General features: G+C 38.7%; 3 protein-coding genes and 1 long non-coding RNA gene across 5 annotated transcripts in view; all 4 read left to right on the top strand.

Annotated features, from left to right (window-relative positions):
* The window catches only part of LOC134150309 (uncharacterized), a 4540-nt gene extending 2259 nt beyond the window's left edge, over window positions 1-2281 (top strand). The window contains exon 2 of the long non-coding RNA XR_009960624.1: window positions 1-2281. This exon is cut by the window's left edge and continues 548 nt beyond it. This is a non-coding gene — a long non-coding RNA (uncharacterized LOC134150309).
* Window positions 2282-15178: 12897 nt separating this feature from the next.
* GJA9 (gap junction protein alpha 9) lies at window positions 15179-16841 on the top strand. The gene has a single exon (XM_062594090.1). It carries the CDS (start codon window positions 15179-15181, stop codon window positions 16733-16735), a length of 1557 nt encoding a protein of 518 aa, XP_062450074.1. The 3' UTR covers window positions 16736-16841.
* Window positions 16842-17806: 965 nt separating this feature from the next.
* MYCBP (MYC binding protein) lies at window positions 17807-23447 on the top strand. 2 transcript variants are annotated; one of them, XM_062593988.1, is made up of 5 exons: window positions 17807-17917; window positions 18040-18112; window positions 19495-19543; window positions 20547-20671; window positions 23349-23447. In XM_062593988.1, exons 1-5 carry the CDS (start codon window positions 17903-17905, stop codon window positions 23360-23362), a joined length of 276 nt encoding a protein of 91 aa, XP_062449972.1. In that variant the 5' UTR covers window positions 17807-17902; the 3' UTR covers window positions 23363-23447. The 2 variants fall into 2 exon arrangements, with proteins under 2 accessions (XP_062449972.1, XP_062449971.1); XM_062593987.1 differs by having other exon boundaries at window positions 17809-17917; window positions 20547-20676.
* A 1833-nt stretch (window positions 23448-25280) lies between these two features.
* Window positions 25281-39623, top strand: RRAGC (Ras related GTP binding C). The gene is made up of 7 exons (XM_062593986.1): window positions 25281-25565; window positions 30682-30885; window positions 31650-31849; window positions 32693-32807; window positions 34224-34366; window positions 36338-36486; window positions 37558-39623. Exons 1-7 carry the CDS (start codon window positions 25299-25301, stop codon window positions 37707-37709), a joined length of 1230 nt encoding a protein of 409 aa, XP_062449970.1. The 5' UTR covers window positions 25281-25298; the 3' UTR covers window positions 37710-39623.
* Window positions 39624-71454: the final 31831 nt, after the last annotated feature.

Below are 71454 nucleotides of genomic sequence, written 5' to 3'. Positions count from 1 at the left end.
AAATGGTGGCTGAGGCTGTAAAATCTAGGGATGAGATTGCATTTTAAATCCTGCACCCTGATCGCTAGATGAGCAACCTGTGAGCTGTGACTGCTAAAGGCTGAACCCCACAAAATAAAGTAAGAAACCATAACCCCTGCATAAGAGACCCTCAACAACAAAATAAATAAACCTCAAGTGAAAAAGTCCAAACCCTTAGCTTTAAGCAAGGAAAGATGTTTCCCCTTCATTTAGAAGGGCAGCAGAACAGGAAGGTGTGCACCAGAATCCTGTTACTGTTGCTGTTTATAGGCTAGCTTTTAGCTACCGTTCAAATGTGGGCATGTGCAAGAATCATGTCACTGGACTGCACTAAGCTGTGCTAACACCAAACATACCTAAACACCACAAGCAATAATTCCTCTCTGTTACAGACCATTAATATTTTTGCTTATCTCAGCTCCATGGGCAACCATCCACAGCCAGTGACAACTGTAACCACCAAGGGCCAAACCACCTGCAACCTCCCAGCCCTGCTCACATACAGCGCAGCCCCAGGACTTAGCTGTGTCCACACTGCAAGTCAGATCTCCCCTTCTATGGCCAGCTGCAGATCTCTGCAGAGCTCCTAGGTGTGACAATGCTTCTTTGCCAGACTATGCTTCAGCACCTGCTGAGAGCCCAGAACAGTTACTGAATGGTGAGGCAACAGCAAAACCCTCCTAGATTTACTCCCTAGTCCAAGGCCTGTAATTGTTTTCACAATGATGAGTGATGCTCTGTGCTGCTTCAGTCAGCCTCTCTGGCTTCATTTCATTGCAAGAATGTCACAGCTGCCCTCATGTACAGTCCTCCCAGACCCCTTCTGTACTTACAGACTTCCTTAAAACAGTATGACTGAAATCAACAAAATGGGCTGAGCTGCTCCTCTTGAAGTTGCTGGCCTTCACAATGTTTATCCTGCAAACGAATCGAACTACCAAGGTCCCTGGGAGATTCTCACTTCAGACCTTTGTGCAGAGTATTCTTTCTATTTGCGTGCCCTGCATGAGCCTCTCCTTCAACTGTTTTCCCAAGGTATGCTTTGGTAAATACTGTAGTTCCCTAAATTTTTCACTGGGTCCTTGCTGGTATTGGATACCCTTATAGCAGGGAGGGGCAACCTACATTCGTGCAAGGAACACTGCAGCACAAAGAAGCTACCCCTTTGGCCCACCTAATCTACTTTAGAGTTCTGTTTTTTGGGTCTTTGAGTACAGCATGCATTTGTTACCCTGTTCTTTTAACAAGATTATCTGCGTTCTTCAGTTGTTTCCTCTGAGGGGGGAGTTGCTACAGAAATTGCTGGGGAGGCCCTGACTGTGGGACGTGAAAAAAACACTACTGACTACCTCTAGCCCAAAAAAGTGTAAGCTGAAGGATCAGAGTAAATAACTGCTTGTGTAATTTGTTCCCTAGCAATGCATTGTCAGAGTTTCTTAAAAACAATCATACTTGATCAAATGCATATCCAGTCTGTCAATATTAGTGCAAAAATGTGTATGTTACTCATCGTTCAAAACAAATCTATGGCACTGGGGTAGCATGCGTAGGGAGGACTAATCCAATGATAACTCGTTCAGATGTTCTCTTATATGAAAGCATTTAGAAGAGATTAAAACATTAAGCATATCATTCTGTTTATTGAATGGACCATGATACTAAGAAAAAACTGCAATGAAGGAGACGTAATAGTCAGTTTCCTTAAGGGGGTTTTGTCATGTACTTTAAGGCTTATTCTACATTTTGATAGTAGTAGTGAATGACACAGGTTGCTTTTCAACCTCTTGGGGAGCAGAAAGTTCTGACTTGAAGGCAAAATGTTTCTTGCAGCCAGGTTTGAACAAACTGGCTACCAGTCAAAAGCAATGACAATTCTGTGGAGTCACTGGAAGTTTTTAAAGCAGTAGTTACCTATAATAGAAGGCTATGCACTTTGACTACTAAATACCTATAGTAATCAAGCTAGGTAAGTGATACAGAGGTGAGCCAGCCATTAGTCTCTTTCACACAGTAATAGCCTTTAGGCCATTACTACTGTTATAAAAGTTGAGATATTTAGAAACTGAACAAGCTTTTTTTAGCTTGTTTCCTTTAGTAGCAAAACCTGAGCAGTTTGTCAAGAAAATACTGCTGCCTTCTTCCAGCTGTTTAGTTTGTTTAACAATCAATAAAGGTAAGAGGTTGAAAATCCTAAAAATGACCATTCCTTGTTTAACAGTTGCAAGCAGTTCCATTAAAGAGTGTTCTGTTCTTTTTTTAATGGAGCCTCTGACTATTTCTTGTCTGTGGAGTATTTTGCAATGTTCAAATGAGAGCCTTGTCAACAAAGCTACTAGTATAAACAGCTTGAGAATGAAATATAGCAAATCTGTGCCTAGCAGCAGGCACTGTAAATAAGGGTACAGCAGATTAGAATCATAGAATCAGTAAGGTTGGAGGGGACCTCTGGAGATCATCTAGTCCAACCTCCCTGCTCAAGCAGGGTCACCTAGAGCATGTTAGACAGGGTTGCATCCAGGCAGGCCTTGAAGATCTCCAGAGAAGGAGACTCCCCAACCTCTCTGGGCAACCTGTTCCAGTGCTCTGTCACTCTCACAGTCAAGAAATTCCCCCTCATCTTCAGGCAGAACTTCCTGTGGTTCAGTTTTTGCCCATTGCCTCTTGTCCTGGCACACGGGTCAACTGGAAAAAGTTTGTCCCCATCCCCTTGACACCCTCCCTGCAGGTACTTGCACACATTGATAAAATCCCCCCTCAGTCTTCTCTTCCCCAGGCTAAAGAGGCCCTGCTCTCGCAGCTGTTCCTCATAGGGCAGACGCTCCAGCCCTCTGATCATCCTCGTAGCCCTACGCTGGACTCTCTCCAGTAGCTCCATGTCTCTCTCGTACTGGTGAGCCCAGAACTGGACGCAGTGCTCGAGATGAGGCCTCCCCAGGGCTGAGGAGAGGGGCAGGATCACCTCCCTCCACCTGCTGGCAACACTCTTCCTAATGCACCCCAGGAGACCATCGGCCTTCCTGGCCACAAGGGCACGTTGCTGGCTCGTGGTCAACCTGTCATCCACCAGCACTCCCAGGTCTTTCTCTGCAGAGCTGCCTTCCAGAAGGTCAGCCCCCAGCTTGTACTGGGGCCTAGGGTTATTTCTCCCTAGGTGCAGGACTCTGCACTTGCCCTTGTTGAACCTCAGGAGGTTCCTCTCTGCTCAGCTCTCCAGCCTGTCCAGGTCTGTCTGTATGGCAGCATAGCCCTCAGGTGTGTCAGCCACTCCTCCCAGCTTGGTATCATCGTCAAACTTGTTGAGGATGCACTCTGTCCCCTCATCCGGGTCATTGATGAAGAAGTTGAACAGGATGGGACCCAGTAATGAGCCGTGAGGAACGCCGCTATGTTTGAATACTAGCCAGCTCTCACAGACCCCCCCTTCCTTCTAGGGCCTTAACCCATGGGATTCTTCCAATTAGGTCTCTGAGTCAAACACCACCACCTGTGACAGAAAGGGGCCAGCAAAGCCAGGAATATTGATGCAGAAGATGCCAACAGGAAAGACCCAAGGCTGTGATGATGCAGGGAAGGAAACTCTGAAAGGGCACCGGGAAGATACAAAACAAGAGCGGCCGCAGAAGAAGAGTGGTCAGTGAGGCCTCAATGATGGCCACAAAGATGATCAGCCACAAACGGCTGTGACGCAAAGCTAGAGCAACAGACTGCCCCCTTAGCTGGCTGCACAGAGCAAGGTGTGATCCATAGGCACAATGCTGATGAGTCAGACCAGACAAAAGACAATAGATGCCCACCATGCTACTGCTGCAGAGTGCGGGCTGTGCTCCTTGAGCACAAAGAACAAGAGGAACATCAAGACCTCAGCAGAAAACAGTACGGATATAATTCACACCACAAACTACAGAACACAGACACAGGCTGGAGCTGCTCAGCCTAGCAAACTCTCACTTTCTGCTGTGCACATCCCACTGCATCTGCCTCACAGAGCACTCATCCAGAAGAGCCCTCCAAACTGCTCTGAATTGAAGCACACACACAGTCAAGACAACCCAACACTCTTTGCCCCTCACTTAGCTTTTGCATTGTTGTGGGTCACCATGGGTCCTCAAGAGGCATCTTCAATGGCAGCATCACCTTCTCTGCTCTTCCTTTGGTCACCACGTTTGCCTTCAGCACTTGCCAAACCACAGCGCAAGCCGTTACATCCCCATACCAGTCAGCTCCAGCCTTGTCTGCAAGAGCACCCTCCTTCAAAGCTCCATGGGCATTTCGCACACCTGCACCACCTCAATTCCAGACTTCCACATCATCACTGTGGGGACGCACGGCACCTGGACAAACCAAACCAAATTTTTTCCTCTGCTGGGCAATACTGACCAGCCCTAGAACTGCTGACACACCATTATACTCACCCATTCAACCTCACCTCAAATACTCAGCCATTCTTGGAGAAGGCCCGTGCAGTATCTGAAAAAAACTGAGCAGAAGACATCACCAAGAGGCAGCCCAGCATCACCCTATCGCACAATAAAACTTGGACCTGACAAGCACCCCCTCTCACCTGCTCAGGCTTCTTGTTGCCATTCAGCTTCTCCTCTCCACAACTTCCTGTGACACCTGCAAAAACAGAGAAAAGATCACACCTTGGTATAATGCCAAAACTACACCCCAACTGCTACAATACCTTTACCTGCTCCACTTGTCCATACTGAGCACCGAGCTATGGGCTGTCACACCTCTGTAAAAACAGAGCAGCTGTGGGCAACGGGGACAGCACTAACAAGGCAGCAGCCCTATACTAGGCTCTACTTCCTTTCTCAGATCAACACTCATCTAGCTGTGCTCTTCCTGGGCAGAAGCAACCCACTCTTCTCATTCCTCCACACCTGGAAGTACAAAGCAAAAATTGATCCAGGAACCCCTGTGCAGACTCTCCTTCAAGCAAATAATCTCTAGCTCACATTCTTAGGGCATGATCCTTTCTGCCTGCATCTCCCTTGGGCCTGCTGGGAACACTGCCCTCCACCTGCAAAAAAACATGAAGTGGAGCACACACAGGCTAACCAATTACCATTTCACTCCATCACTGCCACACTCTGCACACTACCATTGCTAACACCCACAGGCAAGGCAAGGCAGCTCCAGCCACAGACAGCCGTGCAAACAAGCATCAGACACAAACATGAAGGAAAGCCCTATGCAAAAAGAACTACTCCCACGCATAAGATGCTGTGAGCTAGAAAGCCCTGTGACACCACAGCTGTGCAGCTCTGATGCTCTAGACAACTGCGGGAAGCACTCAAACACCATTACCCGTAATAGAAAGGGGCTATCAAAGCTACAAAGATCAATGTAGAAGAGGTGGGCAAGAAAGACCTGAGGCTGTGATGATGCAGGGAAGAAAACCCTGAAAGGATGCCAGAAAGATGCAAAACAAGAGCGGCTGATGAGGCCTTGAAGATGGCTGCAAATAGGATTGGCCACAAACATCTACAATGCAAAGCAGGAGCAGCAGACCTCCCTGTTCAGCTGATTGCACAGAACAAGGTGTGATCCATTGGCACAATGCTGTTGAGTCAAGCTAGGCTAAGGACAATGGATGCCTACCATACTAGTGCTGCAGAGTGTAGGCCATGCTCCTTGAGCACAGGGAACAAGAGCGATATCAAGACCTGAGCAAAAGAAAGCACAGCTGCAACACAGCACAGAGTGCACAACAACACAGACACAGGCTGGAGCTGCCCTGCCTAGCACATCCTTACTTTCTCACAGACACCCCCCACTGCACCTGCCTCACACACAGCACTCATCCAGAAGAACCCTCCGCACTACGCTGAAAGTTATCACACACACACGCAGCCAAGACATCTCAGCAGCCTTTGCCCCTCAGTTTAGCTTTTGCAGTGCTGTGGGTCACCGCTGATTCTCAGTGGCAGCCACATCCTCTCTGATCTTCCTTCAGTCGCCAAATTTGCTTTCATCACCTGCCAAAGCAGAGTGCAAGCAGTCACCTCCATGCCAATCAGCTCCAGTCTCATCTGCAAGAGCACCTGCCAGCAACTCACCATGGGCACTCTGCTCACCTGCATCGCACCAGTTCCAAACTCCAACATCATGACTGTGGCTCCTGGAGAAAAAAGGACAAAGTTACTATGCTGCCAGGCAGTGCTGACCAGCCGTAGAACAACTGAAACACCGTTCTGATCATCTGTTCTACCTCACCCAAAATCCTCAGCCATACCTGGGAAAAACCCACAGAATACCTGAAAAAGCAAAGCATGCAGCCCCACAAGCCAGGTCAGAAGCAGAGCCACAGAAGAGCATGTGGCAGTGGGTTCAGGGGCACAGATATAAGAAAGGAGCTGGCAGGAAAGACTGGCAATTATTTCCTAGTGGTCCAGAGCAGTCCAGCAGTTTCTTCCCTCTCAGTGCTGAGGCTTGGACAGGAAAAGAGGATAATTCGTTAGATGTATAGCTTGGTTTTCGAGCCTTTGGGACACATGGGCTTACTCACAGTTGGGTTTGCTTTCCAATGAGGTGACTTCTTTTCTCCTCATACTGCAGTTGCAGGGAGGGAGGTGGACCAGACTAGAAGATTGGTGAGAGGGCTGGAGTAACAAAGGAGGGTTTCAAGGAACAATGAAGACCTCCAGAGGGATTCTGAGGGGACTAGAGGGATACAAAAGGAGCTAGGGGGCCAGAAGACAGCTGGAGCACAAAAGGAGGCTGAATAAGTAGTTCAGAATGCACTAGAGGGGTGCTATGGGATCTAGAGGACCAACAGTGGTCTGTAGGAGGAAACTGAAAGGCCAAAGGAGGGGCTAAAATAGAACAGAGGGCTGCTGAAGGACTAGAAGACCAACACAGGGCTCCCAGGCAGGAAGGAAGGTTCCAGAGTGATTCTGAGGGGACTACGGGGGTCATAAGGGATCTGGGAAGACCAGATAGAGCTCTGCAAAACAGGGAAGCCTGAAAGAGTAGTCCAGAGTGGTGCTAAAGGGTCTACATGGCCAAGAAATGACTCTGGGAAATGAGGAGAAGACTCTGGGAAGCCTCTGGTGCACAATGAAGGCCAATGGAGGGCTTCTGAGAGGACTGGTGCAGTCCAAGGCAACTAGACATAAAACAGAGGCCTCTAGGGCACAATGAAGACTTTGGGAGCAGTTTTAAGTTAACTGGAAGAGTCTTGAGAAGATTAGAGGGCACACATTGGGTTCTAGGATGGCACGTCAGAAGGATGTCTCTGCACACTGAAGGCTCGTGGTGGGGAGGATGTCGTTAGGGAGCCAAAGGAAGCATTCTGTGGGGATTAGAGGGCAAATGTAGGAGTCCTGAGGGGAAGAGACAGCACATAATGGGCACCAGAGCACACCAAAATGGAAAAGGATCGGTCTTGATGGGGCCTGGAGCACAATAGAGGACATGGGGGTTCTGAAGGGAGTAGATGGTAATTGAGAGGGTGTGAGGCCCATGAAGAGGAAACGGAGGGATGTGGTAGGAGCTAACAGGCAAATAAAGAGAACAGAAAGGGATCTGAGAGAAACAGATAACTTCCATGTAGGAGCTGAGGTATGATTTGAGGGCATTCAGGGGGTGCTGGAGCACAATGAAGGCCAGCCATTTTGAGTCTACATGCCACGTGGATCAATTTTGAGCAGACTAGAGGATGCATGGAGTGTTCCAAAGGACAAAGGAAGGCAGAGGAGTCTTGAGGGGACTGAAAGGAAAGGGGACCTGATGGGATAGAGGGCACACAAAATGGCCATAGGGATAGATCACAGAGAGAACTCCACAGTGCTGCCAATGAAAAGGAGGGCTCCAGGGCACACTGAAAGGGTGCGATGAATGGATAGGATTTTGGGATGTCCCCAAAGCAAACTCGGGTATTCCGAGGGGAGCGCGTGGTAATCAGAGGGGTTCTGATGGGACTGAAGGGCAGTGAGATGGGCCCTAGGAAGCTTAGAGAGCAAACAGAGGCATCCTGAGAGGGCTAGAGGGAAAAACAAAAGCTCTGGGATGCACCAATGGCAAACAGAGAGGTTTTGAGGGGATTAAAGGGAAAAGAAAGGGGACTTAATAGGACAAGAGGACAAACATAGCTGTCTTGATGCTACTACAGGGCCCACAGACACCAAATGACAGAGTAATCTTGCAGGAACTAGAAAGAAACAAAGAATTTTGAAGGGACAAGAGAAAAAATGGAGTGCCTTGGAGCACACGTAAAAGTAACAGGATACATCATGAAGGAGCTAGGGAGCAAATGGGTGAGTCCTGGGGAGACAAGGGGAAAAAATGAAGATTCTGGGGCATTAACTCACCTGCTGTAATCTTCCTGCTTGGACTCTGCCTCTTACCTCTGAGAAGCTGGCCTTTGCTTTCATTCCACAGGCAGCTGTCGGCTGTTGTGCATTCTTGGCAGACAAGTTGGGGATTCCTATTCAGGCAGTTGTGACCTGCAACACCACATGCTCAGAACAGTTCTCAGGAAGTCATGCAGATTCATAACCTGAAGGGTATGCAGCAAATATCTCCTAAGGATAGTTTTTATTTCATCATCAGAGCAATTTTTCCCTCTCTTCTCCACTGTACTGCCTCTAACAACACACCTTCCTCATCACCATTTTCTGCTGCAACTTCCACTGCTCTCAGTTGCTCCTGCATCTTAGTCCTCTAAAACACTGTTTTTCATCTGCACGTACTTTCATGTCCTGTCACTGACGATTCCCCCTCCTGTCTGTCTTCTAGCAGGCAGCCAAGACCCCGTGGTCTAGTGCTTAGCCTCGCACTCCTTTTGATCTGAAGAGAAAGTGAAGAATGAGGTCAGAGGAGCAGGTAAATTGAGCTGAAAGAAATTCCACATGAGAGCTTTGGAAAGATGGTCATCTTTTCCCACAGTCTTCCACAGAACAAGTACTAAAATAGCTCTCACTGATTAATTCTTGAAGAGGGCTGACATAAGTTGTCCGGTATCATTTTAGAAACCTGAGTTGCCAACCTGAGTTAATACAGCACCGGTGTTGATGTGTGCCTGTACCAAGCAGTCATATGCAGATCTGCATGCAGACCTGAGCAGATGGGCTCTGCAAGCCTGATCATCATCCACTTTGTACCTTTTCTGATGAGATACCTTTATGTTGCTCTAGCATTAGATACTAGTGTTGTCTTTATAAATGTCCAAAACTGAAAGTTTAAAAAAGGACCAATGGTACTTTGTAGCTTGTCTTCCTTGGGATACATTGGCTTGAATGTTCTTGATCTAGCTAGGCTGCATCAAGAGTAAAATTAAAGCCATGTGCTTTTTAAATTCAATATAAGTTAACTGTTTTCCGTCTGTTTATTCTGGAATACAAAAATTACTCTATTGTAGAGTATCAGAGGCAGAGTGTCGTGCTGGAAATCAACTGACAACCCAAAGCAAAGACAAAAGGCACTCCTGTGAAAAAGTCTCGAGAATACCACATAACATCCTACTGCCCAAGGCACTCACACGTTATAGCATCAATTTCATTTAACTTGAAAGATTGTAAAGGATATTTTTATCTCTGCTTTGCTCTGTAGGAGCGAGTGCCACTGTGTATATTTAAATAATGTGTTTATTCCTTCAAAAAGAAATTCCACATCCAGAAAGACAAATTAAAGTGATCTTACCAAGTAGATGTACAAACCTTTGCTTAAATGCTGCTTTGGCAAACAGCAATAAGGTAAAGCTCATTTATGACAGCAGCACCAAACTCCATTGTTGCTTGGACACTTGTGGCTTTCTCCAAGAGAGGTGCTTCTGTGTGTTCTTCCTTCTCCTGAAAATAAGACACAAACACACACACACACACAGAGAGAGAGAGAGAGAGAGAGAGAGAGAGAGAGAGAATAGATAAGCTTTGGGAGGCTGAAAAATATCTCATTGCTTTGTTTGCTTTCATCTGTGATAAATATACTTCCAAACACGTGCAAATGCAGTTTGCTGCAGTGAACTGCTATCCATTAGTGGCTATCACAGTAACTCAATTCAGAAGAGAAATGAAAGAATCTTCACTGTTTCCATTCTCAGTTTACTCTTTTATTTCAAATATCCTTACATATGGAGCACTATATTCAAAATGCTTAGATAAAAGTGACCAACAGGGAATGACTTTTTTCTTCTCCTGAGCATCATTCCACAAAGGCAATACAACAGCTTTCTTATCTGATTGATAACTGAGATGAACATTTAGGAGATGCGTATCCAAAATATTTCTGTATATGAAAAGGTGTTTGTCACTGTGGTAATGAGAAGTCTTGTGTTAACCTTTTGGAATAAATCCTGAAAATGAACCTATTAATTAACTATTCCTATTTGTTACACTGAGCAACCACACAGTGTCCAAATTTCAATTTGCTGAAAACCTTGCACTGTGTTATGTATAAATTAAAGTCCTGCTAAAGGTTGCAGGAGCTAACCTGTGTAACGATGCAATGACCACTGAGTCATGGTGCAAGAACCTTCTGAATTCTAGTCCCCAATCTGTACTTCCCTCTGGTTTTGATTTTTAGATTCAGTATGTTTATGTAAACTATTAAAATCCTCTCTCGCCTTCTTGGTAATAACTCCATACAATTTTTCTAGCTTTTGGATAAATATTGGCAAGTATTCACAAATAATGCTTGTGTAAGTGAAAACACAAATCTGCACCTACCAAATTGCATGTATATCTTAGAAATAAAAGTGATTTTATAAGCTACCATGGAAAACAGTTAAAGGTGAAGAAGGTATGCCTTTGCCTTTAAACATTATTCTGTGATCTGCCTTCAAACACTGCTGCCAGATTTTGCACTCATAAATACAATATTGAGTTGTATGGTCATCCAAATTTCTCATTACTGCAGTTTATTACTTGTGATCCTAAATTCACTGTTGAGAGAAAATGATAGGAGTGAGTCCGCATTATCCTGAAAGCCAGTACGATATATCAAACTGATGTTTGTGCCTCTAATTATCTAGATGGCCATTGTGGGTCAGACAAGTACAGCAGAAGATAAAAATCAATTGTACATATAAAGTGCACATTATTGATGAGTAGAAGCAAAAAGCTCTTGATCTTAAGAGAATTTTTCCATGACGAAATGGTTTTTGTAGTGTTTGACCTTGAGCTAAGAAAACATAATCAATATAGCAGTTAGATAAACTTCGGGGGATATTTAATATCAAAAACAAGTAAACAAAAAACTGAGCAAGGTAGCTTCTAGACCTAGGAGAAAACTGAGTATTTTGTTCTTGCATCACTAAGTATTTTGTTAGTAAATACTGAATGTTGGTATGATAGTTCCATAAATATTTACAGAATGTCTGGGCTAAAGTGCAGCATCACCGCTATAAAATTGGCATTGGCACTTGAATTAATTTTGTACATATTCTCTCTGGACTTGTCAAGATGTTATTTGACCGAAATATCTGCTTAAAATGAGGTAATGCATTTTTGACTATTACGTGCAGATTGTTAAATGTTTTTCTAAACATAAATCTTTTACAAAACAAATAGCTCCTCAGAATCCATAATCATTCTCCTCTAATACTTAAGGTTTTCAAACAAAAATGGCTACAGCGTGAGGGGTGGGACTGGGGAGAAGCCACTTCAGTGGATTCAGAATGTTTTTAACCAATAGTAAAATTCTTCTGGCAGAAATATATGTTTAGAAACTTGCTTTAAGCACTTACTAGAAAAGGCTCTCTGTAGACAAACTGATAGCTTGCAGAAAGGATTGACTACTTCTGGGTTAGCTTTCATTTAACTATGAAATCGGACATGACCTATTGACTGATCTTCAGCACCAGAATTAAAAGATATTGATTTGCTCTTTTGAGTTTTCAGTAGAGGAAGTTTATTTATCCTATACAGGCTATTTGTACCAGTAATACACTTTTGCAGTGCACTGATGAGAATAACCTAAAGGAGCATTATAGTGGTAGATACACTTCTCAACTATTACTGATCCTAACCGTGGAAGTTATACATTATTACCAGGCTTGTGTAACAAGTCCGTGTCCCTGGTCCTTATGGTGCTGATACTAGCTCCAGGAACATCTTTGCACATAAAATGAGCATATTTCCTTCCTCATCCTCCCTTTTCAAAAAGGAGGTCTCTTTGCACCCCCTTCCCACAACATTTTTGCAAGCATTTGCCAGGTTGCAAAGCATTCAAAGCATGTTCGACAATCTGCCATCACTCCCCAAACGTACTGCAATCAGTTCAAGAAAATTTCAGTTGAATTTTAAGCTATGTTAAATATATTCTTGCATCAGCTCAGCTTACAAGCTGCAGTCTATCCACAGCTGCCAGGTGTCCTTAAAGGTGTCGTTTACTGTAGCAGTATACCTCCAGCCTCTAAAACCCCTGCCACAACTGTTCCACTTCTTTGTCTTTCACATTTACCTTTCCTTTTTTAAACTTGGTGAAGGGCAATTTAGGGTAAGGAGTATACACTCGCTCCAGTACTTCCCTTTTTACCATCCGATAGAATTGTAACATTATGAAAGGGGAACCTTGGTTTCTATTTCTAATGACTTGTTCCTAGAAAGAAATACTGAATTAAATGGACTGGAAAAATAAAATAAAAGAGCTGTGATGTTTAAGGACCTTTTAAGTCAATATGACAAGAAAGATGGCATTAGGAGAGTAAATAAGAGGTCAAGAACTGTACAATATAAGAACAGATGCTGTGTATGGAAAGCGGGGGAGTTTGGAGGGATCAAAAACACTATTGCTGAGTTTTTACATCACGAGTATGATGCAAAGCTGTTCCAATAGAACAGATTTTCAGCAAATATATATATTGTATATTATTTGTAAGGCTGTACCTTCCAACTTCGGCACAGGCAAGCTGAGCGTTCTTTGCTATTGGGATATGCAAATAAACTAAAATTTAGTCTGAAAGTTAGTACTTTTGTAACCATTGATTAAAAGAGTGGAGAAGAATGCTGATGCCTTGATAGATGCACTCACAGAAAATCTGTATCTGTAGTTGCGCCATTCATTAACCGAGTGAGTTTGGTGCATATTCAGTGCATATTCTGAATCCATCTGTGTGATATAAATTTTCCTAAGAATCGTCTTCCCTTGTATAAAGGTATAAACCATCTTTTGTTGGCTGACAACAGTCTCAAGCTGAGATTCTTCTTACAGTTTGGAAGAAAAGGGGTTGGAAAGGAGAAAGGGATAATAATCTGAAGGAAGTTAGAACTCTGAATTTATTTCATTTCTAGCTTTTTTTTAACAAGCTTTTTTCACTAGAAATAATAATTTGGCTGTAATTAAATTGTGCTAGAAGCCGTACCAAACTGAACAACAGATTGATTTTCTCCTCCCTCCATCCCTAGGAAATATAAGTTCAATGTGCAAAGCTTGGATTCCTTTAATTGCTCCCATAGTGAAATAAACTGTTTTAAAATACCAGATTTGCTCACATAGATGGAAGATGGCAGGGGTTATGACTTTTCATTGGATGCCATGGACCTTTAATTTTGAAGATTTTTGTAAAGAAAGGTATGTTTTATTTTTAAGGTGTCATTTATTTTTAATTCATTTATCTTAAAAAATGTTTAACTTGTCTATTTATATACCAATTTGAAAGTGCACTTTCGTGTTTAATAGGATCTTTTAATTTAAAATTTCCTCTATAGCCATCAGTATTGCAACCATACGATTTTGAATTCCATTTAATTTAATACTCGTGTTTTATAAGGTGAAAACTACATTTGAACAGAAAGCTTTGTGTCAAACCACTTTTCTACTAAGAAAATTTATTATTGTTCTTAATATAACTGAATTCTATTAAATTGTACAGCACATACAATGTAAAGTTAAATCTATGAACATAATAGTTATCCCTGCACATATAGAAGAAAAATATTTTTATAAGTGTATACAGTAACATAAATACTGAAACAGAATTTGTCCACAATGTAGTATCCTGTAACAGAGATCGGAACAAAACTATGAAATAAATGCAAGAGGTGTGATTACACAAAAATATTATCTGCTTCTTTGTATTCAGATAACTATTAATGAAACTATTAGTATGTAATTTTAATAGATTGTTTATTTGCAATAGAATCATGGCCAGAGATAGCAAGAATTGACACGTATGCACTGTATTCTGTATTTCAGACATTGGTATTATTGATCAGAGGAAACTGAACTAATATTATAGTGATTTTATTTATTTATTGCCATCATCCACAAAGAAATTTGCTCCAAATTCTATGATTAAAAATATACATATTAATTTTAACACTGAATTTTTAGTTAGAGTCTTCATTCCCTCACAAGATCTTTTATAAAACCAAATTTTCACTACAAAACAGTTATTGGACATTACCATATACTTCAGCTGCAACATGGAGCTTAGAGCATCTGAACATGAAGATCAGGAGATATTTCTGCTTGTTTACAAGGAAAGTAGAACCTCAGTGAGTTAGGAGCTGCCCTGAGCAGAGGTGCCACTCTCATACTGCTCTCTCTTGGATGATGATTCAAACAGATCACATAATGCTCTCAAAACGCCTCCGAGTGTGACAGTGCAGCCCACTCTGATGGCTGCCTCCACAAGGGAGACACCTCAGCTATCAGCGGTAACTAACTAGTTGCTACTGTCTTCCTTCATAAAGGCTAATACTTTTATTTTTGCCACATTTTCACTCTTCTCTGTGAGTTTTATGAACTTCTGGTGAGTATGATAATATTTAAGAGATTTTAAAAATAACTCTCACCTTACAATTTATGTAGACTGCATGAGAGATTTTGATGTGTTTACATATGAACTCTCTAAAAAAGGCATATTTAGGTAGACATAGGCTGAGAACTCAGTCCTACTAGAAGTCAAGCACCTCAGTTTGCACTGACTTTGATGCAGATGGAGGATGCTTAATACCTCCTAGTTATGTCCTTATCATGGTGTCTTTTACTGATATGTTAGACATGGGTGGATGATGCACTTCTCTGTCTCGGTCACTGATGAGTAGTGGGATACAAAGCAGTGGCTATAAGGTGAGATATGATGGGTCTTCTAGTGTGATTTTCTTGGTAATATATTAAAGAAGGACTACAGCTTTTATAATATTTGTTTTTTTTTTTTTTTTTTTTTTTCCCTCAGACATTTTAGTGTTAAGATGGCAGAATAACCATGGGAGACTGGAATTTCCTTGGAGGCATTTTAGAGGAGGTCCACATTCATTCTACTATTATTGGAAAGATTTGGCTAACTATCCTCTTCATATTTCGAATGCTTGTCCTTGGGGTGGCCACTGAAGATGTCTGGAATGATGAACAATCAGAATTTATATGTAATACTGAGCAACCTGGTTGCAGAAATGTGTGCTATGATGAGGCCTTTCCAATCTCTCTAATAAGATACTGGGTCTTGCAAGTTATATTTGTGTCTTCCCCTTCTTTGGTGTATATGGGTCACGCCTTATACCGACTAAGAGCCTTAGAAAAAGAGAGGCAAAAAAAGAAAGCTCAGGTCAGGGTGGAACTTGAAAGCACTGAATTAGAAATGACCGAAAATCGAAAAAGGCTGGAGAGAGAACTCCGGCAGCTGGATCAAAGAAAGCTAAACAAAGCACCCTTGAGAGGCTCCCTGCTCTGCACTTATGTAATACATATTTTCACTAGATCTGCAATGGAAGTTGGTTTTATGATTGGGCAATATCTTCTATACGGTTTTCAGCTTGATCCCCTTTATAAATGTCAGAGAGATCCATGTCCAAACATAGTTGACTGCTTTGTATCAAGACCAACAGAAAAGACAGTGTTTATATTATTTATGCAATCAATAGCAACTGTGTCGTTGCTCTTAAACATCTTAGAAATTATCCACCTAGGATTCAGAAAAATTAAAATGGGACTCTGTGGACAGGGAAAAAACAAGGATGACCTTGATGATTTCTATGTAAATAAATCTAAGAAATACTCTGCAATACCACACTCTTCTTTGGGAGTATCTGTGACTCCACAAAAAACTCTTCCTTCTGCACTTAGTGGTTATACCTTTTTAATGGAAAAGCAAACTGATGCCACTGTCTACCCTGTTCTAAGCACTCCTGCTGTGTTTCAGTCTATTCAGAATAACCGTGCTGAAAGTAGCAACAGCTGCACCCATCACAACCAGGAAAATAAACTGCCAGAGCAGAGGCCAGCTACAAATGCTTTAGACAATCAGATTCAAAATACTAGCACCAATAATAATGAAGGCTTAATTAGGGAGCTAGTTACCGAAGGAAACGAATCTCAAAAAGAAGCTGAAAAGAAACATTTCCCTGTTTGTACTCAGAGTGCAGATGCTACTTCAAGTGTGTGTTTGGGAAGCTTTGCTGAAATGCTTTCTCAGGCTTCACCGCAATGTGATAGCTTTCCTATTAACAGCTGGAGAAGACAACATGGAGTCAGCACCTCCTGGAACTGCTCTACAGTGGTTGAGAGTGCCAGGTCCTCGACCAATTCTCTCCAGAATGGCCACAGAAGACCAAGCAGCTTCAGCACAAGCAAAAGCCACACTTCCTCCAAAAATGACCCAAAACCCCTCAGCAGAGCAGACACCCCTGACGCTGGTGGGGAGGAGAGCTTCAAATCCAAACACAGTAGGAGCTGCGGCAGTGCTCTGCCATTCCCTCTCCCCAGGCGAATATCATTGACAAGCACTGCCAGCAGCAGGCGTGCCCCCACTGATCTTCAAATTTAGCATAAATTGATGAGCAAATGACACTAGCGAATGTTGTGAGAATTGCTAGACAGTGCAATCTAAGTAACAGCTGCTTTTAAGAGTAGCTAAATTCTTCAACTTTAACCAGCTGTTTCACATACATAACAAAGTTGTGTATGCCTTTGCTTATTAGCTAAATAACCTTTAAACAGTGTATTAACTTTTTTAAAATAAAAGATGACTTAAACCCCAGTGTATAAGCTTCTATTATCCTCACAGTGAAGAAGAAAACATAAATCATATAAAGCTGCATAACAGGAAAAGTCAGGAAAGTTCAGGTTAAATTTCCTAACAAAATACAAGGATTAAAATTACAGCTGATAATATTCAAACTGAATAAAATTAGAGATAACTATAGTCTAAGAATCTATATCTGAGTTAATACTGCTATTGTATCCTTAATCTTTGCATTTTCTGGTGTGAAATTTTCAGCGGGAACATAAATTTGTGCTAATGAATATTTGCATTTAATGTACCCATATTAAAAAGCTTAATATTTAATGCACTCTTCTTCTACCGTCTAAAAATAATAGAAACATTAGCATTCAGATGCTCACGAATAGAATTTGCCATTCAAGGTTCTGTTGGTTAAAGACAAGATACAATATAATCTGTTTTCTTTCTGGTGTTGATAGGGGATTTTTATTTGCTTTGTTTTGGGGGGCAGGAGCATGTGTCAAAATTTCATTTTCATCACAGTACCTTCCTAATAGAACATTTTACTTTTATTCCAGTGTAAACTGAAGAAACTGCCGGAAAAAAAAAAAAAAAAAAAAAAGGAAAAGAAAAAAAGACCCTGAAACTGCAGGCATGATTGTAAGATAGGTTCTTTTTTATGGTGACAGTAAGAATCCAAATTTTTATCAGTTGGTATCACTGTGTTTCACAAAAAGAAAAAAAATGTAATTGTTTCTATTTTATAGATAGGCTCGGGCATTGGACTTGTTTTTGGGCGGGACGATTTCGCGGCGCGTACTTCCCCGGCGCCCTTGGGAAAGTCGCGCACGGAGTCAGTCAGAGGCGGGAGGCGGGGCCCCAGCTGCGGGCCCCGTCGCCGTGGTGACCGCCGGGAAGCCCTGGTGCCGTAAAGGCCGAGGGCGCAGGCGCAGTGGATTTTGTTGCTGGCGCCGGCGCTGGTCGGGCTCGATGGCGCACTACAAGGTAGGAGGGAGCGCGCGGGTCCCGGCGGCCGCGCTGCGCCGGTTCTGCCGTGCCGTGCCGTGCCGTGCCGGGCCGGGGGGTCGGGGGCGGCGGCGCTCTGACATATGCGCGTCCTCCCCAAGGCCGCGGACTCCAAGCGGGAGCAATTTCGTCGGTACCTGGAGAAGTCGGGGGTGCTGGACACGCTCACCAAGGGTAAGTGGTGGAGCTTGGATGATACTGGAGTAGTGTAAAGGCAGTTGCCTTCTCCTTGCCCTCCATTGGAGACCTCTCTTGTGTGGGCAGAGCACTTCTTTGCGTGCTTGCTCTTGGAAGCAGGCTTATTTGGGGGCTCTTGGCGTGGCCAGAGTGCTTGAGGTAAAACATAAAATGGTGTCTTAAAAAACATCCTGTTTGAAAAGGTCCTTTCTTGAGTAGAACTTGCAGCTTCTCCTAAATCTTGTGATCTTGAATGTCTAAGTATCCAAATCTGAATAGGGCAAGTATTTATGCTACGTTTTAATCCTCCCTTGACTTTCTGTATGGCCCAATATGTTTTTTTTTTTTTTTTTGAGTCTTTAATATGTTAAGGAAGTCTGTTAACATGCCTGCTTGAAAAGCGTGCCATTTAAAAGGAGAATAACAGATCCAGTGTGTCAAGCAAATGGGTTTTATGCTTAAGACTGTTGGCCTACGGAGTATGTAATACAAAAGCATCTACAGGAAATCAAGTGTTATCAAACTAGTAAGTATCCTTTGTGATGGCCAAACACATCATCCAGGCAGTGGCATCTTACTTTTGTTCCTAACTTAGGTGCTTCGTTTAAAGCCAACGTGGCTGTGCAGTTTGGATGTCTGAACCTGGGAGAAGGGCACTTAAGTCCCCTGTAAACATTACTTGGGAAATATTTATAAAAGCAAACATTGTCTATGGCTACGTGTGTTTGGGGAAGCTCTATATTTGGAAAATTTTTAATAGTTCTTGGGACTGAGTATTCTGCATATGGAGTTGAAATGTTTATGGCTGGCTTTAGTTGAACTGTCAAGATACTGATGCTTGTGCCAGACCTACCTGGCACTCTGTCCAACAGAACTTCAATCTATAAAGATTATTAGTGAAGTAACGAACCTAATCTACTCTGACAATAACCATTTAATTGTCTAATTTTAGGTGTTCAGTGGAGGTTTGCTTTTTTACTGAAAGTTACAGAAGTGCTGATGTCTTGCAGTTCAAAGATCTAGCCTAAGCAGAAATAATAGTTTCTGAAGTGAGAGTCTCAAAATAGTTGGAATTCTCATTTCGGTGATGAAAAGTAATGCTATGCTTGCATGTGGGGAAAAAAAGCCCCGTTGGTCCAGGCTGTTCGTTTCTGTGTTCTGAGGTAGAACTGCCTAATGTTGTGGGGAGGGGAATCAATGCAACTTCTGAGTAGCTGTTACTGCTAGTTACACAGTCAAAGGAAACAGGTGAAAACCTTGTTAAACAGAAGTTTTTCTGTAAGTGCGGTACTCAGACTTGTATGCCTTCTGACTCTACGTGCTCTGAATTTCAAAGTTCCATGTACTGCTTGCAATTGTTGAATGTTTTCTGTTTCCAGTGTTGGTAGCCTTATATGAAGAGCCAGAGAAACCAAATAGTGCACTGGAGTATCCTTTTTCTCTTCTGTGAACTGTTCATAGAGACTTACAAATGGTGTTTTTGACTCCTAGATGAACTGGAGAGACTGGTATGGAACACTTAAACTTGGAACATAACTTTTGTGTGTTTTAGTTAATAGCAGTCTTGCAAGTAGCTTTTGATCAACAAAGTACAACAGACAATTGGAAACTCCTCTTAAGTTGAACTAACCTTTTAACAACCTTAAGGCTGCTGACATTTCCAAACCATTGTTTTTTTATTGTTGGCTGCTGTTTATCATCACAGAGTCTTACAAGCATGTATAAAATTCTTCTTGGCTGAGAACATCTATGGTTAGAGAGTTAACAGGAAATCCAGCAGGATGTAAGAGTCATGCATATCAGCAGCCAGCAGCTACAAAAATAAGTTTTTGGCTATTACAGAATGCTGTAGGAGACCTGCAACATCAGAAACTGCAGATACAGTATGTGATCAAATCTGAAGTGTTTTTTATTTCCTGACACTGCTTTTTCTTTCTTTCTTTTTTTTCTTTCTTTTTTTTTTTTTTTTTAAGACAAGGGCAAAAAAAGAATATTCAAAGCTTTTATTTCTTGCTGTTTCTAAGCAGCTTTTTTTTTTTTTTTTTTTTTGGGGGGGGGGGCTATTTCTTCTCCTGTTGGTCATTCTTTTTTAACTCTTCAAAACATAAGCTGATATGCTACCATCCTTTGCGTTTAAAAAAAAAAAAATAAAATAAAATAAAAAAAAGAAGAAGAAGAAGCAGGTGTAGCAAAACATTTGCATTTGTCTTGTATTTAATGATGCCTTTATTTTAGGAGTTTGTTGACAAACTTTAAAAGCTTTCTTATTTTTGTAACTTACTCTAGCAGGATAAAAAATACTGCAGTAATGTAGATGGTTTAATGCAATTTCTGGCATAATTATTCCAGCACTGACTTGCCTATAAGTGTTTAAAAACTAAAATCCAGTTATGGTGTCTAACTGAAGAAATACTTAACATCTAAATATCAGCTTTCTGAAGCATCATCTAGGAGCTTCAGCTCCTGAAAATCCAGAAATAGAGGCACTTCGCTTGGAAGTGGCAGAGATGAAAGAAAAATATGAAGCTGTATTGGAAGAGAATAAAAATCTCAAAAGTAAGGTAAAAGTCTACTTAATGTTCCTAAGTAGTTCCGTATTTCACAACAAAAAGTATACTTTGATGTTTATGATACAGGTAACCAATAAATGTTGTATTGTCAGCCTCATGACTGAGGAATATTAACTCATTCCTCATTTCTACCCAGTGAAGACTTTTTCTGATGGGGAAGAGACTTCTCTTCTGTAATATAGCGTTGCTAACATACGTGTGTGTCTGTGTATATGTATTTATATACATTTTTAAGGGTCAGTTAATCCCATATCCTCATTTGATCCCATCTGGATATTTTTTCAATTGTTTGATAGCTCATGCTTTCACAAGAACTTTCTTTTAATTAAAAAAAGCAGTATATAAAAACTATATAACCATAAAATTTGCCCAAGGTCTATGATTTTGTGATAAAAGTTTTGAAAAGGCTAACTGAGGAAAGAAAAGAATATATTAGTTTCTGTGCCCCTACACCTGATTTGAATGTGGCAGGATATGACTGGTGGAGGCACCTTATCCATGCAGAGCAACTAACTTTCACTTTGACAAAAACAACTCTGGTATGCCTGTATCTGCAAAGAGAATAGATTTGAAGTGCTAGGTAATGCAGACTTATGCTTTTATGGGTCTAGAGGCAGCCTGAAATGGTTCTGATATGGGGACAACTTCCACCTACCTTAGGGTACCAACTGTAAATCTAGCAAACCCTTCTAGGGTTATAGTACAGTATAGAATAATAGGCTATTAATACTGCTGACACATAACATTACGGACTTTTGTGTGTTTGCGAAGCATGGCAGCCCTCGTTCATCAACTTTCCTATAGTGTTTTTTCAGGAAAAGACCACGAGTTCTCTATTTATACAGGTGATAGAAAGTATGTGGGGACGGTCTGTATAGCTGTCTTAGTTTGGGGAGAAGGGGTTCTGGGGCATTACCCCTTTGTATTTCTCTTCTAGAGTGCCCTCTTGCTTTCTCAGTAATTCTTTTTCTGTTCTGTAGTCCTGGGGAGTCCTTGCAGTTACGCTTGTTTGCTGAGTAGGAAAAATGATCAAGATTGTGAAGTTTAGAGGGTGTTGAGATAGACTATTTGGTGTAGCTGACTTAAAAATACAGCTGTTAGTGGATGTGTGAAAGTGTTTTAACTTGAGTCTTCAGGAAAAAAAATCTTTTAAAGAAGTCAAAAAATTTTCCATAATCTTTGGATTACTTGATATATTTTGAGGTGTACTTGCAGTATTTGGTGCCTTTTTTTTCCCCCCAAAGAGGGGAAATGTTCTACTTATTAACACAGTAAGTGTAGTATCTTGACATGCTGCATTGCAAGGATTTTGCAACTTGCTTATCAGAGCACACACTGATGCTAGCTTACTGTACCAAAAAACTTTTTTTGAACTGTTATTTCCCACCCCACAACCTCATAATTTCTTAAATGGTAGAACTAGCCTATGGCTTGTAATTGAAAAAATAATTTAGTACCTCAAAACTGTTTCACAGGTGCTCTTCTCCTCTTACGTCTTATGTTTTGACCTTTGTCCCTCTTTCAATGTTCACCCTTGCTTCATTTGATTTCCAATATTAATGTATTAGTATTTCTTTCTTTCTATTATCTTCTACTTGTGTTTCTAAAACACAGAAATTCATACTGAAGGAATACAGAATAGGCTACTGTTTAGCCTTTTTTTCAGTAGTCTCATTGCAGAAAATACGTCCCTTTTAATCATGCATTTATTGGTAACTTGAATCATATCCTAATAGATGTTCTACCTCAGTTGGATTGTTATGTAAGCTGTTCTCTTTCCTTATGTTTACTGGTCAGAATCTCATGGAATTCAGGTGTGTGTGGGAGGGGGCACAGTAGTTATGTCCTTCATGGAAAAGGAAACTGACCTCAGTTTGTATAATGTTAATCTCTTGTGGTTTCACAAAATGCTGATGTAGCAGCTCTTGCTAGTGGCATAGTGATTGATCTATTTAAGTATTGCTGCAAGAACACATTGGTATTTTAATCTGTTTTGATTTTAGTATATTTTGACCTACCTAGCAATTTGTGGGAGAGAGAATGAGTCTTAAGTGGGGAAAAATAGACTGGCAAATTCCAGAAGCTCAGTTCTAACATTTCAGCTGTTCCTTGAAGCTTGGGCTTGTCTTTTATGAAGATGTTTACTTGATTTCAGTTGCAAATGTATTCTTGGGAATAACTGTCCAAGTAAAAGTCATATTTTAATGCACACTTGCCTGGGCCATATTCTCCAGAAAGCTTAATGAAAACTGGAATGATATCAGGAAATGTTAGTTTGGTACTGTTGCTAACTACTTCATTCAATCATATTCTAGTAAAAATGAAAGAATGTAAGATACTAATCAATATTGGCTGCTTTTCTTGATTAAAGGTATTTCCTAAGATGCAGAGCATGGAACAGTTAAATTTGGTGCAACTGTATTTGCAAAGTCTCCTTTTTATAGCTGTGGGATTAGACAGGGCAGCAAGTGAGTGTTCTGAGTGAAAGATTATTTTGTTGCCTAACTCGAAAATGGACAAAATGGACTTGCTTAAATATCAGTGGTGAATTAGAATGCGCAAAAGTGCAGCATTATTGGGAGAAACTGTTTTTTTCCATTCTTAATATGGAAAATTTATCAAGAACGCTGCAGCTAACTAAGTTCCTCTTTTTAAATCCACAGCTGGCTCAGTATGAACCCTCTCAAGAAGAGAAGCATGGTGAATAGCAATAGTTTTTCCTTTAATGCCTTGACTGATTAAAGGGCTTCCTGAGAACTGCAGTCCTGAGTTTTTGTGTGTGTGAACTCTGCATGTATACATAGTTAGTTCATCTTTAAAAAAAAAATAATAAAAATAAAAAGTCAGTATCATGAGTGTACAGCTATTCTTGCATAGCTAAAGTAGCAACTGGTGGGCTCAGGCATACTTGTCCATCTCTTCTTTCTTTGTCATAACCATCATTTCTTAAACAAAGCTGAAGCTGGTAGGATAACTGTCTGCTCAAGCGTTCTGTAACAGAAGGGATATGGTTGTGTTAAGTGATGGACACACCATGTTGCTGGAAATGCAATGCCAACTGAAATTATACTTTTTATTTGCATAGTATGTGCTTATTTCTATGTAGTTGACATCTACAATCCTGTTTCAGAAACTGGACCTTGGACAGTCGCTCAAGATACCACCTAGATTGTTTTTGACAGAATACAGAATTCTTACTTCTAACAGCTAGATGTTCTGTGCAACTGGAGGAAGTGGTGCATACCATAGTAAGTTATGGAGAGTTTGCTGTATGATTCATGTAACACGGGAAAAAATCCCTAATGCCTGCTTTCTAGGCATGGCAGAAAATCCAAGAGGTGTGTGTCACTTGTGATTTCTAATTTATCTTGAGGTTCTGTGCCCCCTGTTTCTGTGAATCAGCTTTGCAACTCTTCTCAAAGTTATCCTTCACAAGAGAGATGCATCTCAGAGAAGAGCATTTTTCTTTCCTAAAACTAGATACTTTAAAGGCAACTGATGGCAGGAAAAACATTTTTTTTTTTTAACAGCTGTTTTACATATTGGATCTACTTGCTACTTGTTCAGCTCTTTTTCTAGTGTGAGTATGGCAGCTGGTCTACAGGTGTGGTAGGATGTAGCAGAATTTTTGTTAACATTGGTGTACAAATGGAAATCAAGGGCTAGTGAGTGTAACTACTACTATGCCTCTTCTTGGCCCAAAGAGACCAGAACGGAAAAAGTACTGTGTGTTCAATTAAAGACAATAAAAGAGCTAAGGCTCCCTTATAAGTGAGGACGTGTCCTCAGCATGAAGTTGTAGCATGTGATATGTGGAGAGAGGTAATTCCGTAGAAAAAAAACATTGTATAACTGAATGAGTGATGCAAGCAATGTCAGTCTAAAGGGAGACAAGTTGAGAAGACTTCTCTGGTAAGACCTGCTCAGAGCAGAAGCATACAGGTAAGGTGCTTAATGGAGATGGTTACAAGTCAGGAAGGAAGCCTGGGTTGAGGGCTGAGCAGTGAGGGCAGTAAACCCACTTGTCCCTTTCATGACTATGTTCAGTTCTGTGTGAAAAACAACCACTTCTGACCCTGGTGTCTCAACTACTTCCTCCCTTCCCGTGTGGAACTGGCTTCATTACAACCTCAACATGAGTCTTGGGAGCCTTAAATCTGGGTGGTATTAAAAGGTATCTCTAATGAAATTACAACAAATATTTGTTAATCTGTGCAAACGATTCCAGTAGAATACTAAGGAGTACTTCACTGAGCATTATCCGCGCACATCACATGCATCTAAAAGCGGCATCTAAATCCTCGCTGTAAAGCGCCTCAGCCTCCCTTTACGCTTCTTTTGCACCCTGATGTTGGCACCCAACCGCGGCGAGGCGCCGCCCGCCTCTGGGCGGCCCCAGACCCCGCCTCGAACCGCCCCGCCGCCCCCGTGCGGCAGTGCCGTCAGGTGACCGGGGTCGTCTGACTGACGACACCCTACCTTGCTGCATCGTGAGCCAATCAGCGCCGCGGAGCTCAGTGCTCGCCAATCCACAGAGGGCTGCGTGGAGCCGGGTTGGGTTGGGCGAGCGGGGCGGCGCCGGCGGAGGTAGGGGGCGGCAAGCGCGGGCGGACATGGCGCTGCAGTTCGGAGCGGCGGGCGCAGTGGGCGCGGCGGAGGAGCCGGCGCTGGTGGGGGGTAGTTTCGGGGCCGCGGACTCATTCCCTAAAGACTTCGGCTACGGGGAGGAGGAGGAGGAGGCGGAGCTGGAGGGAGGCCCGGGGCCCGGCGGACCGGGCGGCGGCGCCGGCGGGCCTGGCGGCGGCGCGGCCGGGGCGGACTCCAAGCCCCGGATCCTGCTTATGGGGCTGCGGCGCAGCGGGAAGTCTTCCATCCAGAAGGTGAGGGGTGGCCAGCTTCGGCCGCTGAGCGCTCTCGGTTTCGTGTTGATCTAACGGCAACTTCTCCTTTTGCACGCGGTGGTGCGCGGCGGAGCGAAAGTGAAGGGCGTCTGCCGCGGGCCGGCTGCCGTGGCGAGGAGGCTACGTAGCAAAGGCCGTAGCCTTTGTACTTCTCCATGTTAGTGCTTTAGCTTTCGCACCAGCATCTTTGCTTTTTATTTCTGTCATCAGGCGTTTTCTTACGCATGTGAAAATTCGGTGCGCTTCCGATAGAAAGAAGAGTTGAGCTGTGGAGGAAAAGTGTTTCATGCTGTTTTGCCTTTTAATCCTTTGAAAGAAGCTCCTGCTTCTGTCTGCAGAAAGGCAGGCTCCAGTTTGCTTTAGTGCTATAACCTAAACGAAGCTTTTCTTAATAAAACAAAGCAACGTGCTCAAGTGCAATATAGTTCAGGAAAAGCGTAGTGATAAGAATGATGCTTTTTTTCTCTGTTTAACTTTTCTATGTGCAGTCCCTATTATGAAGTTCTCCTGTGATGTCTGTGGGAAGGGATTGTTAGTGAAATACAGTAGCTCACCAGCTCTTGACTTAGGGGCCTTGAACCTGCTTCTAATAGCAGTGTGGAATTCCTCACAGCTTTTCTTACAGGTTTTACACAGAGAAGTCTGTTGCAGGTATTGCAGTATAGCAGGAAAGAATCTGCTTTTAGTCATCCTCTGCAGACGACTTGGTAATCCATAGACTGTTATTCCAGTGGCTTCTAATCTGACAACCTCTGTCTTTTGCTGTAGACGTACCCCTTTCTTTATCTAAAGTTTGCAAAAGGTACCGTGCCTGTTAGAAAACTCTTCTGTTGTGCTCATCTGAAATATGACAGACTGCACTATCATTGCTTTTTGGTCTCTCTAGTTATCCTTGCACTATTCAGGCCTGACACCACCACTGTGTGTGCAGATGCAGTGATGGCGTTGAAGCTGTTCCTGTAAGTCTCTGGTTGTGTGCCTATGACAATCACTCACTAACTCTCATTAGAGATGTTATTACATTGTCCACATTTTTGAAATGTCAATGCTAAAATGTAAAGCTAGGGAAAAGCAGTATCTCCAAATTTCAGCTAGATTCTTAGACTTTACAGGTCATTTTATAGACATAGTTTTTATTTATTTTTTTTTCTTCTAATGACTGAGGCTAGTAGCATCAGTTACCTGAGCACCAGTTAAAGTAGGTATATAGGAAGGAAACAGTGTGACATCAAGTATACAATAAGGTGTGGGATTTAGCTGCTGTGAGGTTGCAGGTCTAGCTTGGGAATTAGAAGCTGTATTTCTATTACCCAGGAGTTTGTGCTGGTACCTGAGTAAACTACCATGGGAATAATGTGAGTGACTCTTCTGGAATATCAAGAAGTTTCTCTTCCTTAGCAGCCTCCAGCTTTTAGATTTGTTGAGTCCAAAAGCAGTCAATATCAGACCTGACCCTTCTGTCTGGGGGCTAGTTGTTATTCACCTTGTCAGAGACTAGAAGAATGAGCCATAACCACTGTAGCGGGAAGAGTACTTTGGGAGAATCTGGAAACTTGTGTGAAAGCAGTTAATTGCTATACCATTCCAGCCTTCTACTCAGTGCAGTATTATCAGGAGGCTTTTTACAACAGACACTGATGACCCTGGGGAAGGACTTCGTGCTGTGCTTTGGTCAAGTGGATTTCCCACACTGAATATTCAGAATCGAAGTTAGGAGATGATCTTGGGTTGCTTCAGTTCATAAAACGTTTTTCTGGGGGAAGGGGGCAGAATGGCAATTTATGTAACTGGACTTAATGTTACTTAAAGTTGCATAACGGGAACCTGGAGATGGTTAAAATGGAGTACCTGATTTTGATTTTTGTCTTAAGTCACCAAAGTTGCTGGATCTGTCTTCATTAGAATTATCACCGGTATATCCTTTTCCTTGTTTGTTCTTGAGGAAGCAGGGTAGGTGCAGAAAAACCTAAAGCAGCAGTTCGCTTGAAGCTGCTGTATCCCTTTCACTTATACATGTTTTTCTTTAAAGGTGTTAAAAAGACTTCACAAATTGAGGGTGCAGGAAGGTAGTTAGAACAGGGCAATTATCTAATATCTGTTCTGTAGCAGTCTCTAATGCTCCAGGAAATCTTACAGCAAGATGTAATGTAGTGCTGCTTGTGACGAGTGATTTTTCTCTAATAACTACATGTTCTTCTTCCCCTGTCTCCACCTGCTTCCATTCCTGCCCTCTTGTGTTGCCCTTCTTTCTCTTCCCCACCCGTGCCCCTCCTCTTGGAAGGATGAAGCTGAAATTTCTGAGACCATCTAGTTGATTATGACAGCTGAGAAATCCCCCAAATTGAAAGAAGGATTCTCGAAAGCATGAAAATGACAAAACACCTTACTGCTTTTAGGGAATACTGTGGACATTGCTTTTTTTTATTTTTTTATTTTTTCCCCCCCAAAAAAGTTTGAAAATCCATTCTGCATTTTGACTTATAGGTAAAGGTACCTATTTTTATGTGCAGAATGATCCTCTGCTGGCAATGGAGAGACTAGCTAGTTATGATGGGCAAACTGCCTGCCGTAATTGTACGGGTTCTCACTGAGGCATACTTTATGGTTGTTTGAGACAACTCTCAGTGGAGGGTTCTTTCCTACTGTTTTATTGCACTGCGAAAATTTCTGGAAAAGTTCTGGCTCCCTTCTGAGGAAAAGGATATAGTTTTATCAACTATAAGCCAATTATTTATGTTTGCAGACAAAGTGTCTGCAAAGTGTCAAAAAAAGAAATTATCTTGAGTTTGTTACTTTTCTTAAGTTTTCAGCGACTTGCAATTCCTGTGTTACATATTCTTACTTCTTGTGATTTATAGGTGTTATAATGCACCTTATCAGGTGCATCGCAATGGCAAGGTTTGATCATACGCTCTTGTAGTGTGGATGTTGTGGAAATCATAACTCTCACTTTAAGCATAGCATTAGTGTTTCTTTGGAGGTCTGGAAAATTTTCCTTTGCATGGATCCAACAACATTTCAGCCTGGGTGATATTCTGATTATGACTGAGCTCTGAATGTAAAAATAGGTGCTTCCTCGGGGAGTGTATTTAAGTTTAATGTTGCGGGGGGAGTGAGCACGACAGATTCACCTGGCGGTTTTCAGGGAGGGTAACCTCCTAAAAATTGAGACATTTGTTGATTTTAAAAAAGAAAAAAGCAGGAAAAAAGGAGAAAAGCTTGCAACTCAAGAAACAAATCAAAAGCCCTGAAAACTTGCTGATCACAGCAGGTCAAAGACGGGCAGGGAATTCACAAGGGAGAAAAAAAAGTGTGTTGCAAAGGGTGCTCAAGCTGACAGGGGAAATTTCTTTAAGTGCCATAAAAGCAGGAAGACTTGCCAGGGAATTGATGAGACTATTGAATGACAAAGATGTGAAATGTGCACTTGAGAACGGTTAAGTTGTAGCTAAGAAACTGCAGATTCTGAGGAGCTTTTTCTAGGCTTGTCTGCTCTGTCTGCATACACCTAGTGTAAACTAGGCAACGTTCCAGTGTTAGCTGCATGCTTCCAGTCAGATTCTTCCACAGCCTCTCTTTGTTTTATCAAAGTTGCATAAGCCAGTAAGACTGGGGGTAGCTATTAGGTGATAAAAATGAAATTAAATCAAAACTCTGCCCAATTTCCTTATTTAGTGTTAAATCAGCTGGGGAATATTCATTTGAAGAAGCACTTTGCTTTGGAAGGGAGGGGAAAGGGAGATGATGACATTGCTTCTCAGACCCATTTGCTTTAAACTTGATTCACTATTTCTGTCTTGCTCCCTGTGAGTTTCAAAGAAAGATCATTGATTTCCAGAATCCTTTAAAAATGTTCTTTAAACTCGTGGGCTTTCTAGGCCTTGTCATATAGATAGCTTGTACCCATCTGAGAACTGTTCTCATTTTTCCATAAAACTGTCTTCCTATCTTAAACCTTGTTGAGATCTTGGGTTCCAAAGATGTTTGCTTTAAGCAGGTGAATTTCTTTCCCCTTGCTCTTAAAGATCTAGTTTGATGTATTACTTGATACCTCACTAAACAATCCATTAACTGTGCTGAGTTTTTGTTTGTTTGTTTGTTTATGTTGTAGTATGGTGTTTGTTTGAGAGATTGCTGTGCTTGGTTTCTTTAATGGCTGACTTCCAGAATTGTGTGAAATGCAGGTGTGTGTGTGTGTGTGTGTATGTTTATATATAAAAACAGTGCTTCATAAATAGCATCTTGCTTTTTGCTATCTTAGCATTAAACCACCTTACCAGTTAGGATGACTCTTGTAATATATAGTTCAGTCTCTTTAGTATAAAGTTTGCTGTTTAAGAAGATTGCTTTAATTACAAGCTCTTCTGCTATGGGGATACATGCTTGCATTTGTTAAGGAAAGGGCTGAAATTACATCTGAGGCTTTTGAGTACTAACAATTAGTACATTTATCATTACTGCAGCTTAACTATTTCTTGACCAGCGTAGAAACTTTAATCTTCCATTTAGGACACTTGAAGGGAGAGTGCCATCAGAGATGATTCATTTGGCAGCAGATGGCAAACTACCTAGTTATTCACATATCTAAACCTGAGATCTATTGCTTTTGTACACATTTATATTAGTTTAGGAGCTGTCTGATTCTGTTGTGCCATAATACTCAATACCAGACTAAAAGCAATCCTAAAAAGCAGTTTCTAGGACTAGAAGGGAACAGTTCTTAAAGCTTGCAGTTGCTTAACAAAGCAGATTTGTACCTGATGATAATTGGCTATTATAGCAAAATTTGAAAATACTGTGTTAGATTTATAAGGAAAAAAAACAGTGGGTTGTCTTTGCCTTTAGGTGGTAGCATAATTTAGACTTGTAAAAATGTTTAGCTGGAATTCAGTTGCATGGTTCTGGTCAACTGTGTTGTTTTCTTAGCTGATGCAAGAAACTGTCTCTTCACCAACACAGAAAGAATAAGTAGCTGTAGGGTAAAGCTGTTCACTTTCAAATGGACAAATGTTCTTGTAAGATTAAAGTCACAGAGCTTTTATCAATCTCTTCTACTAAGACAAAGTGAAGACTATAATTAGTGTTCTTTTAACAGGTGGTATTTCACAAAATGTCTCCCAATGAGACTCTGTTCTTGGAAAGTACCAACAAGATCTACAAAGATGATATTTCCAACAGTTCATTTGTGAATTTCCAAATATGGGATTTTCCTGGACAGATGGACTTTTTTGATCCAACATTTGATTATGAGATGATCTTCAGAGGAACAGGTGCTCTAATATATGTTATTGATGCCCAGGTAAATACAAATCACTAAGAACAGCAAGTTTTCTTGTGGCTTTGTGTGTGTGTGTTTGTGTGAGGAATGATCAGGAAACTAATAATTTGTATCTTTAGATAAGTTCTTAAAGTATCTCTTATGTATGAAAGTGTGCTTTGGCAGCCTAACTTTTGGCATGTGATTCAGTTTTGTGAATTAACTAGGTGGAACGCACACTCCCAGTGGAGAGAGTGGAAGAGGGCAAGTATTCTGAACTTGTCCTCTTCCACTGAGTAGTGAGAACCTGCTGTGTTAGATAGTCTGAATAATCACCTTCCTCTTCTGCTGACTATTACAGAATTCTTTTAATAACAGCACAGTTCTGACCTCAGTCTCTTAGAACTGGCAGCTTCTAATGAGCTTAGGAGGGAACTCTGTTAGAGGGTACCTGTGTATTGAGACTGTCTTGATGATCCCTGCTGCATTTTGCTGGAGCTGAAGTATAACCTGCCTGTAAGGAAAGCTTCTTTAATACTGTCTGGAAATTCATCTTGTACTATTGAAGCTGTAGGGCCTAGTTTTGTATAGCTAAGCCTTATGTAGCTAATGAAACCTAATTTGCAGAGCTGAACCTAAAATTTGCTACTTGGGTTTCTAATTCTCCAAAGTATTATTTTCTCCCATGCTTCTGTTTGGATACAAAAGTAAAATGAAGTTCTATGAATTATTTTATCCTTGTGCAGAATGGAATAGTTATTGGAGCTAGAGCCATTTTATTAATTCCTGCCAAAACTGATTTACAGGATGACTACATGGAAGCTTTAACAAAACTCCACACTACAGTTTCTAAAGCTTATAAGGTCAATCCAGAAATGAACTTTGAAGTTTTTATTCATAAAGTTGATGGCTTATCAGATGACCATAAAATAGAAACTCAGAGGGATATTCATCAGAGGGCCAATGATGACCTTACAGATGCTGGGCTTGAAAAACTTCACCTTAGGTGAGTGAGACATTCTGGCATGTGATTTTACTGTTGCTGATATGTATACAGACTAACAGCTCTTAGTTTTAACAGTGGAGGTCTTGTTAGTTCCTTAAGACAGCACTGACTCTTATTATAAAATATATCACAATGTTTGGCCGAGTCTCAGCTGTTTAGCTGACTAAAATAAGACAAACTAGCACATCATACTCTAATCAACTGATTTATTCATAAACTCACTGATAATTCAAGGTCCTTTTTGTCTTGCTTTCATGCAGCCTAACATGCCAAATTTATAGATATGACTAGAGAGGCAGGGAAGAGAAAAGGAAGCTGCGGCTCTCTTCTAGTACTGGCTAGTACTGACTTTTCAGTATGATTGTTTTTAAAAGCTTAGTCTCTTCCTTGATATTTGGCTCATTGTTTAAGGAATCTTGTACTGGTAAGTTTAAAACAGTGTATCCCTGTTTTTACTGTTGTCTTGAATCTCATAAGCTTTAAAGTATTGCCAGTATTTCAGTGCTGACAAAGTGGAGAGACTGGAACAAGATTTTAAGAGATTTAGTTAAGCATTTAAGTCTTTTGCGTTAAGCATTCTGTATGCAGAGTCTGTTGTGGAAATGTGCTCAAATTTCTCTGTCTCTTCTCCCATCTCACGGAGAGGGGAGAATGGGTTTCATGTAGTTATTTAGCAAAGAGGTTCTTGATGTAGCTACAGCAAAATATATTTGTGATAATGGATCCTAGTTAAAACACCAGGCTTGAGTGTTAGAAAACATAGCTTTAACGCTTCTATTTCAACTCTGATTATATTTTTGAATCTTTTATTCTTTTTTCTTTTTCCCTCCTTGCTCACCTCAGCTTTTATTTGACCAGTATCTATGACCATTCAATATTTGAAGCCTTCAGTAAAGTGGTACAGAAGCTAATTCCGCAACTGCCAACACTGGAAAATCTACTAAATATCTTTATATCAGTAAGTGTTAAGCTAACCTAACAGAATTCTAAGCGAAACCTTTGGAACAGTAGGGAAAGTCCTTCTGTTAAGGAACATTGACTAGATTTGAGTTTGGGAGATTCAGGTGGCACTCTGGTGTACTCTGCTGGCACCACTGTCTGCGTTTGAAGGCCTTCATCGGAGCGAAATCTGTACTGATGCCTGCTTTTTCCAGGTTTCTCAAAATACTGACAAAGCATAGTTTGACTACTTGTAACTGTTGATACAGCACACAGCATACTGATTAGTCTGTTAAGACATTGATTATGTAATGTAGGTATGCTGTCAAGAAAATTTTTTCATAACGTAAATTTGGCCTTAAAAGTGTTGATTTGATGTGGCCTGTGAGCCATTTGCCCTTGTTCTTACAGTATTTGTGGCAGTTGTAACATACAAATTTGCTGTATGTTATTTATGCTATAAATCAAATACAATATGAAGCCAGGAACAAGGTTGAAATAGCCTGTCTTTCATCTAAGCTGTATTTATGAGGCTGTTGCAGGCACAGCACAGAAAAAAAGATAGTTGTGATTGAGAAATGTGTAGGTCAGGAGCATCACCCTATGCCACTGTAAAGCTTGTTTTCTGTGTTGGTAGAGGACTCTAATAATCCAACTCAGTAGATAATGGGCACGTTCATGGTACTGAGCAGCAAGAGCATTACAGAATCAAGTGCGACATATGCCAAAAGGATCAGTTGGATGTCTTCAGGACGTTACCTTGGGTACACTGACTGGCTGGAAAGAAGTGAAAATAAATCCTTCTGGTATATAAACAGAAACTAAGCTCTGCCAGAAATCCATAGTGATAACTTGACAGAAGGCTTCTGAAATTATAACGAGCACATGCACCATGTCAAAGTGCTCAGCCACAATTGGGATAATACAATTGTTTTGGTGCTCTTCCTTATTCACATCTGCCATAACAGGATACTCTTTCTGGAGCCCTAAGTTTAGAAGCTGACTTTATTTGCTCTGCATGTGAAGCTACATAGCAGCTGCCTTATATAGAAACTACTATAAAGTAACTCATCTCTGAGTTTGCTCCAGCAGGTAAATGTGAACATGTACCTCTTCTGGTGTTAGAAGGTGAAAACTGCTGAATTTGGGTTCTAGAAGTATAGTAAAAAGTAATCTTAATTATGAACTTACAGCTTATAAATTAAAAAATTCTAACCAATCCCAAGTTCTATTTTGTCAACTAGAAGGTGATGTTGGTATGTTCTACAGCAACAGGGTACTGTATCTATAAGCTATATACTTTGATGCTGTTTTAAGCCTCTAAATTGGTTATGTTTAAACCATTACCTGCTTTAAGAATGTGAAAGTGTATGACTTCTACTGAAGATAAAATAGTTATTTTAAAAATTCATCCAAATTCTTTCTCTTTCTGAAGAATTCAGGCATTGAAAAAGCTTTTCTCTTCGATGTAGTCAGCAAAATCTACATCGCAACAGACAGTTCCCCTGTGGACATGCAGTCATATGAGTTGTGCTGTGACATGATTGATGTAGTGATAGATGTTTCCTGTATATATGGGTAAGTGATGAATACTCTTAGGAAAAAGTCCTTAAAAGTTGTAGAATAGGTTGCAAACTATGCAAGTAGTTTTGGCTTCATAATCCAACGAGATGCTATCAATTGGTCTGAAAAGCACATTCTTTCTGCAAGTAATTAGAAAAAAGCTAACTGATTAGGTAGCTGGATCAGGCATTCATGATCAGTTTGTTTCGTTCTCCCTCCACTCATGTCTTTGGAAAACCATTTGACATTTCTAGAAGCCAACTATTTAATGTAAAATGTGAATACTGCTATGTCACATTTGGCATGGTAGGTGTATGTGAGTACCTACAACAATTGGTAATGATAACATACCATAGCTCATTAGTATAACTTGCAATTACATCACTCTGTTACTTCCCACTATCTGGATGGAATATCTTCCGCTAGGTCAACTCAGCTTTTGTTAATTTTCTCTGAGGAATGCACTTAGTGCTTGTTTACTGCATTTTATAGCTGAATTATACTTCAAAATGTTTTTTGAGCCGCTCTGGAGAAGTGTTAACTTACTTTAGAACTGTGGTTGTAGCCTGAAAAGTACTGTGCTTCTAACAAATTTTGTAATGTTTAATGGCCTGGCTCCTGGACGGTCAACCCAGGGTTGAGCAGTTTTTTTTGTTTTGTCCTGTTGTTCAGAGGAGCGGGTGCTTAGCAATAGCTGTGCAATGCATCTTTTGTTTCATAAGTTATTTAACCAACATTAATGATTTGCAGGTATGAAACAGTATCCTAATTTTTACTCGTAAAAACAGGCTGCTTTAGCTTAATCGAAAAACAGAGCACCCCCACCACCCCTCCAGCAGGCTGTAAAGTTTGTCGTCTTACTGTTCTTTAAGCTGCGAGTAGTCACTGTATGGCCTGAAGTGTAAACATGCTAAAAGCAGAAGTGTATTGGTTAACCCTGCTCTCTGGAGTGACAACTTTAAATCCTTTCGAGGGGCTTGTTCTGTCCCTGCTACTGCTCCTCCTTTGTGTTCCTATAATACCCAACTGAAGTAGTTAAGCGAGTAACCTGTGGAAAGATATGGAAATATCATCTTATGTTTAACCTCCTTTCTATTCACTTCTCTGTCATGCTGTTAGGTATTAGATACAGGGAAGTTTATTTTTATAAAGGGCATGCTTATATTTCAAACTCTCACTAAAAAACTAGTAACAAGCACTATATTAGCCAGAAGGCTTATGGGGGAGGGGAATAGGGAGTAGGAGAAAGCAATACTTATTTTAATTTTGTTTGTACCTTTTTCCTATGCAGGACTAGCACTTCTCATGTCAGACTAGTTCTATTAGTCAAAGTTACAAGAGACTGAACAAACTAGAGAGAGTACTTGGACTGGAATCTCCACTGTGACCTCAGTTATCAGTATCTTCATAAAGTAAAAGAATGTGCACTAAGGAAGCCTTTGGATTAGTTTACAGAAACTACTGTGCAGTCACTTTTATAAAACTCCTATATCAGAATCTTCAAACCAGCTATTTGATACTGTACTGTGGTACTGCAAATGCAGTGAGACTGTGCTGCAGTGACTTTTTGTTTTGAAGGTGAACTGTTTCATAAATAGTGTATGATATCCATTAAGAGTGCTCAACTGCAAGCTGGAAACAATATTGCTTAAATAGTTACAGCTTTTAATTTGTTATCAAAAAAATATGTGATGAGAGCTTGCTTTTAATTATGTTCAGATATTTTATTCTAGAAAAGGCTTTTTCTCTGTCTAGGTCTAGCTTTCATTTAATACTGAGAGACTTAAGAGGTGATAATGGTCATACTTACATGATAATAATGAGACCTGCACTGCAGATTTTTTACTTGCTCACCATTCAGTATGAGTAATATTCTTCCTGCTGTTTCTCTACTGCATTTAACAGTGTTAAATATTTGTCTCAAAGCTACTTATGCATGCCTTACTATATGACAGCTTGGGGGTGCTTTAACTCTTTCTTTCTTAGGTTAAAGGAAGATGGCACGGGAAGTGCTTATGATAAAGAGTCAATGGCAATTATCAAGCTCAATAACACAACTGTCCTGTACTTAAAGGAAGTAACAAAGTTTCTGGCATTAGTCTGCATTCTTAGAGAAGAGAGTTTTGAGCGCAAAGGTAAGGACTTCCTTGACTGAATGGCTTTTACAGTTGATAAAATGCATTGGATAAAAGTTTATGACTTTATAAGTCACCTTATTTTTGTATGACTGAATTTGTTTAATTTTTTGGGGGGAAGGGAGGAAGTTATCCCTTCTTAGGGAGATAGGTATAAAGAGGTCTTATTTTTATTCTTGTGAGTCATTGCTCTAATCACTGGTCTTCCTGCTGTAAGATGACTTTTGTAGCTAACCTGGCCTGTGTCACTAACATCTGTAATAGCAGAATCAATAAAATGGAGTAATGCTTATTTTGTTCTGCTGGACATCATTAATATTGTGACTAGGTATACTCTCTATTATTTGTGTCACACTAAAGTAACCTTTTTAACATATGACTGACCAACAGTCATATGGTCAACTGACCAGCTAGTGCAGCATATGGTAGGTACTTGCAACAGTGTTGAATGCATTCCAGGTTTAACAAACTATGTAGATGCTTGGACCTAGTAAAAGGGATGGTTGGTGTTGTGTATGTTTTGAGGTAGAAATGAGAGCATAGGTTCTAATTTCGAAGTACATGACTTAAATGGGGACAGTGCTTGCCTTGGCATTCACAGACTGTTCAAAAGAGGAAAAGTAGGAGTATTCTCTTTAATAACTTTGCTGTATTTGATTTAGACAGTTAAGATATATGTCAATGTCACAACCAAAAAAAAGTGCATGATTATGTTTAAGTGACAATGATGCTGCTATATCATATTGAACTGATTCATATGTTTAAGATAGTTTTGTTTAAGGGTAGAGTCTTGTGTGGTCCCCCTATCTGCTGTTTAAATATATGTATGTATATACACATCTTGCCTTTCAAGTGAGTACCTGGTTTCTAAATACTCAGTCTAAATTAATATTGGCATGAGTAAAACTGGACTGTTAAATCTTTTGAACCCTGGTTCATATTAAAGTAAGTAGCGAAATAGCTGTTTATTAAATGGAAAATGTTGTTAACTGTCAAGCTCTGTTGATTATATATATAAATGTGCCAAGCTGAGCACACTTTTTCCTGTTCTCTTCCCCTCCTTTCTGACAGGTCTGATAGACTACAATTTTCATTGCTTCCGCAAAGCTATTCATGAGGTCTTTGAAGTAGGTGTTGCCTCCCACAGAACCTGCAATCATCAAGCAAGCACCTCAAATATGAAAGCAGTGACTCACAATGGTACACCTAGGAATGCAGTCTAGAGGAGAATTAAAGACGTGGGACAGACTTTTGTCAGGTCTTCAATCCAATCCAAAGTTAAGTTTTGTGGAACAAGAGAAGACCAGTCTGAAAGCCTGGAGTATGTTTCATAAGAGAAGAGCGATGCTAACTTTGGAACAGCAGCTTGTAACTTGAGTTGAACAACTGAAACTACTGTAAAAACGCTTTGAGGCCAGTGGAGTTAGAAATGTCAATTTGAAATGAGCTTTATTCCAAGTTTTTGCAGTTTGGAGTCCTATTTTTAACAGTCTGGCCACGACTGAAGGAAAGACTGCCTGGTCAAAGACTACAAATGATTGAGTTGAGTTTAACGTGAAACACTGAATAGTTACTGGCTCAACACCCTTTTTTTTAATTATTCTGCAGAATATCTTTTTGAGTTTAATCTTTTGTCATGCAAGAAAATTGGTGATGTTAATACTTAAGCTTCTGAAACTCACACTTTCTTGTTTCGTGAGGCTGGTCTCACAAATCATTCCATAAAATTCTTTTTGCTCTCCCCAGTTTGCTCAGAGTATTCTAGTAAATTCTGTATTTGTTAAGTGGATGCAAGATAGAGCTGTTCTGATGATTCCGTGTTTGTTTGGAGGACTGAGCTGAAGCTTCATTTTAAGAAACCTTGATACTTTGCTTTCAGACAACACTTCTTGGTGCACCCCTTTCATTGGGAGGGAAGCAGTAAAACCAGAAACAACATAACTGCTCTGTTTTGCAAAAACATGGATGTCTCTCTTAAATCTGTGTGATTAATTCTAGCCACAAAACTACTGCATGGTTAACTAAACTGAAAGGTCTGCCACCTTTTGGATTAAATCAACCACTTCCAGCTGTTTCTATGTGAAGAAATGACCAAATTTCTAACTTGTGATAGAAGATCTCCTTTTACCCTATGACTGATAGTAAATACAACTCCTGGGAAAATGTCTGAAGATGTTATCTTTGCTTAGCAATTAAATACCAGAGTGCTACAGCCTACTAATAGTGGTAATTCGGAATACAGTGATTCCATACTGTGGTAAATAGCTTGTTTGCCACCATGCAATCTGAATAGAATAGCATATTCTATGATCTTGTCAATGTTGACTGCCATACTATAGAGAGTACATCTGAACTATTTTCATCTAGTTTATTGGTAATATTACTGCAGAGGTCATGTTGTACATCAGTCTTGTTGAGGAGTAAGCTCAGCTACCGTCCCATACCAATTCTCCCTTTTTTTTTTTTAACCTATCCCTATGTACACACAGGTGTTCAGAAGCCACTGGACCATCTGACTATACAAGTGCCACTATAAAACACTTCTGTAAGAAGATCCGTATCTGTAAGTGATATCTGCAACTGATGTACTTCTGTGGTCAGTTATGTCCAGGATTGCTTCTTTGTTTATAGAATGGATTTTCATTGAATTACATAAAATAGACATGCATTTACATTAGGGTGTGGGCACATACTATGTAACGGTATTTTTTGTTTTCTTTTAAAAATGTTGTATGATACTCAATACATGAAGGATCTGCTCCAAAAGTTACTCATGTCAGCTGGAGACTTGGGAATTCAAGTACTCTTGTTTAGGTCTCTAATGGCAGTTGTAGTTCTAAATCTAGCTTTGCCCCCCTTTTTTGGTAATGGAACTGCAGTTTCTGGATGTGCAGTTTTATGGAAGTGCTGCTGGCCTGTGAGATCAGGTTTGGTAGCTTACAAGCTGTATCGGTGTTCAGTTACCTGAACTGAAGATGAGAGGAGAAAGAATTGCCAAGATAACAGGACGTAGCAAATCATTCCCATTTGTGTGGTGAAATTTCCATGTTCTGAGTACATGTGTATATTCCCCTCCTTCTATCTTCAGTTGCTATATGATTCTGTGCTAATAAAAAGAAAAAAAAATTGTACCACTATTGTTTCTGTTGGAGGGTGAGAAAATTCAATAGGAGTCTACCACAAATAAGAAAAATGCCTGTTAAATTCTCTGATTTTTAGAAAGAATTTAAATGTGTTCTTTCTACAGTTCTAAACGTTTCAGTCAACCTTAGTTTTCCTTCTGATTTAAAGCTGACTCTGTATTAAATACTCAATTTTCAGAAGGTGATTCTAGACTTTGAAGGAATATGAATGATTGACTTGTTCTCGTTTTGAATTCTGCGCATTAGGTTGCATGCTGAAATACTGCTTTCTGCTCGTTTTTTGTTTTTTTTTGGCATTGCCTTTACTAACAGTAAATAGTAGCTTCTCAAAACATAATACTTTTAAACTATTACCAGCAAAAAACCTGAACATTATTAACTCTGAAAGCTAAATTTGTCTCTTGTAAGAAGGATATTTCTTTAGCTTACTAAATCTGGTTTTAAATTTGTATTAATCCGTCAGAAAAGAAGTTAAGTTGGCTCTTGCTGTTTAGGGAGGGTATTACTGAACTTGCTGCTGCTTTTAGCAAGGCTGTTTACAGTCTGCAATGAAATCTTTATGTTGCTGGGAAGGAAGAGGGAAAGATACGGGAGTTATGCTTTCTTTTCCCTCTTATCCAGGGCCCTTTCTCCCCTTTCTGGTGCAGTTAGAGATCCTCTGAAGGGTAAGGGTGTGCAGTGAGGCATCTCTCCCAAAAAGGGACTGAAGTCCTAAAGGAGGAGGTCAAGTACCTGCTTCAACCTATGTGTCGTCCTCCCCCCCCCCCCCCCCTTTAACCTGGGCCGTTACAGCTGCTCTGCAATCTCTTACAGCTGAGGAGCTGGTGTTTCTAAGGAAAAAGGGGGCAGAGACGGGTGGGGGAGGGGGCCGCGGGCCCGCAGGAGAAGGAGCGGCACCTTGTCCTGGTGAGGGTTGGGGCGCTGCCTCTGCTCGGCACCTCTCGGAACCAGCCACCGGAGGGGAGTGAACAGCCTGCTCTCTTTTCCCCTCCGCCCTCCCGAGGACCGCGTCATGACTGCGACTAAATTACTTACACCGGTTAAAGTGAGCGGTGCCTCACCTCCCCCCGCGAGAAGCGGAGCGCGACTGTGCTGTGGCCGGCGGCGGGCTCTGCTCCTTCCGGGGCGCTAATGGCGGCGGCAGCAGCAGCCGCCGCCTCTCCAGCGCACGGAGGAGGTGGGGCCGGCGTTTCCCGCCCGCTCCCGTCGTTCCCCGCGGCGACGCAGGCGCAGCGGGAGCGCGGCACGAGGTGTTACGGAGCGGGCGAGGCAATCGCCGGCTGCGCCGTGATGGCCGGTCCGGCAGGAGGAGCGCTACGTTGCCGAAGCCTCGGAGCGTTCCCCTGGGGTCGTAGTGCGAGATGCGAGGCCTTCAGAGCTGCCGGTTAGTCTGAGGACGTACAGCCTGATAGTGGTGTGTGCGTGGCCTGCTCGCGTTCAGAAAAGATTTTGCGTTCTACTTGGTGCAGAGCTGCGTTTTTAGACTTCAGCGTATACTCGCAGTAGGTGGCAGCCTTGTAACACGTCTGCAAGAAGCTTTTCCGTAACATTTCTCTTCCTAAAGCTGTTACTTCTATCTCAGGTAAGTCTTGCAGGGACAGGCATACCTGGAGCGCAACTGCACAGTTGGACAAATCCAGAGATAATCACGTTTCCCTGAAAACTGTGTCCACCGCTGGAATAAAGCATCTGAGAAATAATCTTTTCTGTAGATTTTTCTGTTCTGTGAGGTATCCAAGTCAAGTGTTTCTTACAATTTTTTCTGACTTTACAGTGCCTGCTGCCGACTGCTGCCACCATGCATATCCCACTCCTGTTCTTTCCCTTTCCCTGGCTTCGCTACAACTATGCCTTGCCTTCCTAGTACTGCTTTCCACTTTGGAAGTTGGAAACAAGTAGCAGGAGAGGAGTATGCTCTATAAAGCAGTTATGGAAGTACTTTTTCTGAATGCTGGAGTGTATCTTGACTCAAGTTACATTTGGCAAAGTCCTTTTATGCTGTCCTAATAAATTGGATTGTTCTCCTGTCAGTCTGTTCAAGTACAGAGTAAATATCTTCTGCTGAAGAGTGACTATATTAGGATTTTGTTCCTTGATATTAGAAAAGGAGTGTTTTTGCATGCTCTAAAACTGTTACGCTTCCTTATTTTCAGTGCGTCTTTCCCTCGTTTATTTGCAGCTATATGTTTTGCTTTTTAACTCCACATTTTGTTCTCACAACATGTATAAATAGACTCTAGAAGAGGAGTTGTGAAGATGAGGGAGCCAAACTCTTTTTGATAGTGGCTCATGGTATGGCAAGGGAAGGTGGCAGCAGGCCACGACTTGGGAGGTCCAGACTAGATGTTAGGGAAAACTTGCTCCGTGAGAAGATGGTGCAGCACTAGCAGTAGGTTACTCAAGACAATTGTGGGATTTCTATTCTTGGATGTTTTCAAGCTTCAGCTACATAAGGCCATAGCTGGCTTGAAGTGGTGACGAGCCCTGCCTTGAAAGGGAGACCTGATGGCCTTCAGAGGTTCCTTACAAACTGCATTTCTGTGATGCTGCGAAGTACTTTTAATTCTACTGTTTAAAAAGTAACAGCTAGAACATGGTATTTTGAACTGAGTGTGCTGCCAATGAGGCAGTGTCACTGAGGATGGACAAGTCAGTGGTAAGACCAGTAGAAATAGACATACGGTCTGTAAGGTATCCTGTGTTTAAGAACAGTGAGAAAAATGCTTTTCCTCTCTGTGTAGTGGTTTGATGTTATACCCTAAGGGATTATGAGATAAGTAAGCAAGTGCTTGGCTACTGTTAAGAATAAAGCTGCTTATTAATTTAAACATGTACAGTATCAGCCAATAAAAGCAAAGTGTGTGTATCATGTTTTAAATTCCTTTTTACTTACAAAGGATAAAACTTTATTGAGAACTGAGCAAATCTGTCCAGCTTTGTACTCATGTCCAGACTTAATGAATTAAGTAAGCATTCTTTACTGCTCTTGCAGTTGCATGTTGCTGCACTACCTGGTATTAATTTATGAACGTATGTCCCCTAAATATGAGAGGGAAAGAACCACTAGTTTTCTCACTTTCAATTAGCTCTAAATTAACCCTGTCTTGTTTTCTGGGCATGCTGAGTGAAATCCATGTGAAGATGATGCTAGTGGTTGTGTATCTCCAGATGTACAGTTTTTTTAATGGTACCTGTGTAAAGGTGTTGACCTTGTAAAACCAGAGAGAACAGTACACAGCCTTGGCGTGATTTTATTTTTAAATTCATATTTTTTTCCCAGTTCTAGTCAGGAAATAGATTGTTGTTGAGTACAGAAGTGGTGTGTGGTGGGTGTTTTGTTTGTTTTTGTTTAAAGCATTATTGTAGTCCTGAACAAAATGTGTGTGGTGGAAGATCTTTTCTACTTTGTAATTTGGAAATTTTTCTTTTTTGTATTCTACTCTAATATTTGTTTTGAAAACGATCACTTTTCTGAGCATAAGAAGCTACTGTTCTATGTGATGTGTGTTCCAGATGGTTGTATTTGCAATGAACTATTAGTTAATGCATTTATAACAGTTGAACATGTTCAATGTGAAAAGAAGTGTCACTGAAACAGCAAATAATTTAAGACGTGTTTTAAAAATTCTGGTTTCATTGTTTCACAGAAGAATAGATCAATATGACTTTGTTTAACAGCTGAGTTTAAAAAACTGCTGTAAAATGAAGTAATATATCTTATATTGGCTTGAAACTACTCTGGTGTTAATGCCCTGGTTTTGTGTCACTTCAGGGCAAAGTAGCCTTTCAGCTCTAGTCATGACTCATTATGTCATTATTATTACATTGTCATGTAAGGCACTTAACTGTACCTCCAGTGCTATGCAATTTACATCCAGTAAGAACGGTGACAGCACTTTTATCCAGTTCATTAAATACTAATTTCTTATTTTAAAAAAGAAATCTTTTATAGCTTTATGTAGAATGGCATATTTTTGGTCTTTAACACTGATTGGGTCCTGCCTGAGAATAGTTTTCATGGTACTTTAAAATGTAAATAAAGTTACTGTGGTTTAATTTGTCAGTGTTGCTATGACAATGTTGATCCCAGAATGAAAATGTGAGTTTTATTAAAACAAACAAACAAACAAACAAAAAAAACCCATATACATTTAATGATGGTACAAATTGCTAAGTGCTTAGTCTGCTTTAACGAACAAGTAGCTGCAATACCTCAGGCCTTAGCATTGAATGAATATTGTCTGTATTTACCAGGCTAAAGATTTCTGTTTATCACTTGGAAAATATTTCTCTTCTGGGTATTCTTGAATGCATACCATGATGGATTATTTATAGATGTCAGGACTATGGTAGGGCTTCCAGGTGTTGTGAGAGTATTCCAAACAGTGTACATCTGGATTTGGATTACTTTTGCAGTTATTGGATTACTTATGTAGCCTTTTGCAGTTATTTTTCTCTTCTTTTTCCGTGTTAACTGAGCACAGCTGAGGATCTTAACCTGATCTCTCTGCTGTGAAAGTTCCCCATGACAGAGGACAAAACAAATGGAGATAGGAAGTAGGGTAGGAGGAAGAATCTGTAATATGGTATGTTCCTCAGAGCTGAACATCATGGAGTCTACTGGAGTGCTTGCTGTTTGACACAGCTAGCCATGCCCTTCAAACAACTTCTATTTTTCCACTTAGAGAAGTTATCAAATAATAGACCATTTTATATTAGATAGTATAATTAATGCTAACAATTTCCCATAATTATCCCAGGTGACAAATAGATTATTCATTTATTCCCTGCCTCTGTGCTTAAACAGATTGTAATCTCTTTGGATGGTTAATATCCATACTATATAATCAAAAGTGATTACAGAGTATGTGACCTAGGAAGTATCAAAGTCTTGTGGCACAGCACTTTTCTGTGTAGTTGTATTTGGTCAAAGTCTGGAATGCCTTGGTTTTAAAATAGTTCATTCAGCAGGTTCAGAACTGTTTTAGGGAACTAACTGAGTATCGTTTCTTCAGCCAGTCTAAGAGGACTTTTGGACATGGTCGTTTGGGACCTGTGATGACAAGTAGTTTGCATAACTTGGAAGCAAATTCTTTAAAATAAACCACAGTTCTGTATTCTGGGTGCAAACACAACGTGTCGCATCACAGTTATAAAGTGCACCAGTTTGTTACTCAAGAAGGGTCCTTCCTTCCTTGTCCACTGATGTGAAAACAGATTCCAGGCTCATGGAACCTCCTAAAGACTAGTTTACTACTTTCTCACTTTTACTGATGATGAAGGTAAAGTGCTCAGACTTTTCAAATGATTGTAGTTGCAGTCAATGTGTGCTACTGCGTATTTAGTTACGAGAGAAGGCTGCCTCTCTAGGTTATGACTAGCAGATTTGTCTTTAGTAGCAAGTATTACCGCATTTGCTATCCTCACAGATGTGATAAGAGTGTGAAAGACTGTTTTGGCTCCCCTCTTCCCTTCTGTCCTTTATGTATGTTTTATGATAGAATATTCTGAATTCCCTTGCTGCCTTTTTAACTTAGACAATGTCACCATTTTCAGCAATCAGCTAGATAAATCAGAGCTAATTATCCTGATTTACCCCTCAGACACCTGGTGAGGCAAGTGAAGAAAACAGTTAGGGACCATTCAGAAGGAAAAGGACCAATTAAAAATCAATCTGTGTTTAAGCAGGAGCTCAGAAAATTGCTGAAGGCAACTGTTGAGGCATTTGAGGAAATGAATGCTTGCGTGATCCAGACTAATGAATTTGATTTGTGACTTTTGTGGAGGCTGTCTGTCTTCTCTTGAAGATAGACAGTATTCCAAATACAAACCTCAGCTTCAGAAGAGAAACTTCCTTTATAAATGCAGTTGTAGAGCTAATGCAGCTGTTTTAATAGGGTTTTTCATCTTCTAGCAATTATAAGTGTCAAAAGTTCAATACCTTGCTTTTGTAATAGAATTATCTGATGGTGAACTAACTGTTCATCTGAAGTCTTTTACAATTCTCAGGTAGGGTTTTGCTTGATAAAATTGACAATACATGGCAGATATGTACGTTAGTTGGTTGTTGATTCTCTAATGTTTATTTTTCATTCCTGCATTGAGTGAAGAAACTTTCAGTCTGTCCACATCTTGCTTGTGACTGATTTCTGGGTCAGTTTTTCTTGATGCATCCCTCCCTCCCTCGCCTCCCTCCAAATTTTTTCAGGCTGGTAAACACTTACTCTTTATCAAAAATGTAAAAGGAGAAAGACAAGTAAATATTTGCCACTATAAACCTATATAACCATGTTTTGAGAGGCTGATAATTTGATTACTGTCCAAAGCAAAGAAAAATCTCTTTTCCCCACAGACACGTTCACCCTTCAGAATTTCTGTGAGTCTCTCAAACCGTGTGTCACATGTGCTATCCCCAATGTCTCGGGCTAGGTTTTGTCACTAACTGTTAGCTGGAAGACATTAGCTAACCAGCTCCCTAGCTGGAACTACACATTGCTCAAAGCCATCTTCTGAGCTCTTGCACTCACTGGTCAGTTCTTGAATTTTCATTCAAAGATTACCCAGGTGCTAGGCCAGCAGTTTTTGACCTGGAAGGTGATCTAATTTGAAGATGTGTTCTCCCCCTCCCCCCAGCTGATATTTTGTGCAAATATTGATAATAGTGGCTTCTGGATAATGACATCATCTACGGTAGAGGTTTTATTACAATTAGAAGCTGCAGAGTGCTGGAAGGAGGTATTACCTTTGTGCAGGATGATATAAATATTTGACAATTAAAGACAATGTCTTGATTGAACCTTGTATTTGGGTTTGGTGATATATGATTTCTTTAAACATTTTTTAAAGACTGATATGAGTTTTTTTTTTAAAAAAAAATACAACAAAAGAACCTCCAAAATAATGCTGCTTAGTTTGAAAGATTTTTTCTTTTTTTTTTCTTTTCAAACTAAAAGTAGTAATGGGCAGCCTCTATCTTTCTCTTGTAATCCGTGGACCAGGTATACTCTTTATCAGACTGTCTGCTAAAGGTATGACTTTGTAGCAACTTTCTGATCATCAAAAATCTACCTTTTACAGTTCCATAAGGAGTTTTAGCTTCTCCCTATTAAAAATGAATAATAAAATTGTAAGCATTCATCATAATGGGGCTTAGGAGGTATTTTTCTTTTTGTAGCTATACCAGTGATCAGAAGGCTAGCTGAAACCATTGCAAAATTAGGATGAGGTCTTCATTGGAAGACCGGTGAAAAGCTTTAAAAAAGCACTTCTGGATTTAATTCAGAGATTATTTCTTGCTGGTGTCAGTAAGCAGGCTGTACATGTTTAATATCTGAAATGAAACAGAGGGAAGGTGTGCAATGTCTTGGGCTCATCTGGAAATCTGAGGGAATGGGTGCTTTAGCATTAATAGTCCTCTGTAGAATTTTTCCATGATCAGTATAGTAGGATTAACACACTCCTCAAATCCTGAAGAGCAACTCAATATATTTTGTGCATATTGAGGAAATGGCAAGAGATGCACAAAAATCTTCTGTGTATTTGTACCTATACTGTAAAAAATAATCCGCTGCTGCTGCTGATCCAAATAATAAGAGAGAGCTTGCAGTAATCACAGTGGACTCACTATATTAAGAACTATTAGGGATAAAAGAGAGAAAAGGAGATCAAGAAACAGGCAATTTATCAGGAATAAGAGAAAAACATTGCTGATTACTGATTTTTCTTTTCCTCAAATCTCTTGCTCTGAATCAAAACTTGAGAGATTTTTATCTATGCTTTCTTCAACTAATAATTTTTTAATGCATTTTCCCCCTTCGTCTATAACGTGTTTCAAATCAGCTATGCTGATAGAGCTGCATTAAGCTTTCCTAGGGTTAGCAATTGATCTGTATGACCAGAGTAAACCATGAATATTATCCGGAGTCCTTTCCCCAAGAAACAATGGTCCCCAAATTTATCCAGTTCTCTTATGCATCAGGAAAAAGCTACTTACTGTCATGCTTAGCTTAGAACTCCTGCTCCTTTGACTTACTGTGATGGTTTGTATGACTTATTAGTAATGAACTGCTTAGGGCATTGAAGCCATGTGATGCTGTTCTGTGATGCTGTTCTGAGAAAGCTCACTGCCAGTTAGCTATCTTTTTATGCTGTTTTGTTTTGCACAAGAGCCAATACTGGAGAAGGAAATGATAAGTACAGTAATGCAGTTAGGTAAAATAGAACTGACATCTTCAGCTCTAATTTTGAGTATGTGCTTCTACTTTCTTCTTACTTTTTTATCTTACCCAGTCACAGATCCTTTTGACAATGATGTAAGGTCTAATAGAGTAAGGCCTTCAGTGAGTCTTGGTCAGTATTGTGCAAAAACTAACAATTCTGAATTCTTTTAGTAGTTCTCATGAAGATAAAGCTAAAATAATTTACTTATATTATGTATTCTTTATATGTTACTTGTTTTAGCTGGTATCTGGAAAAACTGAAAATATAATTTTGAACCTTTATTTTTCTGCCTTACTCAGATTTTTGTCCTGTATGTATTGGGACAATCCCTAGAAAAGATAGAAGTCATTCAAACTTTTCAGAATAGTTAATTTAGTAATTACATTTACATTTATAAACAGAATGTTTTCCTTTTATACAAGAAAAATACTATACAGTAAAAAATGAAACTAAAACCAATTTCTAAAATGTAAAAATAACTAGCTCTGTTTTGAAGTTGTTTCATATCGTAGCTGTTAATTCCTGGGATATGCAGAAATCCTTTTTTTGGCAAGCAGCATGAAGCATTTAAATGTAAAAAGAACTGCTTCATAGATTTTTTTTTTTCCCTTTTTATTTAAATTCTATAGAAAGGAAGCACTTTCCACATTTACTTTCCCCTTCAGTTAGTGAGAATCATCATCTCATCTCAATAAAATACATACGTAATGGCAGGACATACAGTATGTTGATCAGTGCCGTCACTGTTTTGTTTCACTTCAAGCCTTAAGAGCCACCTATGTAGCTACTGGAGAAGTGTTGCTGGTTGTCTTAATTTGTAGTTCTTTTGTTTAGCAGGTCAAGTGAGGACCGTATATGTTTTTCTTTTATGATTTTGAATTAGCAAGTAAAACCTGGGAGAGAAAAATTAGAAACTACTCCTTATATTCATAGTGGATACATTTTTTCCCTTCCTTAGAGCACTCAGTGAGCAGATGCAAGTTTCTTGACTTATTGTATATAAACTTCTTGCAGCCAAGTGAACATTCTACCATCGTAAAGTTTATAAAAACTACTTATATCCTCATTTATTTGATGACTGAAAGCTATAAAGAGATATTTTATGCAAGTAGCTAACACTTTATGAAATTAAAACTTATTCTCTGCCAGAATTAAACATTTCTGTTCATAATTAAACAGTTCCAGTGGTGTCAGAGAAAAGGGTTTGTGTTAGTGTTTATAGCGTAGCAGAGAGAGAACAGTGTCAAGGAAGAAAAAAAGATCAAGTCAGGTAGCTGAAAATCTTTGAACTTTTTTAACATTAATGTTAAGGGACTTCATTTATGTGCTCCTTCTATTTTTCTTAATTCTTCCCACTCAAAATGTTTGGGCTGATTTAAATGAATGTTTTAGAAGGTTCAAAAGTTCTAGGAATACTTTTTTTTTTAGAAAATTTGTTGATGTCATTTAGAAATCATCTGACTACAAATCTGTTTCCCAGTGCTATTGCTTTTTCTTTTTAAAGTGTGACTACATACAAAAAGCAAGTACATCTTGCAGTATTTTCTTTTGAGAGGTATTTATTATTGCTTCCAAAGTTTTAACAATATTTACAGTTGTAGGTGTAACTATTCCAAACTTTATCTTATCTATCTTTTAAACCTTTAGGTAGTTTTAAAGTAAATGACACACAATAGGGATGTCTGAAACATTTTACTTAGCTGCATTACAAGATAGTGTATGAAATGGGAAAATACTTGTTTTTAAAAAGCATAGGATTTCTCTGAAGAGCTCTTCTATGGGAAATGAACCGATAGAGGCTTTCTGGTAGGTTTTTAATTTCCAGTGTTTTTATACAAGGCAAGTGATACATTTCTAATTAGCCTTGTGGGCTGCCTAATAAAGAACACTATGCTTTTATAAAAATTTGTATTTTCTGTATTAATTATCATACTCATGGGAAAAATCACCACTTTTTGGTTTCTAGGTTATTGATTGAGTTATCTTGAAATATTCCGTAAAAATAAAATTCTTGATGGATAACAGTAATGTGGATCTCTTTCATATAGGTTCACAGCAATTTGTCTTTTTTTTCTTTTTTTTTTTCATGTTACAGAGATTTGGTCACTTAGTATTCCCTTGGGATCTAAAGATAGTTTGTTTTTCTTGCCCTCTAGATGGCTGTCTTGTTCTCTTCTAAAGAATGTGCTCTATAAAGAGAGTCTAGTAGAGCTGGAAGAGAGAAAGTTTTTAAATAGTTGCTTTTTTTGTTACATGTTTATATTTTTACAGCATCTGTGTGTTTACAAGCAAGAATGTTGGCTAGGGGTGAATATATCACTGAAAACCTGCTATGAACAGCTGTTAGCTGATACGCCTTCTGCTACTGAGCAGGAGGAGAATAGGGACCAAAATGCTGTTTTCTTTTTTGATAAAGAAATTCTCATGGTTCTGACAGGCACAGCCATAGTAGCATTTCTCCTTCTACTTGCTTCCAAAGGAACTCTTCTTGGCAAGAGGCAAAATGATTCAAAATGCTTCAGCAGTTACATGGGTTTTTAGAAGGCTTGATCCAGGGCATAGGGGGTGTGAGGACTGTCACGGGTAGCGTTGTCCATCTTGGTCTCAGTGTAATGCTCATGCTGACAAAAAAGTTCTGGTGAGATTGCCGATTGTATTTAATTTATGATTCCAGACAAACTTGAACCTCACTTTGCACAGCTGACAATGCAGTGAGTTAATTGTTCTAGAGTCAGTTTCTCTCCAAATTCTGTTCTAGAATAGTTTTTTTTTTTCTGTAATAACTCCTTTGGGGGGGAAAAAAAAGTAAGAAATGAAGTTTGATTCAACTGTTTCCTCTGAACTGTTTCATTTTCTCATATAAAACATAAGTTAGAATAAAGAGGCACAGAAAAGGTGCACTTTAGTTTCTAAATTCCTTTGCTTTAGCTTGGTTTTACTTGTGAAACTGGTAGCAGATGTTTCCTTCAAGCGTTTGTGTTTATTTTTCAACAGAATATGGCAGTACTAAAAAAAAAAGGGGGGGGGAAGGAAAAAAAAAAAGACTATGAGTGTTTACATGCTTTGCTGAGGACATGGTTGAAGCAGTATTGGGCAAAAGTCATGAAATATTGTATCTACTCTGCAAGTGCTGAAGAGTCAGTACAGCAGGAATAAATAACCTGAACCTTAACTGCAAATTCAATGTAAACATCTTTTTTTTTTTTTTTTGTTGTTTTTTTTTTTAGCCAGAGGTGGTATAGGGAAAATAATGAGGGAATATTCTTGTGATTCTTCTAATGCATTGCAGAACAGCAGATACCAGAGTATGGTTTTTGTTTGTTTTGATTTGATTTTGAAGGATTTCTGACTTAGTTAAGTCTTCTGAGGAAACTTGTGTATTTTCTTTAAAAATTAATATATAAGAGCAGTTTAAGCAATTACATAGATTGTGACATGTACTTTATATGAAACTCAATGATATTAAAAAGAAAATTCTCTGTTTATTTTGTGAACATTAAAAAAAACCGTAAACCACTGATAGTATGTCTATCTGGGCTACCTTAAGCACTTGGAAAATGTAAGAGGTCCTTTAAGGATATTAATGAATGCTCATGAGCATTCTGCATGGGAAGTCAGTGTCTGGGTTATATATAGTTACAGAAGGACGATATGTATTGCTTAGTGCCAGTGCCACACACAGTGCTCAAACCTCTGATTTACAGGGTAACTTTAACTTTTATCTTAATTTACAAAACTGTGATTTGTTTGTGTGGTTTTCATATGCGCATTTGGACATAGGCAGTAGGGCCTGCTCCTAATTACATTGTGAAGCTTATGGCCAAGATTCTAAAAATGATTCCTGAATCTAAGTTCTTGTGGCATGTGCAAGATGACAGACCTTATGCATTCTTACTGCAATGCATTTCTTTGAATATTTAAATGATTATTTACAAGCCTGACTTTTAACCAGTTTTTTGGCTATATAACTGCTGTTTAGCACTAACTGTATGATTTACAAACAGTTTAATAAAAGAAAAACTTTAGAAATCATCCATCAATGGTGTGAAGTGCACAGTGAGTCTGAAACTGGTGGAAAGTTTGCATTAACTTCAGGGACGCTGAGATGCCAGTTGTTTTTTTTTTTTTAGGCATGATTTTATATTTGCATGTTTTCTGACATACACTAGCAGTCGTAGTGAGGATTTAACAGAGCACAGACTTCACTCTGGGCTGGCCTGTTTTTATGAATGCATCTTGAAGTTTTCAGTTCTTCATTGGTAAGAATATTAAAATTTTTGACTTTAGAGGTCCTTCAATTTTTTAATTAGATCTAGCTGCTTAATTCAGAAAAGAGCAAGCCCTGTGTTTGTTAATCAGTTGACATTTATGTTTGTTCAGATTGAAGTCAACATAGGAGATGAGAGGACCTTGGTATTTGTTTCCATTTAAGTACAGAAAGGGAGAAGGCTCTTTTGTACAGTTTTCTGAATTGTGATGAAGATATTTCATTTTTATAGTGTGTCCTCTGCTTGTAAATGTCTAGATGTATTTTTTTTCCATCTCCTTCTGTACTATTGAGAGTAGCATTTGCTCATTAAGTGGCAGACTGAGCAAGCAGTATGGTCCTTTTAATGGAAGAGCTGATCGTACGGGTGTTTAGAAACAACTGCTTGAGAAGACAGTTTTTAAGAGAGATTGACTTATTATTTAACATTAATAAAATAATTGCTTTCTGGACTGGAAATTCTCTTATCTAATACGTTAAGGCTTCTGAAGTGGAGGTGATTAAGATTATTGAACATCCTTCTACTTTCATGAAGAAAGATGCCAGTTCCCATAATTAACACACATTCTGTTAGTAACTTTGGTTAGGAGGTGACTGATAGAATCTGTCTGCTCTGCATGCAGCAGGTCATAATCTGATAGATAAGCAGTTATGCTTACTCCATGATTAAGGATGAATCATGTTTGAAAAATCATGATCTAAAGCATTTGGTGATTGTATCAGTCATTCATAACTTCTATGTCATGCAGACTTTTTGTGAAAAGAGCGAAGTAATTATCTATCATATGCATTTCGGTTAAAATCACAATTTTCATGACAATATTATGCTTTAATAGAGTCTGTCAATTTAGCTTAGTCCGTATTGCCTCACAGCACATCAGTCTTAAAGAATACATGAATTTATTATCGAATTAGTTAATTGTAATTTTACAGAGGTGTACTGCAGAACTTGTAGTGACAAAACGGCAGATACTGGGGAAAGTCCAGTGCAGTTAAGCCACACAGATTCTCAGGTAGTAGGATGAGGATAAATGTTCAGTCTGCTAAGAAATCCAATAGCTAAATAAGAGTTTCTAGAGCTTAAGAAAAAGCTTAGTATTTGCTTTGTGGTTTACATTTGAGTTTATTAAACAACTGCTTTTATTTAGATTAGTAGTCTTGAAAGTTCTGTTCATCTTCAACCAAATAAGTGGCTTAGGAATGCTTTAAAAGAACTCTCAAAGCTGCTTTTGTTTGGACATTCAGAAATGCATAGGGTCAGCCCATCTAAACTGTATACTGGGGAAGGGCAGGAGAATACTCATGTATTTGGAACATGCTAAGATTTGTCTGACCCACATAGTTAAAAGTTAGATTAAGTAAACTTGATTGATTGATAGGTAACTGTGTCCCATGGAAAGATGCATGGTTGAACATTTGAGGTTTCCAGTCATGTAAAATTAGGATAGATATGAGGTGGTACTGTCACATCAAGTGTTTCTGAAGTGCTGTTTTCCCCAAATTGCATAAGTGATCTCAAAAGAATGGTATCTTTATGTTGCTAACATAAGCTTTTTTATTTTTAACACTTTCTTTTCTCTCTTTTATTTGTTCCAAAAACAGTGCTGATAGGGTATGTATGAGAAAATATGCAAATTGTAATGTGTGCCATCATTTTTTTCTGCTTGATTTGCAAGTCAGAGAAAATGAGAACTCTTAAGACTTGTGGCATTTGCCATTATTGTAAAAGAGCCGAGAAGTTGCCAGGTCAAAAGTAAGAGCAAGCCCCGAAAGAGAAGAATGATCAAAGACTGTGTATGTCAATTTTATTTATAGTTCTGCCAAACTTTGTGTTCAGAGAATTTTGCTGTAAAGCTAAAGCTGGAGGTGAATCAGAGCTTCATTAGCTTTTTTTTTTTTTTTTTTTTTTCTTTTTGACTTGTGGCTATGTGGGGACTTTACATGGGTGCTCGTCTCGGCAATGGATCAGAATATGTATGTGCTTTATGGATCTAAATAGTTTTCAAATTCTAATCCTCTATAGAATTTATGGCATATAACTCATTTGATATAATTGGAAACTGTTCCTGCAGTTTTCTTGAAGTTTGTCACTGGAGTTATTTTGTGTTTGATTCTAGAACAGTAAGGTACATAAAAAATAGCTAAACCTCTGGAGAATTGTTTGTAACTCCTCTCATTCTTCAGTTTTAAACTTTAGAGTTACATTATTTCTATCCCTTATGCAACTTCAGTTTTCCTGATGTAATAGAGTAGTTGGACTGTTCCATTTTCCATCTCCTCTGGAATCTCTTCCTTGTTTTTCTGTGTCTTTTGGGGATTCAGTTGAGCAAAACTGTATGTGATTGTTCTGAATCGTTCATTTTTACCATAATGTTTTTCTCTCTAGAGCAGTGATCGTGAAGTCTTCTAACAATCAATCTGGGCTAGATCTGTTAAAATAACAAAAGGTTCTTAGCTGCACAGAAGATGAACAAGAACAGTAATAGTAGCAATGCTACAAAGTATGTAATCTAGATATGACCCAAAACTAAATAGATGCTGTATCTTAGAATGTTTTGGGGGTATTTTATTGGAGTGGCATAACAGCATAAAAGTTACAGGTATAAAAGCAGGTTTGTTTAGTAAGCTTTTTGAACTAGGTGTTGCCAGATGATTGGTAAACAGCAAATTAGTACCACTCTGTGTGTGTGTAATTGATATAACTGCATTTCAGCTTCGGTAGCATTCATCAAATTCTGAAGGAACTGACCTTCTAAAAGATGCATAGGAATATAAAAAGGGGGATAATCTTAGTTTCTAGGATGGAGCTTAATAAATGAGTCAACTCTTTCTTATGTTTATTAATTCTTAATTCTGCACAGTATTATTAAGGAAAGAGAAATGTGTATTTTCTCTTTGTAAATTCTGTTGTTGGAATAAGGATGTCTATGTCTGTTAGAAAATGACAGAAGACAGCATCTTATCAAATCTGATTCTTCTATGTAATACTCTACCTCATCATGAATTTTATGACTATTTCATACTGTAAGGTAAAGAGGGCATATGGCTTCTGCCCTGGTAGAACCACTAAGTGCTCTGAATGAAATGCGTAAAACATTTGGGGGAAGTAGAAGGAGTACAGAAGAAGGAATGAAAAAAGAAAAAAAAAAAAACATAAAATGATAATGAAGGGAGCATGTAGTCCCTCTCAGCAAGCAGCCCGCCAGAGTAGAAGTGTGGCCTCAGTCACGGCACTGTGACTCATTATTAGAATCCTTTGCCTAGAGGCTTGGAGCAGTGATGCAGTAGAACTTCACGCTGGGAAGCTGATAGCTCGTTGGAGTGACTGTGAGACTAATCAGGCAGCCGCGGCTGCTGAAGGCTTGCACTTGTTTCGTGACAGACGTATTCAGAATCAAGCACTAAGACTATCAGGTTTGGTGTATTTCTGTGAAGGCACAAAACATCTCAGATTAGTTGGTGTGAATTTTTTTTTTTGTTGATATAATAATTGTTATTATTATAATCATTGCCAGCCTCAGTTCTCTGGGGAATAGGAAAATGTCTTCCTGGAGCCGCTGTGACTCTGACATCTGGTTTGGTAAAACATTTCTCTGACAGAGCATGATGTTCATTTTTAACATTAGAAGAATATTTTTCTGTTAGCACAGGAAAGGCATTGCTAGAATGAATATTTTTCTAGCCATACTCTCCATCATTATAGTGACAGCTTTGGCATTATAATATTAGCCTGTTACTAAAATCTTTGCACCTTTTGCTCATTTGCTATTCCTGATAGGTTCAATATCTTTGTTTAACATAGCTGCTGCATAATTCCTCTTTTGTAATGATAAAAATGTTCTTCAGTCACCTCGTAATATTGCACATTCTTTATCATGCTACCTGAAAGTCTGTTGAAATGTGAATAGCATTCAGGTTTCTGTATATTCTTACCCATGTTATGGGTGGGTTCTTAGCTGTATATCACCATCTCTAAATATATGAAGAGGAAAATTTGAGGTTAGAAGGAAGCATTGGAGACCTTACAGCCTTACAGTGAAAGGGAAACCAAAGCACAGACCCTAAAAAAAAAAAAAAAAAAAAAAAAAAAAAGCTAGCATGGGCAATAGGACATTATTTCAGTATTGTAGTGCCCATCTCTTATGTCTGTTGCACAATGCAATATGTTGTCCTGTATCCAGTGATGATGCTGGAAACAGTTACCTCAGATATCTTTATAAAACACTAGTGTTCACAGGGGGGGAATCTGCAGTCTTAAGTGTCTCACATTTGTTGAATGATCTGGAGGAAGAAACAAGTGCCTAAAACTGAGATCCACAAAAGTCTACTTGCAGAATTGCTTGAACCAGCTGGTAGAAAATGACAAAGAAAAGGATGGACTTGATTTCTTTTGTTAAGGATCCAGACGCCAGTCTTCACAAAACAATCAAGCCAGGTTAGTCTTTCTTCATAGAGAAAGGAGGAGGTTTGCTTGCACCCTATACTGATATTGAAAGCTACTCTGATCTATCTGGGTTTAAAACATGCTATCGAGTGGGTGGAACCTCGTTCCTACTGAGACAGAGAGTTTAAATTTGAGTGTACCACCTCGTATGGTTGGGCTCTCATTGCTAAACTTTTTAACCTGGCTCTTCAGGCGTGACTCTAGCTGCTGCTTTATCTTCTGCCTCTTTGAGAGGTGCGATTTGGCAGACTGCCCTAGTGAATGTCTACAAGCTTAGCCGTTTCAAGGGAAGTAGACAGAAGGCCACCGGTTTATGAACTCTGCTAGAACTGAGGGGGCTGACTGTTTGGAAACTTGAACAATCAAGATTCAGAAAATTGTCTTCTAAGACAAGTGATCATGACACAAGCTTTTACGTATTCCTGTTTCTCCCATTTATTATATTTGAGATGTAATGAATGTAGGAATGTTTTGAAGAAAAACACTGCAGATTGAGATACAATTAAATCAGATAGTATAAAGGAAGGAGTGTCTGAGATTTTAATTTGCTGCTTTTACTTGAAATGTATTTTAAATTTAGGATAAACCTGTACCCCCATAGTTTCTTATGACAACCTACTTGATATAAACAGCAATTATACTTGAGCATGAATTTGACCTCCTTGTGGCTGGGTTTAAATATAGTCTAAAATCTGAGCAAAAGGAAAACCTAGATTTGAATGTATTTTATAAATCTCTGTCATTCCATTGTAACTCTGTAGAAGTAAATGGACAGCATATTCCAATTCAGATACATACAAATCTGAACCTTAAATATTTAAAATAGTACAAGGTAGTTATTTTAATAGGAGATTTGGAAATATTACTTATGTCTGTTTATCCTTTGATTTGTTGAAAATTTCATCATGCTTTGGAATGGTAACTTCAGGCATAACACTCGGCTAGATAGTGTAAGTATTTGTGTACTCGGGCTTATTGACTGGTGAAAAGTAAATTGCAAGCTGTATGTCCAAAGTACCTGCAAATTATTTGCAGATTGCAATAAACATACTGAAGAATTTTACGGAAATTTCAAATATGGGTATTTGGATTTGAAATAAATAAGTGGTTGTCTTTGTGTCAGGTGCACTTAAGCTGCTGTTTGTGCAGTGCAATGACTTGTTGGCACAGTATTAGAACATTTTGTTCAATACCAGAATACTTGTAAATAATGCCATATGCATAAGGAGCATAAACACGGATGAAACGTAGGCTTAATGAAAACACAGAGACACTGTAATTATGCATAGAATGGAAATGCAATATTTGTCGAGTTTAATGTTTTGTAGGTAAATGCTCTGTACTTGTGGCCTACACCTGGGGTTGCTACCAGACTTTGCATTGCAATGACAAGTATTTGGTCTAAGCTTTTTATATGTGAATTTTTGTTACTTGCTGGGGTCTAATCACTGCTGGCCACAACAAATAATTTAACTGACAAGTTTTGCTCTTTCTTATCTGCACATTGTTCCTGGACAGATTTTGATTTTTAATTTTATTATCAGTAAGTGAACACCATAGACAACATAATTATCTGTGCTGTGTGGCTAGTTGTTATAATATGGACTATGTAGATGAATACAAGGGTGGAGGTTTCTATTTTCCATTCTGTTTCTGCTCTTAAATTTGTTCAGCTTTGCTGCTTATGTTGTTTCCCAGTTTTCTTTTTCAGTGCTTTTTGTTTCCTAAAGGAGTCCAATAAACCTTTTCCTTTGTTACTGATTTCTTAAAGCAGGAGGTATGGTAAATGCTTTTTTTTTTTTTTTTTTTTACTTTCTCCTCACTGTATTTCCCATACTATTATTTCCTTTACTCAGTTTCTCACTTCACAGTCTCTTTCTAGAGACTTTTTTTTTATTCATGAAAAGCAAGCTTTAAAAAAGTTTAAAAGTTTTAAAAATCTCTTAACTCTAAGTGACTGGAGTGTTTGTTAGTCTTTGACTTTCCTTCTACTCTATTTATTGCATTTGGCAAATAATTGTGGTGAAAATATGAGCAATTTGGTGAAGTGCAATATGCTGAAAGCAAATTACCTCTTAATTTTAAAAATACACTGAATACAGAAAGAATGAGAGAATTGTTTAACATAATATTCCAGTTTAGTTATTTTATACTAGAATAAGAGATCTCAGAAGAATTTTGTTAGCAAGGTAAAATAGGATCATATACATTTCTTATTATTGCAAAAGTTTCCTTAATCGTATTGTTTAAACTTTTCAATACAGTATAATACTTATTAGTGGTTTTTCATTTTCAACTGTCAGGTAACTCCTTTTCCTAACTCTGGATAAATAGAACTCTCAACATTTTTGGTTTTACTTATAGATGATGTATATACGACCAGACAGCTGATATAATAAGTAGTATTGTGTTTTCCACAGTGTTGAACTTGGAGGTTCAAATGTGTTAATGCAATCGAATTGATTGTAGTATTTTATAAAAGTTTCTTCAACAAAAATACTTAGTGATTCTTGTTGTCAAAGATTATGAAAGCAAATTAAATGTGCTTTTAACTGTAATGACAACACACTGTCAGGGTCTAAACCAGAGAGGTTTTATATAGAAATAGTCTCTTTTTGTCCCTATTTTTTTCCATTAAGAGCTGTACATTAACAAAGGTTTTATAATGAGAAACACTGAAATGTGTTTTCTTTTAAATAGGCATGTGTAAGAACTGAGGGAATAAATAAGGTTTTTCCAAGATTTGGAATTTGTTTTCTGTGAAGTATCCAGTAACAGTTCCCTTTTTGACTTTTTTTTCCCTGTATTTCTTTTGTTTGTCAATGTGGAATTTGATTTGCATTTGGGTTAGAGGTATTCTGAGTGAAGAGATGAAATGATTAAGGATCAGAGGGAAAAAAAAAAAAAAAAAAAAAAAAGGCTGTCTGTCTGCTCAGTTTGAGGTGGGGAAGGGGATGAAGGGCAGGAAGATACTGAACCTTTAACTAGTTGGGATGTATACCCTTTGGTATTGAACAGTTTTCTGGTTTTCATGGGGGAAGATAATGAGGAACCTACTGTTTTGAACTTATGAATGCATGGTAGCATATTTCATCAAGAATTTCAAATCTAACATCTTTTAACATCTTTCAGGTTTGGACTTCATTTGTTACTTTTTTTTTTTTTCTTGAAAGAAAATAAGTTAAATAGTATAACTAGCTATTGAGTGCTGTAAACAGTCTAAGTGGTACTGGATACAATAAAATAGAACTAAAGATAAAAACAGTGTTACCTAGTCTGACCCTTCTGTATATCATAGACCATTGATTAAACATCAGTATGATTAATAATAAAGAATAACTGAAAATGGGAAAGCTTAATACTGTATTTCAAGCATTAACTGTTTCTTGAATCCATTAACTTTTCTAATATACAATGTACATAGCTAAAGTGTGTCATCTGGAGACGGAAATATTTGAAGACAACAAGAGACTGTAGTCAATTTCACTGCTTCAGCTAGATCGTCTCTACTATTAAAAAGTGGCATTGGAGAGTGTTGGGTTTTTCACTTTATATCTAATTTGTACAAGCTTAGCTCTATTCTCTTTCTTTTCAGACCAATGTTTAAAAGTGTTCAAAATTAGGCATTTTCAAAAGAATGCATAATATTTAGCATTTATTTCCACGAAGATTCTTATATATGATGATGAAGTTAACATCTTAGCGTCTTTTCATAAACCAAAAACAGAGTTGTGTTAGTCTCTTGTAATGGTGAGGCTTTTCCTGCAAGTCTTTGTTGGTATTTCCAAAGGGGAATGCTAGAACAACTTGCATTACACCTACATTGATTAATTGATGCAAACTAAAATAATGGAATATTATCCGCTTATCTTCTGTATACTTATATACATCCAGATATTGCTTTCATTTGTTTCTCGAGAACATCAGAGAACATTAAGCTCAAATTGGAGTGGCATTCCTAAGGCCTTTTTAGAAGCATTCTTCTCCTGAGATTTTTCTGTGTCCTATTCTGTATCTGTGGTCTGAATCTCTTTTTAATATCCACATTTTTGCATTTGGTTTTAATTAGAATATCTTTTGTCATAGTTTATCAGAAATCCACACCAGGTTTTATGCCTGGCCAATTATCATCATCAACAACTTTACCAATCCAAAAAGAATGGAGAGGACTTAAATCTGCGGAGGAATATTTTTGTTTAAGCAGGTCTGTTTGAAATGTTATTATATGAGTAAGATTTTTCCCAATGCAGAGAGGCTTGAAGAAAAACTTTGAATTTTTTCTGGTTTTATACAGAATGTTTGGAACCTCTTACCTTTATAAAACTGTAAGTGCTGAAGGCAATATGATTTCTCTTGTATTGCAGACAGTATAATAAACACTCTTGACTAATCTTGGATTAACAGCCTTGAGTTTGGCTAAGTAGGCTTTCTAGAGAGACATCCAGTGTTTACTTGAACATACCAAGAGATAGAGACTATACTTCCTCCTACTGCAACCTATTCCGGTCATTAGTCCTCCTTTAGTGAGGATGGCTGATGCTGCTATGTGGAATTTTACTAAAAGTACCTACAGTTCTGAGATAGAGTATCCAGCCAGACACAGAATCAGTCAGAAATCACGGATAATTTCTAGTCATTTTTCTGACCTATCTAACAGGAAAGGATGATCCTATTTATCTGGTCTGCCCCCTTCTCTCACAAACTGTGGTAAATAATTGCTGTATAAAAAATTGCCTCCCTTCAAAATTAGTTTTTGAGCTGAGATAAGCTGCCCCTTGTAAGTTACTAAAATATTAGTTATCAGGTGAAAAATAAAAGTTGTTTGGCATGTATTTAGCTTCTTTACCTTCCCCTCATTTAAAACCTACCAGACTGTTATTTCTGTACTGTTTTAGCTTCAAAATGTTTATGGAAAATGAGTGACCATTGCATTTGAACGCAGAGCTCGTTTTTCATGTCAGCTTCTCCTGCTAACATTCTGTGGCGAAAATAGGAATTGTCTGGAGCTGGAAGCTGACCCAGCAGAGCGCTCTGTGTGTGACACGCAATGAAAAGTTGAGCCGCCTCTCTCTGAGGTGGCGCGGCAGATCAAATCACAGAGGATCAGGCGGAGATGTGTTGCCTTACTCTGAGTGACAGAAGTTAATAATTAGTGACAATGATTGACAGATGCACTCCATCTGCTGCTCTGACGCCTTGGAGCAGTTATTCCACAACTGTCTGCAGGCACAATGAACTCCTGTGGGAGAGAGCAATGGCCTGTGATTGACAGCTGCCTCCGAGAGAGACAGGCCACTGACAGTAAAGTCACTGTCAGCAAAAGTACTGAAGTCTTCCCCTGTTCCCTGGAAGTCTCACTAGCTGTATACATTTATTCTCTTTCATTTATCCTGGCAGATGTGGTTTTAATACATTACTAGCTGGCTGTTTTCTTAACTGTAGGTTTATTTTCCAGTGGTAATGTAGAGATCCATTTATGGTGCAACTGCATCACCTATGTCCAGCTGAAGGAAGTATATACACTAGTGTACTGACATAACTGTATCTAATTAGCTCTTTCTGTCTATCTGTTGGGAAAGAAGAAATCTTGCGTTACTGCCTCTGTATACTGGTATTTTGAATGTTCACATAATAAAATGTTATATTTTAAATATTCTCAAGTGCAGAATAAGTATTTGGCAAGACTATGTTTTAAGTCATGTGGTATTATCCCTTCAGATTTATAACTTTATAGTAGAATAAAGATGACCTTTTGACAAAGATAGTTAACTTTGGTTCATAGATTTTCATGGTTCTTCTGCTATAACTCATGCAACTGACTGCTAACTGTGATTTGTAATGTAAAATGATACATGCATAATACAGTTGAATCAAATTTATTCTGAATTTTGTACGTTAGAAGTGTGTAAGAAAAGGTGTTGTAATATGCATGTGTTTCATCACTTCACCTAATTCTAGATTATTCATTCTATAAAAGATAAGTGCAAATGGCATTAAACTCTGGTTAAACTGTCTCTTTCTTAAGATATTACTAGCAACCTTGCCGTGTTTTAGGAGGGTAATTTCTGTGAATTGTGTGGAGTGAACTGTTTTTGTATTTTTTAGTTATATTAGTCTGTCTAGAATGCATTTAACTAGCCAATCCATGTGTAAAATTGCAATTTCTGAAAAGCTAGATATCAAGTGGTTTCCATGTAGTGGGAAGTAGGTCTTACTCCACCACACACTTTAAAAAGAAATTCCATAATCTATTAATTATTGCCCTCTTTCTTCTAGTAGTTCAGCCAGTGAAAAGAATATAGTTGCTCCTTTAATGATTTCCCACAGATACTCCACAGTTGTTCTGTTCTTTACAGTATATGTCTCTTGTACTTTTAGGAAGTTATTTTTGCACTACTGTGTGAAGCTCTAAGGTGAGGTCTTGTCTAGTTAATCAAAAATTACATATTAACTGGAGGAAGTCTGTGTCAGGTTTTGTTCTTGGTTCCTTTCTCATTTTGAAACTCTCTCCCCAATTTTTGTAGCTGTATGTTTTGGATTTTCTTTATGTTAAGATTATTTATTCTTTTTAAAGAACAGGAGTGACTATAGATAAACAGCTATCAATATATAAAGCATATTGGAAAAAACACAGGAGCAGGATGCTTTCCTTTATTAATACTTTTTTTTGGTCTGTGGCAATACATACTGATTTTGCTTGATTTTCTTTTTTTTATGCATTTGTATGTTCTTTTAAATAATTAGCTAATCCTCATGCACAGGTTGTGTAGGGTGATTGCTGAAGAAAGCAGCTGGGTTCAGTCATAACAGAGGGCTTGTCTGCAGAGAGACCTAGTTAGCTTCCATCTTGCTGTACCTTTTGATACAGCCTCCTGCTGCTCTCAAGCCAGGACAAAGTACAGTAGTAAGCTGAAAATACATGCTAGATTTTGTGGAGTAGTGCCATACGGAAGGGCCCCACACAGCCAAGTTCAGGATATAAATGATTCTAAGTTTATTGCACTTGGACTTAGTAGATTTTAGCTCGCTGTAGAGCTAAGCATCTTCAAATTGTGTTTTGGAATGATTTCTAACAAAAGAGAAGCAGCAGCATTAATATGTTAAAATGTGTTTATAATATTCTAAAATGCTGCTTATAACAAGAAAAGTTGTTTTATTTAAACCTAACTTTATTTTTTACGATGTCCCTCTAATGAGTCTCTTCTATGTCTCATTTCTCTGGTTCCAATTTATCTTCACAAAATGAATAGTATTCTTGACTCTGACCTTTTTGATGTGGTTCTTTAAAGCTCAAGGTTATGAAATTCATGTTTGGCATGCAGATTGACACTTGAAAAATATGTTTAGGCTTTTAGGGGGGTCAAATGTGACAGTCATTCAAGTTGCAGCCTAGTTTGACTTGGTTTTAAAGTACCTTTTCCAAAGATGCCAACTTAAAATGGCTTTCAGATTGTTTTAAGTGTAAATTAAAGGATTTGGTAGAACAAAGCTTTCTGACATTTCTACATAGTTATGACAAGGATCTGTTATGCTGTACCACTTAGTGTTTATAACACAGAGATGAGATCTGTCTGTGTAAGATCTGTCACTGAAAATTGTATCGTGTAGGTTTTTTGTTTTCTAATTTGTGGCAATAGGAAAGCATTAATTACAGTTTGAAGGTAATTTCTTCTCCTTTCTTCTCCTTTCTTCTCCTTTCTTCTCCTTTCTTCTCCTTTCTTCTCCTTTCTTCTCCTTTCTTCTCCTTTCTTCTCCTTTCTTCTCCTTTCTTCTCCTTTCTTCTCCTTTCTTCTCCTTTCTTCTCCTTTCTTCTCCTTTCTTCTCCTTTCTTCTCCTTTCTTCTCCTTTCTTCTCCTTTCTTCTCCTTTCTTCTCCTTTCTTCTCCTTTCTTCTCCTTTCTTCTCCTTTCTTCTCCTTTCTTCTCCTTTCTTCTCCTTTCTTCTCCTTTCTTCTCCTTTCTTCTCCTTTCTTCTCCTTTCTTCTCCTTTCTTCTCCTTTCTTCTCCTTTCTTCTCCTTTCTTCTCCTTTCTTCTCCTTTCTTCTCCTTTCTTCTCCTTTCTTCTCCTTTCTTCTCCTTTCTTCTCCTTTCTTCTCCTTTCTTCTCCTTTCTTCTCCTTTCTTCTCCTTTCTTCTCCTTTCTTCTCCTTTCTTCTCCTTTCTTCTCCTTTCTTCTCCTTTCTTCTTTCTCCCCGCTAAATCTGTTGGGTATGTCCGATACAGTCAAGCACTTATGTTTTCAGAGGAATGCAGTAATATGAAGTTTCCAGAATGTTACAGCAGGCACATGTTCAAAAGATTAAAAAATCCTCAGAGTAGCTTTGTTTGATAATTAATTTGGAGGTTTCTTTCTTTCTTTCTTTAGCCTACATTTTTTTTGTTTAAATTTTCACTTTAGATGATCTGTTTCATTTTTGCGTAGAAATAAACATTGTCATTGCTGGACATGCTTTTCTGAACTAGCATTTGTATTTGAAATATAGATGGGCATGATCATACTGCATTATGAAGAAAGACTCCACTTCATATATAGCAACAAGAAACAAAATATAAAATTTGGCAGAATTACAAACAGTGGTGCTTATGTAAACTAAAATGTCGCAGTATCAGATTTAAGAAACTCAAAATAATCTCTTGGTTTAGAGCACTTGTCTACAGTAGGCTCAAGGAAAAGTAGTAGGTAATACTAATTTGTTACTTTTTTCTTAGGAGCACCAGGACACACAAATGAGGTGAATTTCGAACTCTAAAATATGATAACAATTTGGAAAACCTGTTTATGTGAGGATATAAGTTTTCCTCAGTTTGGTTAAAGTTAGAGCTTGGTCTTCACATTCGCATATCTGTAAACCTAACAAATTTGAATATGAGAAGTAGCATCACTGCCTAACAATTACAAAAACTTACTGCCTTACTTCAGGTACTTCTAGCACTCTCTGGCTTCTGTAAGAGAAAAAAATGCTTGTGGGTAATCATAGAGTTACAGTTAGAAGTTAGACTGGAGAGTTATGGCTGAAGTTATGTCTATTTGATACATTAAGTAAATGGATGAAATACTGTCACTTGAGAAATTTAAAAGAAATCTGCACAAAGAATTTAGGAATTTGAGTGTTTTGTGATAGTGCAATTGTCTATATGCAAAGATAGAGGTTTATAATGTCTTCTAAATCTTATCCAAGGTTATCTTGTACAATAAATAAATGATAACTTATACATACTAAATTAGATTTTGTTAATTAGAACAATCATAAATCAGTAGCATCTTTATGTATTTTGCATACTGGCTCTATTTGGCCTTCAAAAAAAAAAAGATTACATTATAGTCAGCACTATTATATCTGTTTCTTTCTAAGCCTTAGATTATTTTGCTGTTTCCTGAACTTCTAGAGTGCACAGCTACTTCTCTGCTTTGGAGGGATGAAATGTTTTTCTCCAATTGCAGACTTTGTCAGTAAAAAACGGTGATGAAGAATGGCACGTTTAACCCCTCTTAGGAGCACAAGTCCCTTAGAGTTGTGAACTCCTGATACAAGATTGTAGAAGAGAAGTCTGCTTGTGCTCTGGTAAGAGCCATCCTTTACGTAATATATATATTTTTTGAATGTCTGATCAGTGTTGTCAGGCTCCAGTCACCTAAAGTAATAGTAGCTAGAAGTCATGATTTAGATAAATTAACTAGGAGATGTTACTTTGAAGAAATAAACTCCAATGTATGCAGTTATTTTGCTTATTGCAAAATCTTATTGAAAACTCTTACACCATGTTATGGTATAATATTGCAAAAATAAAGCAAATTTGTTGCCTCTGTTAAATCTGTTTTAAGGAGGAATCAAATTACTAGTTCATTAGTCAAAAACTATATTGGTTTTCCAGAAAGTTATATTTCTGACTCTGAATAGTCAGGTTATATGTCTTTTCCTATTTCAAATCTTTCATTGATTCACAATTTGAATTAAAGAACTGGAAAGAACAAGGCCAACTGAGAGAGCCCCTTTGATCAAGCTAAGAGGCAGAGACTAGAGCTTGGAGTCTGAAGCTTTGGGCTTTTTGAACACATTCTTTCAGTCTGAGGCTTCATTTCGGAAGTTCGATGTCCATGCCCGTTAGCAGTGAAAGTCAAGTCCTGTTGAGTGTCTGTTTGCTAGCACAGCAGGAGGCGCATCATCTGTCTCTGAACAGAGCTCCTGTCGTTTCAGCTGACATGTACAAGAAACAGCATGCCTTGCAGAAATGAGTGTGTGATAACTATACAGTGAACAAAATATTCTTAAGGCATTAGGAAGCTGAACATATCTCACTGTTATTCTTCATCTTCGCAATTCAAAATGACACATTTTTATAGGTTCGGCAGTCATAGCTGAATGCATGTTATTGGCCCTGTGAACGTGACCCTTTAAAACTCCTCAAGTTTTATGGACTGCTTTGCAACACAGAACTCTGTAGAGATCTTTAAGGAGAGTTCTTTTATTAAACTGGAATTGAAAGAAGTCGTCCCCCACCTCCGTGTATGGTTTACTAACAGAATTTAATTAGCAGAATGAATAAGTGATGGCTCCTCCCTGTTTTTTGTCTTCTATCTTTTCCTCTCCTTTTTTGAGGTTTATGCCATCCTCACCATTATTATTTCTGAGTTGATGTCCTTACCATCAAGACATGTCTAACTGTAATCTTTGTGGCATCATTAGCTGCTGTGAATCTGTTCTTCAGTTGCTGACCATTGATTCTGTAATGTACATTTCCTCAGTGACCTTTTCCCCTCATAGTATTGCTCAGTGACCTTTTCCCCTCATAGTATTGCTCTTTCTACTTCCCATTCTAGGATAATTAACCCTTTTGACCAATATACTGAGATCTCTTCAGTGCTATACATGGTTCCTGCAGGGGTGTGAGGAAACAGATACTGCTAGCACTGTATGGTTTAATTATGGTTGCATATATTTTTGTACTCAGGAGACTTATTCATCTCAACATCACTTTTCTCACCTCCTTCATTCATCAGAACATGCAATACATTTCCGGGTTGCCTTTTGGATACAATACTTAGTTACCTCCCAACAGGAGAGGAAAAAAAAAAAGAAAAAAACACCACAGCATAAACTGGAGCGAAGCAGGTCAAGTATTCTTCCTGCAATCAGAGTAGCAATCTACTACAATCAAGTCATCTAACTTTGTCTAGAGTTAATTCCAAACCTAAAGTGTTTTGACATGAGTCCCAGGTTATCTGAGGATGACTGTGTAGAACCATAGCTGTAGTGTTGAGGTGTTCTGGAGAGCATAGTGAGGTAGTGAATAATTGGTTGGCTCATCTTTTGCTTTTTCTTCTCCATTTTTATCACTTTTAAAGCACATTTTTATGTGGTTTTAAATATTGATCTATGCACTGCTGGGTTTATCTTTTCAAATTAAACTGAAAGTTATGTCATGGAGAGGAGTGAAAATAAAGCTGTGGTAAGGGCAATCACTTGCAGCAGTAGTGAACATATGAAATGGCTCAGGTCAAACTGAATGACAGCTGTGGAAATGTGAGTTCCATGATACCTGGCTTTTTTGTAACATATTTGATTAACCAGTTCCTAATCCTATTTCTGGAAGATGTTAAGTGCCCGTTTTATAGCCATTGAAGTATTCTAACAGACTTTCACCGTTTGCTAACTTGAGGTCCCAAACAAAATTATATCCATGCTTGACTCCTTAAGATGACATTTTGGCATATGAGAACTCTACTGATGGCTACTGAATAATGGGGATACAGCTCTGCAACCAGATCTGTCTTTCACTGAAATTGGCTTCCATTCCTCAGGTAAGTTCCGTGGTACATATTCATATGTACATCCTTTGTTTTTGGAGTAGACTTGTACCTCAAGAGCAGTAGAAGCTAACACTATTTTCTCTTAAGAGTTTTTACATAGTTCTGATAATGCAAATTGCATAAGATACTCATGTGTAGTTCCTGTGAGCATGGAAGAAAAACATATGCTGTTCTAAAATGTTGTGAATAGGAATTAACCTCTTATGCTCTATGTTCTCCTTGATTCCTTCCACATTCCCCAAACCATTTGATATGGGATGAAAGCCTTTTTGGGAGTAGGAATGTTGTGAGAGCAGCATTGTCCAGAGCCCAGATGCTGTGTCAGAGATTGAACCACGATTCTTAAGGCTGCTACTGGCGGCATGGATCTGGCTTGTTTGGGCTTGGCAGGCGCAGACTTTTTGAATGGTGCCTGCTGCAATTTTGGCAAGACACTTTCTCACTTTTCTCCACTCTCCTGCCAAAGCACTGATAACTCTTTTAATTCTTAGTGCACTAATGCAAATTTTTTCATGCTGCTGCAGGAGGGAGGGATGGTAATGGAAATTAATAGACATGAGACCTATTGATTTCTTCAGAGTCAACAGCTTAGCTGGCTGCCTTCTGTCAACTCTGAAGAAATTAATGCCCAGACTTCTTGCAATTCTAAACTACTTCTGAAAGTCATTTTTTTTGTTACATTTAAAAATATATCCATTGCATAACTGAGAGAGCCTACCAGTAGTCCTAGATAGAGGATCTGACTCTGCAGAACTTTACATGTGAGAATGTTTAGCTTGCATGTAGCTCTCAGTTATCAGGACTGCTAGTATGGATTTTTTAGGAATTGTTTAGGAATTTTCAACATATGCAACTTCACAATAAATTTTGAACTTTTTGGAGAGCTAAAGCCACTATTACTGATGGTGCTGCTTTTTAAACTAAAATTTCAAGGCTATTGATCTTTATCTTAACTGAAGTATTAGGGCAAAGACACAACTGTATGCAAATGAACAAGAATTTTTTTGTAATTTTTTTTATTATTTCTGTAATGACTTATGGTAAAGTGCAGCATGATTATTGACTAAAATTGTTTTTCCTGCTGAAATATGGGAGAAGGCTGAATGAGGGGTTAATCTTGTGACTAATCAATCTGTTTTTAATAATCCGAATGTTAGTCTCACTGGAGACAGTGTCAGTTTTTGCGCTTTCTGTTTAAAGCGCAACTGATAAATAGTTGCAATTTTGCAACCATCTACCACGCATCCTATTTTAGCTATCCTCTGTGACTTTGCTGTCTAATTGATACTTATGCATGTAATTTTTATGATTACATTATTAAGCATATGAACAGTTACTGAAATGTTTTAAAGGAATATCTTTTTTTTTAAAGATAAAAATACTTAATAGAAATTTTGTCTTGACCTCAACTAGCCATCATTTGTACCTTTAAGAATTTTCTTCCTAAATCTATATGATATTTTAGTTCTAAAAGCTTATGTTCAATATTATCAGAAAACCTTGTGATGCTCCTGAAGACATTTTATATTTTAGCTTGCTGTTTAGCTAGCAGCATGGTATAGCTAGACTGTCTTTAATAGTGAACATATTAATTGATCTTCAGATAAATATGTGCTGTGGCCTCGTGGCTGCAGTTTTAACAAAGTAAAAATGCAGTGGAATAGCTTTTACATTATAGCTACACACGAAGCCTTTAGTGGCCATGGTTTAGTCATTGATAAAGTTTACATTATGCATTAATTATTTTGTCTGAAGTAATCTATGGTGTGAATTTATATATTATCTGAGACAATAGCATGCAAAATTCATAGGCATTTGACATAAATTGCAAACTTCCCACTAGGCATTCTCTACTGCTCCGGCCTTCAAAATAGATAGCATGCTGTGGTCAAATGGACAGATTTCAGGAACTGTAGTATTAGGATGAGATTCTATCTGTAATAACCTTTTGTAAGACTTACTATAACAACCATATTAGTCAATGATAAAATAAATTTGCCATAATATAGGTCTTCAGACCATTCTTGTTTGCCTAAGAGTTATTTTTCTGAGAGTATGTTTACTGGCCTGCAGTGTTGGCAACCTCTGACCACTGAATGGAAGTTTTTCTTACTGCGTGCCTACTGGAGAAAACTTCAGCAAAATGGCTCAACGTTTTCTGTTAATTTAGCCTGGAGTAAATGTTCTTTTTCCATTGTCATAATAATAGAAACAGCTGTAGTGCTGTACAAAGACCCGAGGTTGAATGGAAGGGAGGAGAGAGAGGGATTAAACTGGCATTTCATCATCTAGATGAAAATCTATCCATATTATAAACCTGTTACTGGAAAATAACTAGTTGCGGGTGCAAATAGTTATGAAAGGAGAGCTTTTTGCTCAAATAACAGCTGGCATACATCTGTTGTTTTTTATGCTCTTTAACATTTCCAGAATTGTTTTGGTAAATTTTGGTGCCAAAGATATCAGATAACTCTTAGTAGTTAAATTTTTAGAAGTTAATTCCTTAATTCTGTAATTTTGGCTCCTTTTGGTTCATATCTCTTTGAAGGCCAAAATATATTCCTGTCATCTGCAGTCTAATCTGTTGAGAGGGAAATGAAAGGAATCTTGCCATGGACTTGAATTTGTGGAGGTCTAAATTCTCAGATGGAACTTCCTTCCCTTTCCAAACCTTTGGAAGATTTTCAATTTTTGTTTATTCAGGGCTTTATTGGTCTGATCTTAATAAGCAAAGTGCTTTTACAGGTGCTTTCATAGCACAGTCTCATTGAATTTGGTATATGAGCATATGCAGTATATATCAGGGTGACAAATATTTTAAAACAAGGAAAGATCTTTGTGTTTTAAGATCTCATTCTAGTAAGTAGGCAGATTTGTTGTGGGTGCAGAATTATAGCCCATGAGAAAAGGTAAAGCTATTTTTATTATTATTTTTACCTATGTGAAGACATAGATTTAAGAGAGTATTATTGATTATAACACACTAAATGATCCCAAAAGAACGTAAATGTGTTCTTAGGTGTATTGAGACAAAAATTTGCTACTTTACTGCTTTTGTTTATATATATTTATGTAAGTTTTAATAAAA

The sequence above is a fragment of the Rhea pennata genome, chromosome 23, assembly GCF_028389875.1.
Source record: "Rhea pennata isolate bPtePen1 chromosome 23, bPtePen1.pri, whole genome shotgun sequence".
NCBI lineage: Eukaryota > Metazoa > Chordata > Aves > Rheiformes > Rheidae > Rhea > Rhea pennata.
This window is presented reverse-complemented; position numbering and strand designations above follow the sequence as displayed.

Excerpts from the sequence above, each read along its gene's own strand:
- GJA9 (XM_062594090.1), top strand. The coding sequence starts at position 15,179 with ATGGGAGACTGGAATTTCCTTGGAGGCATTTTAGAGGAGGTCCACATT.
- MYCBP (XM_062593987.1), top strand. Across the intron at positions 18,113-19,494 it reads GCTGGACACGCTCACCAAGG|TGTTGGTAGCCTTATATGAA; the intron begins GTAAGTGGTGGA and ends TTCTGTTTCCAG. Across the intron at positions 20,677-23,348 it reads ATAAAAATCTCAAAAGTAAG|CTGGCTCAGTATGAACCCTC; the intron begins GTAAAAGTCTAC and ends TTAAATCCACAG.
- RRAGC (XM_062593986.1), top strand. The coding sequence starts at position 25,299 with ATGGCGCTGCAGTTCGGAGCGGCGGGCGCAGTGGGCGCGGCGGAGGAG. Across the intron at positions 30,886-31,649 it reads TATATGTTATTGATGCCCAG|GATGACTACATGGAAGCTTT; the intron begins GTAAATACAAAT and ends ACTGATTTACAG. Across the intron at positions 32,808-34,223 it reads TACTAAATATCTTTATATCA|AATTCAGGCATTGAAAAAGC; the intron begins GTAAGTGTTAAG and ends CTCTTTCTGAAG.